This window comes from Lampris incognitus, chromosome 4 (assembly GCF_029633865.1).
Source record: "Lampris incognitus isolate fLamInc1 chromosome 4, fLamInc1.hap2, whole genome shotgun sequence".
In the NCBI taxonomy this organism is placed as follows: Eukaryota; Metazoa; Chordata; class Actinopteri; order Lampriformes; family Lampridae; genus Lampris; species Lampris incognitus.
This window is the reverse complement of record NC_079214.1, coordinates 28182947-28248190: the sequence shown is the minus strand read 5'-3', so window position 1 is coordinate 28248190 and position 65244 is coordinate 28182947. Positions and strand designations below refer to the sequence as shown.

The 65244-nt window shown below is 43.6% G+C and overlaps 1 protein-coding gene across 1 annotated transcript; it reads left to right on the top strand.

The window, feature by feature from the left end:
• The first annotated feature begins 7203 nt into the window (after positions 1-7203).
• On the top strand, positions 7204-61839 carry fam120b (family with sequence similarity 120B). The gene is made up of 15 exons (XM_056278653.1): positions 7204-7567; positions 7872-8005; positions 9379-9569; positions 9988-10121; positions 10510-10632; positions 10986-11177; positions 14804-15080; positions 15179-15359; positions 17383-17484; positions 19434-19606; positions 22232-22324; positions 42926-43132; positions 55645-55822; positions 59142-59469; positions 59662-61839. Exons 2-14 carry the CDS (start codon positions 7873-7875, stop codon positions 59453-59455), a joined length of 2298 nt encoding a protein of 765 aa, XP_056134628.1. The 5' UTR covers positions 7204-7567; position 7872; the 3' UTR covers positions 59456-59469; positions 59662-61839.
• Positions 61840-65244: the final 3405 nt, after the last annotated feature.

Sequence of the window (65244 nt, the reverse complement as noted above, 5' to 3'; positions counted from 1 at the left end):
GGGAGAGAGATGGGGGGGGGTGTATACTACTTTTCTAAAATGTTCCCCTCCTCTCTTTCTTTCAATAGGCAGACCAAATGGCCACTGAGCTGTTAAATGTGCAACAACAACCCCTTCCACGATGCTTCCTCCTCCACAACAAAACACACAGGGGCCATTTACATCCCGACAAATTCTTTCACCTCTGCACTATCCTACTACCACCACCACCTCCCTCACACATTGCCGACATCAGATGACATAAGACCTAGATCTGCGCAAGAGAAGGTCTAAGCTATAGGCTATTATGGGGTGGTTCGTGTACGCCCGGGCCTCAGCCAGCTACCAACTGGGTTTGCAGCGACCATCTGCTCAGCAACATTCCGATGGTGTTGTCCTGTAGTGGGCTTCTCATCATCAGAAAGACTTGGGGGACAATACACGTTTTCATTCAGCTTAATTTTAATAGCGTTGGCCCCTCGTGCACCTGATGATTGGCGAGGTTAGGGATCTTTAGTTGCATCGCAGCCTCCAGCGTCAATCGCGTGTAAAATCTATAATTCATAATCTCATCATAGGCCACTACCTCGTAGCTACACCTTAAACCTGTCATCAACAGATGCAGGTGTCGTGGGGTAAATAAAGATTCTCCTGCGGGCCTTTTTGAATCCCCGACATAATCTTGTCAACAACACGTAACCGCTTCAAGTGTTAATTAGGCGAAAGAAGAGAGAGGGGGAAAAAACTCATTTGAATGTCAATCTGAAGATTTCTGCCAGGAATGAGAGAGGTGTTATTTTTTTAGTCAAAGCGAAGAAACGACACCGAGCTATTCCCGCCTTTCCCACCGCTTCATTCCCCTTTGAAGTCGTATTGTGAGGATGTCGGCCTCACTTGTAACTTCACCATCGGGGCTGATCAGGAAAACGTCACGTTAGAGTTCAATTTCAACCAAAATACATCGGCAAACGCATCTGCTATCCTCATCGCTTCCGGCCCCTCGTCGTACCGCGGCAGTTCGCCGGCGGCTTATTTCTCTTGTTTCGCGGACGCCTCTTAGTCGGGGCAGTAAAAAAGTTGGTGGTGTGTCACTCGCGTGGCTGTCATTAAGGGACTTTGTGACGGCGGAGGAGAAGGGGAAAGAGGGGGAGGGGGAGGGGGCAAGCATGGAGGGAGTAAAGTTTTTTTTCTTTGTGCTTTCAGCTGTATGGTAATTCGGTCGGCAGCACCTGCTCTCTCACAATAATACAACACCAGAGAGGGAGAGGGAGAGAGAGAGAGAGAGAGAGAGAGAGAGAGAGAGAGAGAGAGAGAGAGAGAGAGAGAGAGAGAGAGAGAGAGAGAGAGAGAGAGAGAGATATCATGGCCGGTCCTATATAGCTACAGTAATGTTTCTATCACCGGAAAAAAAAGACTAAATGCTTGAAAAAAAAAAGTCACGAGGCTCCAATGTCCCTTCAAGAACAGCCTGCTGTTAGGATTTGGGCTATATAGGCGCTAACTATAGCGATGTCTTTCTGTGCGTATATCTGGCGAAATGTGTCCATGGAGTTCGGTAGGAATTCCCACTTGCTGGCATGCCGTCACGATAAGCTTTGTCCGCATATCTTCCCGTTCCCGACATTACAAAGAGAGGCACGTGGCTGCAGGCTGTCTTTGGTTAACGGTCCTGAACAATATGAAGATGCTTCATGACAGTATCGCGACACGCTCAAACCAACAAGGTCAACTTGTTGGCAGGGCTGCGGGAGCATCAACTTCATGTGGTCAATTTTCAAGCTAATTTTCCGACAGATTTCATTGCAGCGCATGAACGCCACACACACAGCATCCCGGAGAGACCTCTTATCCGCTCCATTGTCTCTCATACACGCCCTGTAATATATTCTTGATTTACATTGCCCCATAACGAATAAATGCCGAAATTGGATTTGATTGCTTTGCCCATGACGATGAACCGTTTTTTACGCAATTGAGGGTTATTGAAATGCCTCTTGCCTCTATACCCTGTCCTAATAGCCATATGTGCATTGGGTTAGGATGTTGCCCTAACTGGTTGATACCCTTCCAACAGCTGGGTTCTACACGGCGTGGGGCAAATCCCTCTCTTGAAACCTTTATGTAACACGCATCCCAACCCTCAATATTCAGTGACGTCCCCCCACCCCGTCTCTCCCTCTCTCCCTCTGTGTTAGGCCAATACTATATTCAGTCATCATCACCATGACGTGGCACACATTTTCCGATTATGCCGGGCAAACCGTGACCGAAAGCCATAGTGCTGCGGTGGGCGACCCCTCCCCCTTTCTTCTGCGTATCAGATCCTCGAGGGAAAATATCCCCTAAATCATAATTTATGATACGCAATTATGTCATTATTTTTGCGCAAATTCGTGCAGAAAAGCTGTAGCAATTGTGTGTGTTGCGGCGCGCGTTGCCTAGGTGGCTGATTTCTACACGAATACTGATGTGGGCTTGAGTGCACGGTGAGGGAAAGATTGCTTAACTGGTAAAACTGTTTAACTGGTCTTCTTTTACTGTGTGTGCGCGCGCGTGTATGAGAGAGGGAGAGAGAGCAAGAGTGAAACAAACCAGAGAGAGAGAGAAAATGAAATAGTGAGTGAAACAGATAGATAGACGAGTCAGAGAGAGAGTGAGAGAGAGAGAGAGCTAAAATAAAACAGAGGGTGAGTGAAACATAGATAGATAGACGTAGAGAGAGAGTGAGAGTGAGAGAGAGAGAGCGAGCGAGAGAGAGAGCTCTGTGACGTGACACACGGGGAACAAAGGAGGAGGTCTCGCGCCCCGCCGCCCATTCATCCCTTTCTCTCGCGCAGTAATTCCCATTGATTCTCATTGAACGGTGAGTCGCGAGCCCCTCGGGGAGGACCGTGTGATTTGTGAAGGGTCGCGAGGACGGGACACGCCTCCAGAGGTGGGAGGGGCAGCCCTCCGCCCCCCTCCCCAAGCCCCGGCCATCTGCTCCCCAAACACCACAACACCAACCACCAAATGGCGTTTCCCCCGACTCTCTCTATCCACCCGAAGCCTACGTCTATCTAGCTCTGTTCGTTCTCTCCTCCATATATGTCTTGATCCGTCTGTTCGTCCCCTCTTTCTAGCTATTTCCTCTTCCCTTTTCTTATGGGCCCATAGCTGTTTCTGGCTCGCTCGCTCTCTCTCTCTCTCTCTCTCTCTCTCTCTCTCTCTCTCTCTCTCTCTCTCTCGCTCTCTCTCTCTCTCTCTCTCTCTCTCTCTCTCTCTCTCTCTCTCTCTCTCTCTCTCGCTCTCTCTCTCTCTCGCTCTCTCTCTCTCTCTCTCTCTCTCTCTCTCTCTCTCTCTCTCTCTCTCTCTCTCCTCTCTCTCTCTCTCTCTCTCGCTCTCCGCTCTCTCTCTCTCTCTCTCTCTCTCTCTCTCTCTCTCTCTCTCTCTCTCTCTCTCTCTCTCTAAACTGTCTCACCTATCTTGCCCTTCTTCCATCCATCCTCTGCCCCACATGCCTGCGTAGGTGAAACAACGTGTTGCTTCTGCGCCGCATCGCAGCGGAGCCATGCGACGGTATGAGGCGGCCAATATGGCCACAGTGCGTGCGTCAGTGTTTGCGCGTGCGTGCGTGGGTGCGTGTGTGTGTTCGTGGGAACCTCCGAGTCAACATCATCACTCGGCCGCGCAGCCAGACGCATACACTGGGCGCGCGGTGCGGCCAAGGTTATAGAATTAGAAGTCCGTGGGGAGTTCAACGAGACGAGACTTTCCTGAATCATTCCGATCCGACCGGAACAAAAGTGGTACCCACATGGCATGAAAATGTCTTAATGAGCCTAGACTCCGAGTGAAATATTAAATTTAATGTGGGGGGGGGGCGATAGAATCAGTCACAAAAGGTTTGTTATTCGTGCTGTTGTGGGCGATGTCATCATCTTAATTAATGTCGTTATATCGCATTGTGGTGATGCTTTACTTCTACCAGAGGTGACAGACAGACAGACAGACAGACAGACAGACAGACAGACAGACAGACAGACAGATAGATAGATAGATAGATAGATAGATAGATAGATAGATAGATAGATAGATAGATAGATAGATAGATAGATAGATAGATAGATAGATAGATAGATAGATAGAGAGTCGGTGATGAGAGAGGATCTTGTGCTAATTACAATAATAAAAGAGAGCGTCGCGTTGTCGCGGCTGGTGGGTTGATGTAAAGGCTGGAGCAACATCGACGCCCTGTGATGTCAGAAACTCCAGATAAACTCTTATGCCCCCCTCCCCGATTTGAATGACAAAGACCCTGAGGATTTACCTTTCGGCTCTTGTAAAAGACAGCATGTCGAAATTCTAAGCTTATGCAGAGAATTTCGAGCTTCTCCTAATTCAGATTATTTTGCACGTTTTATTTTCAAACTTTCCGTAAAATAAGCATGCCTGCTGGAAACCTGTTTTTTAAAAAAATATATGTATTCTGCTATTATCAAAACAAAATACATTCAAAGAGAGCATCAGTGAATATACTTGCCTTTGGAGCCAAATCTCAATTCCAGTTTGAAAGTCCACAGTATTGTAACGCCTAAATAATTATATGATACAAAAATGGCACATTAAGGGTCACTTATATGTAAGTGACCCACTAGGAACGGATGTATACCCAGGCCTAATCTTTTTCACCTCAACCTTGTCTCATGTCGACAAGCATTGCAACAGTTTTTACAACTGTACCTGTTCAGTTTCATGTGATTGTAAAAACACATTTGGTTTAGCCTTTATCAGTTTTTTTCCCATTAATTTCTTTGAGTGACTTGCAGTCCTCAGAAGCGATGGTGTTTACAGGAGTGAGTCAATTTAACATCAGGCCTTGCCCAGCCTTAAACATGTGCAAATATCTAAGTTTGATTTGGAGCCCACTCTTACAACATGACAAATACAGTCTACAAAAGGCCTGCATATCATTCTTGTGGAATTAAACAAATCACCCACTGCCTCCTGGCATGCCTGCCCCGTGGCTCTCCAAGAGTCCCTGGCCTATGGTCTGAGAACCAGTGGCTTCCAGGAGAGAGGGATTAGTCCGGCCAGCTGCCCAGAGAGACCCTGAGCCCTGGACTCTGACACCAGGCCTGACCCCGGGATGGCTGGGATCAGGGGAACACAGGAAGATTGCGACACCACAGGGTGCGCGCGCGCGTGTGTGTGTGCGCGCGCGCGTGTGTGTGTGCGCGCGTTGGGGGGGGGGCTCTGTCTTTCAGTTAGACAACTGTTGAGCCACAGATTTAGGCTGCAGTGTGTGTGTGTGTGTGTGTGTGTGTGTGTGTGATGTGTGTTTTGCGTTGTCAATTCAATCAGGGGGTTAACTGCTGAGCCACTGCAAAGGATGTGTTTGTGTTGGAGGGGTGGGGTGGGGTGGGGGTTAAGGGCAGTCGCGTGCTTCTGGAGCATCTGTCTCTCTTTCTTCTTAGTCAAGCTTTGGTCAGGAGAGAAAGGGGGACACAACAGGACAGGGGTTGGGGGAGGAGAATAGAGCAGAGAGAGAGAGAGAGAGAGAGAGAGAGAAGGAGAGAGAGAGAGAGAGAGAGAGAGAGAGAGAGAGAGAGAGAGAGAGAGGAGAGAGAGAGAGAGAGAGAGAGAGAGAGAGAGAGAGAGAGAGAGAGGGTGGAGGACATGGAGGGTGAAGGGGAAGATGTGGAAAAAGATGGAGGGATGAGGAGATCAGACAATCAAGAGGGAAGGCGAGGTGGACTCAAAGGGGGGAGAATGAAGCAGCAATGTCTTCGGGAAGGAGGGAGGAGGAGGAGGAGCAGGAAGAAAAAAAGACCCAGAGTAAATAGGCAACAAACCTAAACACTGGCTGCTAGGGCATCATGGGAAATACGGTTATACAAACACTTTTTGACTTTCGGTATTATAGTTGTGTATAGTTTCTTTTTTGTGATAAAGGGTATTTTGGTAAGCAAATTAATACTCTTACAACAATCATTTAGCAAACTAACGAGGAAGCAATCTAAAACCAAATACGTGGACGTAAGAACACTATCAAGCAGGCAGACCTAGTACTTCTTAATGACCACACTGGCTACTGCCCTAGAAGGGGGTGTTCATAATTTACAACACAGTCCCTCCACCCTGAATGGATCAGGTGATCGGGAGGGGTGGGGTTGTTTGGAGAAACTCCCTGGGTCTATAGAGCATCTGGCCTAGGAAGGACAGATGCTGACAGCTGGACTGACAATCAGCATATGTCCCGCTCTGTACTGCTTGTCTACTCAGACAATAGGTTGGGGGCAGCTTTGTGTTGAAGATAGACCTAGTATCTTCCAACCTCAGGAGGAGTCCATTTTGTCTGAGGACCCATCGGGCAATTAAATTAACCCATTATTGTTTCTAGTCTGAAGAGAATTAAAGGGTGAGTGAGCCAGCAGAACTTGAATAGCCCATCAAGAAGAATCAAGAACTTTATTGTCATGGTGCAAAGCACAACGAAATTGCAGGTGTGTCAACCTCAAAATGGTGCATACATAAAAGAGGTGAAGAAATATAAAATACCAGCAATAAAACGTACAGAGTCTAAACAATAATACAACTAATCCATGTGGATTAGTCAAACGCTTCACCCTTTAAGATGGCTGCAATAATTTATTTATTTCACACACACCTGAAAAGTATGCTTCACCATGAAGCATATTCAGACAGTGGCAGCAAATTTTAAACATACATTAAAATGCCTGTCAACCTTGCTGCCAGAGTTGGAGCAGACCTGGGAGCATGAGAGTCTAAAGTCGTCAAATGACGTAGTTAACCGCTTAATTATGAAAAATAAAGCAGACCGATGTCGTCTATTATATAGCAGCAGGATCAGCCTTGTGTAGCTATTTGGACAAAAGACTAAGACTTATTGGGGTTATTTCAAAATCTGCATCATCATCCGGTTTATTGGCAAAGTCAATTTGCATATGCAGTATTGTTTTGCTCACGGATTACATAGTACACTTACCACAGCATGGTCGTGAAAACAGCAGGCAATGTTAAAAGTTGTGAGTAAAAATCAAAACAAAAACACAATGAATACACACTATCATGACATACAAATACAGATAAATTGAAGTCGCATTGCGTATACGTGTGAGACCCATGCGTCGAGGCACGTGCGCTTTGTTTTGCGACGTCATGACGCAAGACGTAGAAAATAGGAAGTACAATTCACCGTTTGGTATTTGTACGTCCTATGCCTGTGGGTGCGTACATTGAAAACCTTCCAGAGCCGATGAGAACCTACTGTCGTGATTTTGAAGTAAGGTACAAACCAGATGAAATGTTATAGTATGTAGAGACATTTGCAGACAAAACACGATTTCGTCCAGTTAGTTTGTGCAAGAAAACGTCACCGCTGTTGACCGACTTGGCGAGCGTTGACAGCTTGTGTTAGCCGCATGTGAACCAGCCGAAGATTCTCGCTGAATGCTCTGTGTACAAAAGTTAATGATCTCACAAGTTTACCTGTATTAAATCACACGGCCACGCCAGATTCCTCAGAGTTGTCAGAGTTATTCTAACTCAGCAGGTGGTGTGGACAGTATCGCTCGCATATTAGCAGGTATTCCCTTTACTCGCATTTAATTTGCAGTGTCAAAGTGTTGCTCCCTGATACAATCCTGTAATGTGATGCAAAAGTATTGTTTTGAGACAAATAAGATGACAAAATATCGTTTTATGCAAGCATAATAGTTTAGTGAAGAAATCCACAAACAAGGCAATTAGAATGTGATGAAACTCAACAACAGTTGAGGGATAGCCTCCCATCTTCATCTAGTGTACGCGCATTGTATACTGCATTATGAAAAAAACAAAAAACACCATAACGAAATTCATAAAATCTCTCTCCTCCCTCCCTTCATTAGAATGGGTGTGAAAGGTCTGCAATACTTTATGGACCAATGCTGCCCGGAGGCCTGTGAGGCTGTTGACCTGAGAGAGATGGCAAGACAACATATTGCTAAAGGCCGGCATAATACGTGCACAACCAACGATACCAGTTGAGTTGCATTTATTTCACTTTCTGTAGTTATTGGTTTATGCACTCAGTATATCACAAAACCCCCCAAAATGAATTGCACAAAATCGCTATATTCAAACAACACAGTCATATTTACAAATAATAACTCTTGTGGTATGGTATTAATATAGACCTTACTTCATCAACTATTTCTTTGAACTATCTGCATCAGTTTTCTCTTCTGAAGGAGCTGGCGAGTAGTATGTTGAGGAAAGTTGAATGATAGTCAGTCAGTTGTTAAAATGCATTCTACTTCAAAAGGTAACATTTCTTTCAGTGGCATTTCGAATACAAATTTCAGTTTCAGTTTTAATAGTTTTATTTATTTTAAATGTTTTTAGATACAGCTACAAGTGGTACTGCACAAACCTAGCATCAATATCCCATATACTAACAACTATTTGTAATACTAGTGGCTGTATGTGTACCATACAAGTAACAGCTTTTGTCTCACATTTATAGCAATGATATCACTGATATTACATCATGGAGGCAAAACTATTGTACTTACAGCTTGCAATGATAATCACAACAATACTTAGCCGCAATGACGCTAACAACTTGAATCAATGATTGCTAACAGTACTTGTCGTTTGTAAATTTACAATCTAAACCTGGCAATAGTTAGAAGTACATCTCTTTGAATACTAAAAGACACATGCTTAGCTTTGACAATACTTGTTTTTGATTGTTAAAGTCATTCTAACTTTTAACTCACAAGAGACCTAGCCGCAGTAGCAATACTAATGGTAAAAATGAGCAAAAATTCTGCAAACTGAGAAAGGCAAAGCAAATTTATTTATATAGCGCATTTCAGCAACAAGGCAATTCGAAGTGCTTTACATAAAACATAAAAGGCATTAACAGCAGCAACATAAGGCAATAAAAAGACATTTAAAGACAAAAAGAGAGTAAAAGTTAGTGCAGTGTAAGATGAAAATCAAAAGCGTCAAGTTTTATTTAATAAAAGGCAGCGGCAAAGAGGAAAGTCTTCAGCCTTGATTTAAAAGAACTGAGAGTTGCAGCAGACCTGCAGTTTTCTGGGAGTTGGTTCCAGATATGTGGTGCATAAAAACTGAAAGCTGCCTCTCCATGTTTAGTTTTGACTCTGGGGACAGAAAGCAGACTTGTTCCAGACGGTCTGAGTGGTTGGGGTGGTTCATAGTGTAGCAGTGGATCAGAAATGTATTTTGGCCCTATACCATTCAGTGCTTTATAAACCAAGAGCAGACTTTTAAAATCAATTCATTAAACATTAAATAAAACAACACAGACATAACTTAATTTTCCAGTTTTGTTGGGTCTTGATTTATCTTTTTGGGTGTACATTAAAATTTCCATTCTGTTCCCAGATCCCACACTTGTTGTGGATGGTATGGCCTGCCTGCGCCATTGGTATTCATGTAAGGACTGGGTGTGTGGAGGTCAGTGGAAGGAGTTCATGGGCCTCCTGGAACATTGGGTGAAGGCCTTTACATCCGCAGGCATCAAACTAGTTTTCTTCTTTGATGGGGTGGTTGAGGAACAGAAGAGACAGGAGTGGGTAAGAAGGACGTTGTGAACCAATAGTTTTCAAAAGCTTTTCTTTCAAGAATCCCATTAAAAGCCCCAGTCTTGTAATTGCAAGACTGAATAATTATCTTTTATCATTCCACTTTTGGCTGTATTCAAACAGTCATTCATTGAGGGCATGTTTTTGAATTTTATATTCACTTTGGTACTTTGGATGCAAAGATAGACTGCTGGGGGGTAAATCACTCATATGCTCAAAAATGTCAAATTCTTGGGAATCAGCGGTAGGGTTACATTGCCCATGCATTAAATGTATTAGCTTTGGATTGACTACATGCATGAACTGTACATGCATTTTTGAAATTATACATTTACAAATTACCCATCCAAATCCTCAAAACTGGAGTCACCAGGTTTTCACTTGTGAACAGCATCCTCTCTTTCCTCAGGTAAAAAGAAGGCTCAGAGTAAATGGAGACATTTATAAAGTTTTCCGACACATCAAGGCCCATGGGGAGCAACCTGATCAGAAGCTGTTCTGTCTGCCCTCGGGTCTGGGAACCTTCACAAGCTTCGCCCTCAGGTCACCTGCTATAGAATGAGAACATGCAAGAATTCTTCTGTCTACAATACACTGTACATTATTTAGAATGCTTTTCCGTCCAAATACAGGACTGATATCCATTACACATTAAACTGGAGGTTTGTTATAGTGATGCCTACAAATACACACAGTGGCAGGGCTAAGTTGGAGAATCATGCCAGTGGGATACACACTTGTCAGCTAATCACAGATCCCTTTTCAAAATGTGTAATTATAGAATCTCACTGAATCATACAGTGGTATTATTGTGTTTGCATTTATTGTTCATGAGGTTGCCATTTGTTGTTGAGGTTGACAGGCCTCTGAATGGGAGGGGGGATGTTTGATGTTTTTGTTTTTTCATTGTTGATGGTGTTGTTGTTTGTAGGTCACTGGGTCAGAAGGTGTTCAGCACGGTGCAGGAGGCTGACTACGAGATTGCTAGTTATGCGCGCGACCATGGCTGCATGGGCATTCTAGGACAAGACTCAGACTTCATCATCTATGACAGGTTTAATAGTTACATTGATAAAAATATTCACACTGCTGTTAGTATTAATAGGCCTATCCCTAAATAACAATAGAACCTTTAATGATTATAGAGTTGGTTTAACATGGCTGTAACCCATAGTGAAAGCCAAACCCAAACAAAGCCTTTATGGTTCTGGTGAGGATAATGTTATTAACAGCAAAATGCCTACAAACTTTAGGAATTACTTTTCCCTCTGGTTTAATTGGATTTTCTCATAGTTGGTAGGCATACAGCCCTGATTTCTATTATAATTTCTGGCAGTCATTTAACAAAGATGTAGATTTTAAACATAAATTCTCACACATAGTACATGTGAATTTTATCGTCTAAAGTGTGCCATACCTGTCAGTGGCGAAGCTGCGGCTAGATGGCCTCATCACTGTCCTCTACAACCGAGAGGGCCTCTGCAGATATCTCAGGCTGGCTCCTGCCCAGTTACCATTCCTGGCCTGTCTTCTAGGCAATGATGTGGTGTCAGAGGATCAAATGCAGCACATAAGGAACAATGCCATGGCGGAGTACAGGTCTTCACTGAATTATGGTTTTATTCTATTTGTCAATATTTGTGAATGTGAAATTTTTTTATTTTTATTCATTTAAAATGAGTATGGCCTCTTCAGTGATTATGATTAGTTGTCAGAGTATGGATAACGTGCATATCCTCATATCGCCTACTGCATTTTTTTATCCACCAGTAAATGGGCTCACCAGCAAACTGTGATAACTGGACAGTGTGGCTGTCACCCCTGTAATTGTGAAGATGTGTTTCTGACCACAATATTTTTTCACAACTTGGAAGTACATCTATTGGATGTCTAATCATCTTATTAACCATCTAAATCAGCCATAGTTATCAGCTGTGCATCTTTCAGTCATCTATAGGCTATTGTTTGGTCAAATCTGTCCAGAACCTACCCTGGGTCACAGGATGTGGGTTATTTTTTTGTCTTTATGAAATTTATTAGCTATTTTGGTGCTAAAGCATCTCCCATGTCCTTGAAATGTAAGCTAGAGTGAGGATTAATTTTACTTATTTACTAGTTGTAGTGCAACAGATATTCAACACCAGAAGTTAGGTAAGGCAAAATAATCTACTACTACTACTACTTTCGGCTGCTCCCGTTAGGGGTCGCCACAGCGGATCATCCGTTTCCATTTCTTCCTGTCTTCTGCGTCTTCCTCTGTCACACCAGCCACCTGCATGTCTTCCCTCACCACATCCATAAACCTCCTCTTTGGCCTTCCTCTTCTCCTCTTCCCTGGCAGCTCCATATTCAGCATCCTTCTCCCAATATACTCAGCATCTCTCCTCCACACATGTCCAAGCCATCTCAATCTTGCCTCTCTTGCTTTGTCTCCAAACCGTCCAACCTGAGCGGTCCCTCTAATATAATCATTCCTAATCCTGTCCTTCTTCGTTACTCCCAGTGAAAATCTTAGCATCTTCAACTCTGCCACCTCCAGCTCCGCCTCCTGTCTTTTCGTCAGTGCCACTGTCTCCAAACCATATAACATAGCTGGTCTCACAACCATCTTGTAAACTTTCCCTTTAACTCTTGCTGGTACCCTTCTGTCGCAAATCACTCCTGACACTCTTCTCCACCCACTCCACCCTGCCTGCACTCTCTTTTTCACCTCTCTACTGCACTCCCTGTTACTTTGGACAGTTGACCCCAAGTATTTAAACTCAAATGCCTTTGTCACCTCCACTCCTTGCATCCTGACCATTCCACTGTCCTCTCTCTCATTCATGCATAGGTATTCCGTCTTGCTCCTACTGACTTTCATTCCTCTTCTCTCCAGTGCATACCTCCACCTCTCCAGGCTCTCCTCAACCTGCACCCTACTCTCGCTACAGATCACAATGTCATCCGCGAACATCATCATCCATGGAGACTCCTGCCTGATCTTGTCCGTCAACCTGTCCATCACCATTGCAAACAAGAAAGGGCTCAGAGCCGATCCTTGATGTAATCCCACCTCCACCTTGAACCCATCTGTCATTCGAACCGCACACCTCACCATTGTCACACTTCCCTCATATGTATCCTGCACCACTCCTACATACTTCTCTGCAACTCCTGACTTCCTCATACAATACCACACCTCCTCTCTCGGCACTCTGTCATAAGCTTTCTCTAAATCTACAAAGACACAATGCAACTCTTTCTGGCCTTCTCTATACTTCTCAATCAACATTCTCAAAGCAAACATTGCATCTGTGGTGCTCTTTCGTGGCATGAAACCATACTGCTGCTTGCTGATCATCACCTCTCCTCTTAACCTAGCTTCTATTACTCTTTCCCAAATCTTCATGCTGTGGCTGATCAACTTTATACCTCTGTAGTTGTTACAGTTCTGCACATCGCCCTTGTTCTTGAAAATCGGTACCAGTATGCTTCTTCTCCACTCCTCAGGCATCCTCTCACTTTCCAGGATTGTGTTAAACAATCTAGTTAAAAACTCCACTGCCATCTCTCCTAAACATCTCCATGCCTCCACAGGTATGTCATCAGGACCAACTGCCTTTCCACTCTTCATCCTCTTCATAGCTGCCCTCACTTCCTCCTTGTTAATCCACTGAACTTCCTGATTCACTATCCCTACATCATCCAACCTTCTCTCTCTCTCTCATTTTCTTCATTCATCAGCCCCTCAAAGTATTCCTTCCACCTTCTTAGTACACTCTCCTCGCTTGTCAGCACATTTCCATCTCTATCCTTGATCGCCCTAACTTGCTGCACATCCTTTGCAGCTTGGTCCCTCTGTCTAGCCAATCGGTACAAGTCCTTTTCTCCTTCCTTAGTGTCTAACCTGTCATACAACTCACCATACACCTTTTCCTTTGCCTTTGCCACCTCTCTCTTTGCTTTACGCTGCATCTCCTTGTACTCCTGTCTACTTTCTTCATCTCTCTTACTATTCCACTTCTTTGCCAACCTTTTCCTCTGTATAATTTGCTGTACTTCCTCATTCCACCACCAAGTCTCCTTGTCTTCCTTCATCTGTCCTGATGACACACCAAGTACCTTCCTAGCTGTCTCCCTCACTATTTCTGCAGTGGTTGTCCAGCCATCTGGCAACTCTTCACTACCACCCAGTGCCTGTCTTAACTCCTGCCTGAACTCCACACAACAGTCTTCCTTCTTCAACTTCCACCATTTGATCTTCAGCTGTGTCTTCACTCGCTTCCTCTTGGTCTCCAAAGTCATCCTACAGACCACCATCCGATGCTGCCTAGCTACGTTCTCCCCTGTCACCACCTTGCAGTCTCCAATCCCTTTTAGATGGCGCCTTCTACATAAGATATAGTCCACCTGTGTGCACTTTCCTCCACTCTTGTACGTCACCCTGTGTTCCTCCCTCTTCTTGAAATATGTATTCACCACAGTCATTTCCATCCTTTTCGCAAAATCGACCACCATCTGTCCTTCCACATTTCTCTTCTTGACTCCATACCTTCCCATCACCTCCTCATCACCTCTGTTCCCTTCACCAACATGTCCATTGAAGTCCGCTCCAATCACCACTCTCTCCTCCTTGGGTACCCTCTCCACCATGTTGTCCAACTCACTCTCTTGCACACACAGTATGCCTACCTTTCTTCTTTCCATCATGTCAGCCAGCTCTCTCCCTTTACCAGTCATAGTGCCAACATTCAAAGTTCCAACTCTCACCTCCACATGCCTACCCTTCCTCCTCTCTAGCTGCCTCTGGACATGCTTTCCCCCTCTCCTTCTCCTTCACCCAACAGTAGCATAGTTTCCACCGACACCCTGCTGGTTAACAGTACCGGTGGCGGTCATTGGTAACCCGGGCCTCGACCGATCCGGTATGTAAGTCTTATTTATGATCCGCATATTTGATTTGGCAAAGATTTTACGCCGGATGCCCTTCCTGACGCAACCCTCCCCATTTGTCCGGGCTTGGGACTGGCACTAAGGATGCACTGGCTTGTGCAACCTCAGTGGCTGGGTTAGGTAAGGCAAAATAATATTGTTTTAAATAAAGGCCTTTGTTGACCTCTATTATACCAAGTTGAAACAGCAGAATAATTTGAACATTTAGATTATTAGGCATTTAGAAATTCACTATATCATTTTATTGTCCCTGTACTTCTAATATTGAGTCTAAGCCCTCTTTCTCTTAGGAGAAGCTGTCCACCACGATCCTCTGGGACCTCCCATGGGATGAAAATACTTGCTTTAGCCCAGCTAGTAAGCTCTGTGGGGGACAGGGAGGAGAGAGAGTCTGGGCTTGTACCTCGGTCTCTGGTTCTGTCAGCCACAGACAGAGAGCTCTTGGAGAAAGGGATCCGCTCCTACTTGCTGCCTGGACAGGAGCTTTTCCATGGAGTTGACATCCCACCATTTTCTTCTGGCTCTGCCTGTGTGATGGAGAAGTTCATCAGTCCTGACATACTGCAGGTATTTACTGTAATTCAGTTATCTCCAGCAACAAGTGCAATTTTAAGACAATATCGCCTTTTTCGTTCAATAGATTCTTCCATGTGTGTTTTCTCTAGGTTTGTCGGGAGAAGCATATAGAAGCAGAGGGTTTCATGGTGTACGGTGTTTTGTATGAGGGAGTGGTTGAATGTAGCAATACTCTGGAAGATGAAGAGGAGACAGAACTACTGCCACAGGCTCTGGTCTACAGGCCCTGCAGAGAAAAAATCTATGGCCTACTGTTGCATAGGGATAATGGTAGATACACACACACACACACACACACACACACACACACAGAGCTGAAAATAAAAGGGACACAGCTAAGGATGCAATCACACATACACACACACACACACACACACACACACACACACACACACACACACACACACACACACACACACACACATATATGTACATATAAAAGATTTTAATAATCTTAATATTCCGCTCCTCATTTGTTGAGCACTTTTATTAACAGTACCATTGATGGTTTCCGGAAAAAAAGGTTATGTGTGTGTGTGTGTGTGTGTGTGTGTGTGTGTATGTATGTATATATATATATAAAATATATATATATATATGTACAAAAGTATTGGGACACACCTCTTAATCATTGAATTCAGGTGTTTCATTCAGACCCATTGCCACAGGTGTATAAAATCAAGCAGCTTGCCATGCAGTCTGCATTTACAAACATTTGTGAGAGAATGGGTCGTTCTGAAGAGTTCAGTGAATTCAAGCGTGGTACTGTCATCGGAGGCCACCTGTGCAAAAAGTCAGTTCATGAAATGTCTTCCCTGCTAGATATTCCATGGTTAACTGTAAGTGGTATTATTGAAAAGTGGAAGTGTTTAGGAGCAACAGCAACTCAGCCAAGTGGCAGACCATGTAAAGTCACACAGCAGGATCAACGGGTGCTGAGGCACATAGTGCATAAAAGTCGCCAACGCTGTGTTGACTCAATGACTGCAGAGTTCCAGACTTCCTCTGGCATTAACATGAGCACAAAAACTGTGTGCCGGGAGCTTCATGGAATGGGTTTTCATGGCCGAGCAGCTGCATGCAAGCCTTACATCACCAAGCACAATGCCAAGCATCAGATGGAGTGGTGTTAAGCATGGGGCACTGGACTCTGGAGCAGTGGAAACGTGTTCTGTGGAGTGACGAATCACGCTTCTCTGTCTGGCAGTCTGATGGACGAGTCTGGTTTTGGCGGATGCCAGGAGAACGTTACCTGCCTGACTTCATTGTGCCAACTGCAAAGTTTGGTGGAGGAGGGATAATGGTATGGGGTTGTTTTTCAGGGGCTGGGCTAGGCCCCTTAGTTCCAGTGAAGGGAAATCTTAATGCTTCAGCATACCAAGACATTTTGGACAATTCTATGCTTCCAACTTTGTGGGAACAGTTTGGGGAGGGCCCTTTTCTGTTCCAGCATGACTGTGCCCCCAATGCACAAAGCAAGGTCCATTAAGACATGGTTGGGTGAGTTTGGTGTGGAAGAACTTGACTGGCCCGCACAGAGCCCTGACCTCAACCCCATCGAACACCTTTGGGATGAACTAGAACAGAGATTGCGAGCCAGGTCTTCTCATCCAGTATCAGTGCCTGACCTCACAAATGCTCTTCTGGATGAATGGGCAAAAATTCCCACAGACACACTCCAAAATCTCGTGGAAAGCCTTCCCAGAAGAGTGGAATTTGTTATAGCTGCCAAGGGGGGACCAACTCCATATTAATGCCTATGGATTTAGAATGAGATGTCATAAAAGCTCCAGTAGGTGTAATGGCCAGGTATCCCAATACCTCTATGTGTATGTATATGTGTATGTATATGTATATATATATATATATATGTGTGTGTGTGTGTGTGTGTGTGTGTGTGTGTGTGTGTGTGTGTGTGTGTGTGTGTGTGTATGTAGAGTGGAAATGAAATCACTCAAACACAAATGCACACAACAAACATACTGAGGCAAAGGGAGATACTCACAAATAAATAGAGGAGATTAGTTATAACTCTAGCCCTGCTACACAAGACCTTGGCACAATGCTGTGATGGCCTACTGCGGATAAGTATGCATTTGTGGACACACATGGACTTCAGGAGGGTTACAAATATGTACTGGGATTTAAATTCATACTGATTTCATCTTGTGTTGTGTGTATCTTTTGTTTCTAAAGAGTAGTTTCCAGACAAATCAAAATCTAGGCCATTCTCTTTTTATTTTTCCAGTGATGTCAAACAAATCAGGTCAGAGCTTTCTGTTTTTTTCCCCAGGCAACAGTGTGGAAGTGCCACTTGTGAAAGAATGGTTTGTCTACCCTGGGAATACCCTGAAAGAACCTGACATGGTCAAACCTGTCCCATTCAACCTCCCAGGTAGAGTGCCTTATAGTTCCCTAATTGTCTAATCTTCTTGTGTCCAGACTAGACCTAGGCAATAATCTTATTTTTTCCATAGTGAAACCTCAGTTAGTTAATCAGACACAATTTAAGAAAATGTAAGCTGAACATTAAAGTCATAGTTGTTCTGAATGTTCAAACACACAATGATGATTTACTGAGGTGCATTGACAGACGATGCTCCAAATACAGTATTGTGCAAAAGTCTTAGGCACCCTAGATTTTTTTACATACATTTTTTTCTTGGATGTTAACATTAATTTTCCCACAAATACGGATATGTTTTGTATTTATTTAAAGAAAGTAACCTATTATGTAATAGACCACTTTTCAGATAAAAAGTTGACTAATTTGTTGGTATGTAGTCCAGTGCATGATTAAACAATGATGGGAAACATATGCTAGTGATCAATGACATAATGAGTTGAATGAACCAAACTGATTAACTGAAAAAGAAAGGAATCAAGCTGGGCGATGAATGATTAACCTTCAAATCATTCATTCTTATATCATGGCAAGAGTGAGCATAGCAGCAAGACACAAGGTGGTCATCCTGCATCAGCAAGGTCTCACCTAAGCAGACATTTCACGGCAGACAGGAGTTTCAAGATGTGCAGTCCAGGTGCTTCTGAAGAAGCACAAAGAATTGGGCAAGTGTGAAGACCAGAAACACAGTGGTTGGCCACGGAAACTGAGTGCAGCAGGTGAGAGATACCATATCAAATGGACATCTCTTTGAAACTAGAAGAGGTCCAGCAGCTCTGAACTCACAGAAACCACTGGAACACCCCTCAACAGTCCAGAAGTCAGAAGTGGTTTCATGGAAGAGTTGTTACCGAACAGCCATTCCTCTTAAGTGGAAGCAAAGCCAAGAGATTCACCTATGTATGAAAACACAAGGACTAGGGTGATGAACAATGGCAGCAAGTGCTGTGGACTGAGTTAAAATTTGAATTTTTGGCTCAAGCAGGAGGCAATATGTCTGTATAAGAGCTTGAGAGTGCTACAAAGATGAGTGTCTGCAGCAAAGGTGGGGATTCCCTGCAGGTTTGGCGCTGCATTTCTGCAAATGGACGGTTGGAGAGCCTGTCAGAATTAATGGAATCCTCAATGCTGGGAAGCTACAAGTAGATTCTCCTTCATCATGCAATATCATGAGGGAAGCGTCCAATCAGTCCCAACTTCATTCTGCAGCAAGACAATAACCCCAAACACACAACCAAGGTCATAAAGAACTATCTTCACCGAAAAGAAGAACACAGACTTCTGCAACAGATGGTTTGGCCTCCACAGAGCCCTGATCTCAATATCATCGAGGCTGTCTGGAATTATGTGGAGAGGCAGAAGCAAGCAAGACAGACAAAGTCTGGAAAAGAACTTTGGCAAATTCTCCAAGATGCTTGGAACAACCTATCAGCTGAATTTCTAATAAAACTGCACAATGGTGTTCCTAAGAGAATTGGTGCCCTTTGAAAGACAAAGGGTGGTCACACCAAATTTTGATTTGATTTGGTTTTTAACTGTTTCCTGCTCTTTATAGAAAATTTTTGATAGTTGGAAACTTCATTTCATTATTTTTGAAAGCGTCTTCACTTTATAGATTTTTTTTTTTACATGTGCCTAAGACTTTTACACAGTACTTACTGTAAGTCAGGAAAAAGGGTCAGTGAAAAACATCTATTGAAATGCTTGCTGGAACCAAATGTTCACAAAAACAAGAATATGTAAATACATCCTTGAAAACTGCTTCCCAACACTGTTCCCCCGAAAATTGTATTTAAACCTCTAGAGTACACTGATAGTAAAAAAATCCTGACAAGGCAGGATTGGTGCCATAAAGATATCTGTCAGTAACCCAGCAATGTTTTTCAATCTAGAGTACAATACTACAGTCCCGTTTCTCTTTCTGAATATGCCCCATGTAGGCAGTCAGCCCAGTCTGGAGATGTTGTGGTTTGGTAGTGGCCCTGAAGTTTGTGGTCTCCGCCTGGCCTCCTTCCTGTCAGTCTTTGACTGCCAGGAGTTTTCTGAACTGTATGGAACCATAGAAGACTGTTTCCTGGCAACACTTTGCCTGGTCACTTACATAGTCCTTCAGGTAATGGATGTTTCAATTCAACATTAAGTTTTTGGCCTATTTTTTCCAGTTTTGTGTAACAGTTGCGGAAAAAATAAACTGAAATAAAAAGGGTCGTCATAGAGGCCATGAACCAGATTTGAACTCATGCTAACGGGAGGAGTTACACAATGGAACATTTCTTAAGGAAATTAAAATTAAATTCTTTTAAAAGTCTTTAAATCTTCCCCTCCTCAAAGACGAGGGGTGATATTCACTACATGGGGTTAATGCCCAAAGTGATGTTCATGTCATGAAAGGGACTGTCAGTTTCAGAAGTGTGTTTTGTGCTCTTTCAAGTCAGAAGTCCACTCAGTATGCTGTTACCAAGGAACTAAATGTTAACTGGATTCTGAAAATGGCAACACGTTATTCTTCTTCCATTCCTAACTCATTTAATCTATCAAGTCACAGACAGGGTGGCACGGTGGCACAGTGGTTAGCGCGGTCGCCTCACAGAAAGAAGGTCTTGGGTTCGAACCTTAGAGTTGTCCAACCTTGGGGGTCATCCCAGGTCGTGCTCTGTGTGGAGTTTGCATGTTCTCCCCTTGTCTGCGTGGGTTTCCTCTCGGTGCTTCAGTTTCCTCTCACAGTCCAAATACATGTAGGTCAGGTGAATCGGCTGTACTAAATTGTCCTTAGGTGTGAATGTGTTGGCCTTGTGATGGACTGGTGGCCTGTCCAGTGTGTCTCCTCATCTGCCGCCCAATGACTGCTGGGATAGGCTCCAGCATCCCCGTGACCCGAATTCGGATAAGTGGTTTGGATAATGGATGGATGGAAGTCACAGACAGAGAGGCAGAGCCACAGCCAGACTGCATTTTTGGAAAAGATGAATGACATTTGTTCGAGTTTCTCTTCCATACCGTTCACAGCTGATTCAAGGCTGTAGGCTATTATCACAGTTACAAACACCAGGAAAATCCAACCATGAACGATCAGCTGGAATGCGTCTCCAGTCTGAAAATTTATTCTAATCTTTTGTTTTTAAGTGGCTAGGCTACCCCTTTTGTTAACATTGGGGATGGTTCTTTTAGTGAAAGCTCTTGAGTAGACTTGAATTGTTTGTGTTCAGGCTCTTTAGTCAAGATAATGCCTGTATGCAGAGTTAAGTTAGACTTAGCGATTAGTGTAAACAGACAGTAAAAGACAGAAAGAAATCTTTGGTACAGCTTTTGAATTGAAATTTACTTCTAACACCTTTACAAGTACTCGGCTGTTTTGTCAACAGGTGATTTGAAACTAAACATCATTTGTTGATAGTCTTTTTCATGTTGTTTTCTACTGCTGTTATTAACTGTTGCTGTGTTAACAGCAGTTTTTTTTTTTTAGTTAAAATCAGCCCATATAACAACTTGAGTGCCTGAATGATATGAATGAAAAAAGGCGTTTCTCAGATAATCCACCTCAGTGTGTGTAACTCAGTACACTTGTGTGCTTCTTCTTTTTGCCATATTACGGCTTTTGCTGTGGTCTACGGTCTGTAAATATTTGATAGTAATGGCTTGTTTTAATTTGAATTCTTTTAATACCTTATTGAGAATCTCAAAACTGTATTTTCCTGATGGTATAGAGCATTGAGCTGTAAGGCCATGCTTATTTTCTTTGACGTCATTCACAGTGAACCTAAAAACAATGAGGATCTACTGTTCTTTGGAGAAGACCTCTTTGACAATGAGCAGCAAAAGTTCATGTGTCACTTTAGAAAGCCTAAACAAACATGGTGCACACTGACTGCCAGAGACATGTTAACCATTCTGTCAGTAAAATAATGGTTAATCACATATTATCCTTATTTTGCTGATCACTGCATTCACAGCAACAGGAATTGTATTGTTTTGCCATTGCAGTGCTACTGCTTTTCACAGTCGATTAAATGTGTCTTGATGACAAGTATATCTAGAATGTGTTTAGAAATCTGCACGTGATATTTTAAGATTGTTAGCGTTCATGATGCTTTCTGTGTGAACGTAGGGTAATGCTTTTAAGAATATTGTGACAGATGTTTAGGATCATAAAACATGCCAAATACAGTGCAGATTTATTGTGTAAATGGTGGACCATTACACATTCATTTAGGGCTACACCTGACTAAATTTACTTATAACCATTGGATTCGATTGACTGTTCTCATTGTAATTTTACAGACAAATTAAATAACGGCTTCTCAAACATTGTCCACTAACAAATAAACCAGTTCATGAGTGCTAATAAAAATGAATTGTGCATTTAATGTAATGCCCAAGATGAGCTATAATGTTCAGGACAGAACTCATTTAAGGAAGAGAAAATCTTTTAAACACAGTCATGCTGAGCAGACTAAGGAAGGAGTCCCAGTCTCACTATTTCAACCTCAGTTAAACATGTAGGCCTATTAAATCCCAGCTTTTCAGTACAATTCAGATGGCCTCAGGGCTTGCTTGTTTTGTACACAAGATTGGGCACCCTTGTTTCTGAAAAGCAGCATTCTCTCTTCTTATGTTTGGCTGCTGCATAAGCAGTAGATAAAACAAATAGACCCTCAAAGAAGTCAGAATATATATATAAATAAACAAATTAGGATGCAACTGAGATGACTAACAATACATTGTTCCGGCGTGTGCATAGGTACAGCAGCTGTCCCTAGAAGACATGGAGGCTTATTTGAGTCAAGCTGTGTGTTTGAGGCTCAATTCACACCAAGAGCTTAAGAATATAAAGGTGAGTTGCACGCACACACACATACACATACACGCATGCACACACACACACACACACACATAGTTAGATAGATAGATAAAATAACAAACAAATTTACACTTTGATGCTTTGGACATTAAGTTGAAATTGTTATCCAGAACCATTTACATTGTGTGCAACAGTAAAATAAGCTCAAACTTATAACCACGACTAAGCAAAGCGATAGACAATAGTGAGGACCTAAGGCTCTTTAGAATACAAGTAAAAGTATGCACATCCAAACACATTTTTTGCTCAGGTTCAAGATAAAGAAGTCACAGCCAAAAGGAAGGATTATACTGAATTCCAATTCCCCAGGAAGATCTCTTACAACATTTTGACTGTCAAGGTCTTCCTCAGGTAAAATGGGATTCAGTATTAGGATTTTAAAGATGTAGCCAGTATCATATTCTTCTCTTTTCCACTGTAGTGTCCTTTCAGTGTTCCTGTTACTGTAGAGTTATCATATATCATATCATATCATATCATATCATATCATATCATATATCATATCATAGCTCACATCATATCAAGAAAAGTGCTTGGAAAATAAATAATTTAACATCTGAAGATTGAATGAAGGTAAGAGGAGGGTGATTGAATTTACTGGCGTGGAAGAAGACAGGGCCAGGAGTGTTCTGGGAGGAGGGTTTCATGACACCACATTGGAATGAGTTTTATTTGTCGCTGACTTGAATGTTGTAGATTTTGAACCGACAGGATTCAGTTGTGGCTGCAGTGTGGGCCTCACATGACAGTCAGTTGACTAAAGTCACACCTAAATATCACTATGTCACGGCTATCGCATAAAAACGTTGTAGCATAAATGTGGCAAATAGAGGTGAGGCACAGCGTCAGTTGTAAGGTGCATGGAGGAGCAGGCCCCAACTTCCCTTTGCCTCCAGACTAATGGTCGACCTTCCACTCGCCAGCTCAACTCTTGTGTTGCTTTCTTTTTTTGAAACACAGACCAAAAGTCGATCATTGTATGGTAATTTATATGACCCTAGGGACAGTTATTTAAAACTCATTGTCTGTTTTTAAAAATGTGCTGGTGATAAGTCTGAATAGGTATGTCAGAACTGAGGCATATTATTACTGATGTTGAGGAACTTCTCAGTTTACTGAATGTTCTTGTCAGGCTTGAACACAGTCGATAGAGTAAACTGGCACGGATGTAACAGAGTAACAATGTACTTGCAGAAGTGCAAAATTAAGTCATTTTAATGAGATAGAAAGCATGGTTTGGGACATGTCTAACTACTGTGAGCTGCACATTTTTGAAAATGTTTTTATTAAGTCTGAAATGATTGTGCCATTGGACGATTCAACATAGTGGTGGGTTTCTCCATCAAAGCAATGAAAGGTTTTGTCTGTACGATTCTAAATGATACATTTTGGTTAGAGTTGGATCGGTATTGGGTGTCGATACTGACGTAATTCACTCATCGGATATCGGACTGACGTTACTGATCCACAACCGATCCAGATTCCATAGTCTGATGTTTTTATGAATTATAAATATGTAATAATGCAATTCTAAGCCCATAGCCAAAATGGTATATGTATGTTCAGGTTTTATGTAGGGTTTTGAGTGTGGGGACATGGACACAAGCGCTTCACTTGCCTGCATAGAGAGCTGAAAGCGGAGGAGGCTGAAGTGGGAAGGGGGGGGGTAACAAGGCCGATGGCCGTGGGGAAACAAGTGAAACCCCATAAAATGTAAACCTGGAGTCCCCTAAACACCATAGTAATCGGGAGAAAGATAAAATGGCCGTGGATGACATGGTAACTGTGTCAGAGGGACCCAGTGTGTGTGGAGTTAGTGGTGCTGCTGCGTGTGTAACCTCCCCGGCAGCTGAGCTCAGGCAGGAGGCGCAGAATGATGTGGAGGAGGCAGCCACTAGACCCGCCTTTCACCAAGAGCCAGGAGAAGGAGGATGATGATGTTATCATCCTCCTTCTCCTGGCTCTTGGTGATGACAGTGATAGGACAGGACAAGTGAAGAACCACATTTATAATCTTCCAACCCTTTTATCCAGTTTATTGTCACAATTTGATTTAATTGATACTTGGAGAATAGAAAATTCAAACAGCAGTACACATGGATAAAGGTTTCCGGGAACAGGGTCAGTGCAGCCAGGTTCGACTGGGTGGATATCACCAGACACCTTAACACCAGGTTAGTCAGGAGCAAAATATTTCCAGTTGGTTTTACAGATCACCACTTAGTCCATGTTGTTTTTGTCTTTCACCAAATAAAAATATAAATCTTTCTGGCATTTTAACATGAAATGAAGACAGGATAGGTCTTTTTGTAAAAAAAAAGAAAAGAATATATATATGTATATACATATACATACATATATATATATATATATGTGTGTGTGTGTGTGTGTATATGTGTGTATATAGTATATACATATGTGTGTATGTGTGTGTGTGTGTGTGTGTATATATATATATATATATATATATATATATATATATATATATATATATATATATATATATATATATTGGGTAATTTGGAGAGGGAAAAAAGCACAGTTTGACCCTTTAAGTCAATTAACACATTAAAGGAGTTTCCATATGTTTGTATGTGGAGCCTACTGAATCACAGCGCAAATAAATTGCTTTGGAATAAATATAAATTTAATGCATTTTTGTATATTTTTTGCTCTTTTAATAAAAAGTGCTGTGTGGTTTAATACAGCCTCATGTAACCTTACACATAATACTAACAACAACGACAACAATAATGATAATAATAATATTAAAGGAAAAAGAGCTCTGGTATCGATATTGTTCAGTAGCGGTATCAGCAGATATCCAAATTCAGGTATTGGAATCGGATTGGAACGGAAAAAAGGTGGATCGGTGCATCTCTAATTTTAATGAGGTGTAGGTTCAGAAAAAGGGAATCTATTCTTTGAGGATGTATGATATACTGTATCCTCTTCTTAAAGTAGTGATACACCTTCACACCATTATCAGATGTTATAAACCTTCAAATCAGTATGGTAGTTTAGCTGCATAGAAGAGTATGTTATAATGCCAGAAAGTTGAATCAGTTCATCTGGACACAATGTTTAGTGGGAGAAACGTTTCATCACTCATCTAAGTGACCTCTTCAGTCTTAGCTGACTGCAGGTATCCCCACCCTTATAAACAATACAGTGGCATAACGACTGAAAAAAAGATTGCTTTCATATGCAAATAGGCATGACCATTAACTAAAGTTACAATACCCATGTGTACTATTTACAGAGGATTGGGGAATAGTTGCCATCACAGGTTTGTAAGATGGTGACAGATGTACTCTTAAGCTCCCCCCATCGGTTCAGGAATGGTCGTTCCCTGTTCACATAATAGACGGCCTCTTTGACTCCCTGTTCAAACCAGCGTTCCTCCCTATCAAGGATGTGCAGATCTTCATCCTTGGGATGAGGCGCGTGGGGTGGCACAGTGGCCCAGTGGTTAGAACTGTTGCCTCACAGCAAGAAGGTATTGGGTTCAAACCCCAGGCCCTCCCAGGTCCTTTCTGTGTGGAGTTTTCTGTGTGCATGTTCTCCCCGTATCTGTGTGGATTTCTTCCGGGTGATCCGGTTTCCTCCGACCATCAAAAAGACATGCATGTTAGGGTTAATACTCCTGCCTGTGCCCCTAAGCAAGGCGATGGAAAGAAGAACTGGAGTTGTTCCCCGGGCTCTGCAACTGCCCACTGCTCCTATACAATTGGATAGGTTAAACGCAGAAGACAAATTCGTTGTAAAAATACAATTTGTTATAACAATACAATGACAACAGTGCGCGTGTGTGTGTTTTGGGGGGGTTGTGGGGGACAAGGGTACGTGTTTTCTTTTCACTGTGTTGTCAGGTCAAGGTAACTGCTGTCTCTGGTTAATGGCTCATCAGCCAAGACTAACAGACTGGCAGCTGACTGACTGACTGACTGACTGACAGACAGACAGACAGACATAAATGCACCCACAGAGTCGCTGATGGTTTCAGAGATCCCCATTCTTTGGAAGAATTTGCGTTTTCACCTTGGTAAAACAACAAAACCAATATTTGAGCGCTGCCTCTTGCTTGTGCAATGTAAGATAAATGCATACATTGCAGTTAAAGCAATCCAAACTGTACCAGGACAACAAGATGTGCAGAGAGGATTAAACTGCTCCGATCACTGTTTTGTTCACTTTTTTTCATTTGTTTACAGTATAACATTATATTTGTATTGCTCATTCGAGGGGACGTTTCAGGCTTACAAACATTCATTATTCTGACTGGACACTGGTTTGTGGGTTTAATGTTGTTAGCCTGTGTTTGCATATGCCAATATGAGTATAGCAAATCCATTACTGTTGATGGTGAGATGCTATCATACTAGGAGCTGTAGTTGTCATTGCTCCAGGTGTGGACCAATTTAAGGAAGCTTTTGCAACATCTGCGCCATATTCATTAATCTTCAGCCGCTTCTCTGGGGATAGGTTGTGGTGGCAGCAAGCTAAGTAGGGCACTCCAGATGTCCCTCTCCCCAGCAACGCCCTCCAGCTCCTCCTGGGGGATCCCAAGGCGTTCCCAGGCCAGATTGGACATGTAGTCCCTCCAGCAAGTTCTGGGTCTACCCCAAGGTCTCCTCCCAGTTGGCCGTGACCGGGAAACCTCCAAAGGAAGGCGCCCAGGAGGCATCCTAATCAGATGCCTGAACCACCTCAACTGGCTCCTTTCGACACGAAGGAGCAGCCGCTCTAGTCTGAGCTCCTTCCGGATGTCCGAGCTCCTCATCCTATTGTGGTGGCTATCTCTAAGGCTGAGTGCAGACACCCTATGGAGGAAACTCATTTCAGCCGCTTGTATCCGCGATCTCACTCTTTCGGTCACTACCCAAAGCTCATGACCATAGGTGAGGATTGGAACGAAGATTGACTGGTAAATTGAGAGCTTTGCCTCCCGGCTCAGCTCCTTCTTCACCACAACGGTCCGGTACAACATCCGCATTACTGCTGATGCTGCACCAATCTGCCTGTCAATCTCCCGCTCCATCCTACCCTCACTCGTAAACAAGACCCCGAGATACTTGAACTCCTTCACTTGAGGCAACAACTCATCCCCAACCCGGAGGGAGCAATCCACCATTTTCCGGTAGAGAACCATGGCCTCAGATTTGGAGGTGCTGACTCTCATCCCAGCCATTTCACACTCAGCTGCAAACCGCCCCAGTGTGCACTGGAGGTCGCGTTCTGATGAAGCCAACAAAACTACATCATCTGTGAAGAGCAGAGATGAAATTCTGAGGTTCCAAAAACAGACACACTCCTCACCTTGGCTGCACCTTGAGATCCTGTCCATGAATATCACAAACAGAATCGGAGACAATGGACAACCTTGGCAGAGTCCAACACTCACAGAAAACGTGGTTGACTTTGTGCCGAGAATGCTGACACACCTCTCACTTTCGTTATACAAGGACTGGATGGCTTGTAGCAACTGCCCCGGTGCCCCATACTCCTGTAGTACCCCCCACAGAGTGCCCTGGGGTACATGGTCGTAAGCCTTTTCCAAGTCCACAAAACACATGTAGACTGGTTGGTCAAACTCCCGTGTCCCCCTCAGCAGTTCCGCAAGGTTAAAGAGTTGGTCCGTTGTTCCACGGCCAGGACAGAATCCGCATTGTTCCTCCTGGATCCGAGGTCGCCATCTGCGACATAAATATACAAAATAAATTTCATTTCAAGGGAAAATGAAAGAAAAATAAATTGGGCCCTGAGTCTGCAATAAAGTTTTAAATTGAATTGAATTAGGATGCAGAGTTGCACAATGGCATTTTTAGCCTAATGGAATGGAAAATTATTTACCGAGTGATGAAAATGTGCACCATGTATATGTGCAGGAGGCTTGTCCATCGAGGAAAGGGAGGACCAGCCTCCCTGAAATTTCAGAGAAAAATAAACTTCGAAGAGAAAAATATATACACATAAATTTTAACAGACTAATCTGTTAAAATACTGATATTATTATTATTATTAATAATAGTAATAGTAATAATAATAATAATACATTTTATTTGTGGGCACTTTTCAGAGCACTCAAGGACACCTTACAGAACACAGTAAAAAAAAAAAAAAGACAAGCAGCACTGTATCAGACAGCATAAAATCAAAACAAAGCAGGGTAGACAATAAAAAGTTAATACAACAGATAAGTATAAAATTATCATCTGCACAAAACTCATTGAAGCATCTATCAGACTGAATATGCCAGTTTGAAAAGGTACGTTTTGAGGTGGGATTTGAAGGATTATTACTCGGAGTATTACTATTTTAACACTTCAAAGTCACAAAACTCTCTCCTTTTTTTTTCTTGCTATCAAAATGCCTTCTGCCTTGTGATGGTCTGACGGCCTGTCCAGGGTGTCTCCCCGCCTGCCGCCCAATGACTGCTGGGATAGGCTCCAGCCTCCCCGCGACCTTGAGGAAGGACAAGGCGGTTTGGATAATGGATGAATACAATGACAAAATAAAGGGGCTTTCTTTCTTTCTTCTTCTGAAAGAGTGGCCACTGGCCTGTAGATGGGTGTAGACTGAGGAGTCCTGGCCTGACATGTTAGCTCTCCTGTGTTGTGCCATCCTCTTGGCCAGCATCTGTTTGGTTTCCTTGATGTACAAGTCACTGCAATCCTTCTGGTACTTAACAGCGTACACTATATTGCTCTGTTTGTGCCGAAGGACCCGTTCCTTGGGATGGACCAACTTCTGGTGCAGCGTGTTTTGGGGTTTAAAAGCAACTGAGATGCAGTGTTTGGAAAACACATGTCTCAACTTTTCCGAAACTCCCGCCACATACAGAGTCACTATTGGTTTACACTTAGGCAGCTGTTGTCCTTCTCTCTTCGATTGGCTGGTGCACTGTTTGGGCGTCTTCCTGGCATTGACAAACACCCAGTTAGGATAACCACACTTAACCAGGGCCTGTTTAATGTGGGATTTCTCCCCTTCCCCGGTCACTGTGTTGGTGGGAACGTTGTCAGCTCAGTGGTACAGTGTCCTGATGACTCTTAGTTTGTACTCCATGGATGATGAGAGTCAAACCTTAAGTACTTATGAGTATGTGTTGGTTTATGGTAAACATCAACATTAAAATGCCCCCCATCACCAATTGCAATTTAAGAAGAAGTCTAATAAGACAATCTAAGAAGGCTAACTTGTCATTTTTCACATCATCCCTGGTGAACTTGATGTGGTTGTCCATAGAGTTAATGCACAATTGCACAGCATTTTCCTGGTGTTGTGTCAGTGTTGTGTCACTCTCACAAACTCAGCATTTGCATGTTAGACATGTGTTTTACACATTTGCATTTGAATACGCAACCAATGAAAATATATATTCCAGCATCCAGGTAGTGTAGCGGTCTATTCTGTTGCCTACCAACCTTAGGGATCGCCGGTTTGAATCCCTAGGTTACCTCCGGCTTGGTTGGGCATCCCAACAGACACAATCGGCCGTGTCTGCGGGTGGAAAGCCGGATGTGGGTATGTGTCCTGGTCACTGCATTAGTGCCTCCTCTGGTCGGTCGGGGAGACTGTTCAGGGGGGAGGGGGAACTAGAGGGAATGGTGTGATCTTCCCACGCACTACGTCCCCCTGGCAAAACTCCTCACTGTCAAGTGAAAAGAAGCGGCTGGTGACTCCACATGTATCCGAGGTAGGCCTGTGGTAGTCTGCAGCCCTCCCCCGATCGCCAAAGGGCTTCGAGCAGGCACCCAGATGACTCAGAAGAGTGGGGTAATTGGATGGATACAATTGGGGAGAAAAAAGGGGGAAAAGTAAAAAAAAATGTATATATTCCAATTATGCGTATACAAAGATGATGGCTTCCCATTCTACTGACCCACGCAGCTGAACTTGTATAGCTGCGGTGTGGGGCAACTGATGTAATAACGATGGCAAAAAGCAAATGTGTGTTGTGCAAGTATAGGCTGTCATCAAAACAAAAAGCAAACATCAGAAGAATCCTGTCCATCTGCCATTTTTTTCAAGATCCAAATATACAAAGGCGGTGATACAGAAGAGATTATAGTACGATGGGGACTGACTTAAGTAAAATCCGCTTGGTGCGTGTGAAAGAGAGTCTAAACAACAATGCCAGGATTTGAAACCCAGAAAAATACCAGAATTTTGGTGTGGCAGAGTCTAAAGACACAAGGCCTCAGTGTCTGGCCATGGGGAACAGAGAAAGTCATCTGTGCTTTTCCCTTTTCCTCTGGGAAAACTGCCCTGCTGTTTGCTGCCTTGTTGGAGCCCCATTTATTTTTATGGCTTAATTACCATACTCACGTCTAGTAATTTGTATTTTTGCTGCTCGCCTGTTTTCTACACAATAATTAGGGCTGGGCGTCGATTTGAATATGCTCTTTGGGAGCAGTTCAAAGCTGTAAGAGGTGGTTTAAACTGAGTGGATAGATTAGTTGGAGGGAGGAAAGAGTCAGATATTTCATTACACCAATGTGAATATGAGGATTTCCAAAGTTTCAGCAAACACAGACAAAAGTAAAAACATGAGTGTATGCATCCTACTCACACATACTACTTACTCTGCTGTTGGTCAATAAATATACTCTAGTTACCTTAGGTAAGGGCAGACTGCGTGTGCGTGCGTGCGTGCGTGCGTGCGTGCGTGTGTGTGTGTGTGTGTGTGTGTGTGCGTGCGTACATGTTCTTGTACTTCTATCTTTGTGAGGACCAATTTGAATTTTTCTAAGCATCAGCATGAGGACATTTTGGCTGGTCCTCACTTCTTTAAGGGTCTGTTTTAGGGTAAATTTTTGGGTTTAGGGTTAAAGTTAGAATTAGGGTAAGGGTTAAGGTTAGACATGTAGACTGATGGTTGACTTTAGGGTTAAGGGCTAGGGAATGTAGAATGAATGTAGTCTATGTAGTGAATGGATGTAGTCTATCCTCACAAATATGGAAGTACAAGAACGTGTGTGTGTGTGTGTGTGTGTGTCTGTGTGTGTGTGTGTGTGTGTGTGTGTGTGTGTGTGTGTGTGTGTGTGAAAAACTATGTGTTTTTGCATGTGTGTGTATGTCTATATCAAGAGTTGATAAGGCACTAGCTAACTTGCTGACAACACATCCTGAAACAATGGTAGCTAATAGCTGGCTGATAGTCCTTAGACTCACAACTCACAACAAGTAGAACAAACACTCGACAATAGCCACTAGTAAGGCACACAAACCTACAGACTGGTATGCCCATACACGCATAACAACACTTAGAGATCAAATTAACAGAGCAAAACTAGGAAACAAGTTTCTTTATTTCACAACAGCAAATGCCGCAACAAAGAATAACTCCCTATGTGCTATTTGTAGAGAATACTTTTTCTATTTTGTGTGTGCATGTGTGTTTGTGAGTGTGTGGGTGTGGGTGGGTGTGCGCTGGGGGGAAGGGGTTTGTGGATAGCTTTTGGGATGCATTTGTTTCATTGCGACATTCCTCCCCATGGGACTGTGATTGTGGTGTGTGCATTTGTGTGTGTGCATATGCGTTTGTGTGTGTGTGTATGTGTCTGAGAGAGCGACGGAGAGTGCTGGCGACAGTCGCCTGTCTGTCCTGGCTGACGCTCACCACATGGAGCTATTTACACCATGCATACTCCACCCCACCGGACACACACACACACACACACACACATGTGCATTACGTTCCCCTCTGCCAGTGTCTGTCTCTTTCTCAGTTTATGTTTCTGTTTTGTTTCCCTCACTTTTCCATCTCACTTTGTGTTTTCTGTTTTCATGACCACACATGCCCATGCACACACAGATACACATTTCTCTTTTTGACCATCATGCATGCGGTGTTGTGTGTGTGTGTGTGTGTGTGTACGCTTTTATATTCCTGTCCAGCATCATTGTTTGTTGTAGGTGAAGCTCTGTTTGACTGAAAGCAGGTGGCAAGCAGGGCTTTGTGTGTGTGTGTGTGTGCGCGTGCATGCGTGTGTGTGTTATCACTCCTGTCTTTTATCAGGGCTATCTGCCAGCAACAGGTGAGAGCAAGTAGTATACAACACAGCACAGCACACACAATTCCATGATGAACATCTGCCTGCTGTTATCGACTGCCTTTCTTTACACTTGGCAATAACTCCCTTTCCTCTTCCTCCTATTTATCCTTGTCCTCATTTCCCTCCTTCTCCTTTTCCCCCTCTTCATTCCACTTTGTCTTTGGATATTTATTGGATAGCAGATTGCTCTGCTTTACTGGTTAAGCTGCTAACAAAAGCTTTGGCTTTATTTTATTCATTCCCTTTACCTTCTTAATCCAAATCAGAGGTGTAGATGGATGGAGCCTCTTAACATAATCTGCGTGTTTTTGGAATATGATGGGAATATGGTATAGCACCAGGTGGAGACCCATGCAAATTTGTGAATACCGTGTAACGCTACAAACATGACTTTAACACACAAAAATATTTATTAGGATTTTTTTATGTCGTTAATAATAATAATGCAATTAAGTGATGCATCAATGTAAAAGTTACAATCCTGACAATTGTCATTTTTGTTAAACTTAATGACATGTATTGTGGTACTGGTAGTTGGATTGGTGTTTGACCTGTCCGCATCCCAGAGAAAATCAGAGTCACCAGTTCCTGCTTTCAAAGATGGTTGAAGTGGGGTTTTACATATTGATGCTGTAGTATCTGCTGGTAAAGGTCTCTTCAGAGTTTAGTCTGCCAAACCTTACTGTTGGCTGCAGCAGCTTTGCTTTTTCTCCAAACTTGCTGCTACTTGCCTTATTCTACTGCATTTGGCTGCTAGGATGAAGGCGTAAAACATTACAGGCCATGCACTTTTTCACAACAAAGCCATACCAGGCAGTAAACATTGCAATTACATTACATTGCACTAATGCCTCTTTCCAAAGTGACTTCCAAGAGAGTCAGCAGGTAGCCCATATCTTTGTTAGCCTACAGCAGTGTTTCTCAAACTTTTCCTGTAATGCCCCCCTTTGGAGGAAGAAAAAATGTCATGCCCCCAGCCCCAACAAAATGGTGACAAAATGGGCCAAGTTTAACTCAGTGTTCATTTTAACAAGAAGTTTAAATCAAGTTTTAGTCTTAGTCGCTTACTGGAAATTGTAGTAGGTTTAAAATCACATTTTAGTCTTTTTGTTTTGCTTTATTTTAGGCAAGATTTCGTCAGTGGACCTCTTGTTTTAATTGTAGGCTAATGTTAGTCAATGTTTTAGTCATAATTATCATGATATTATATGGTACTGATTTTGCTGAAGGACATTCTAGCTGTAAAAATTCCTTTTAAAAGTAAGCATACCTTGAGCGCTGATAATAAAAATGTTTCCATTCTTTTACTTCTTGATCTGACGGCTGCCTTCGATACAGTCAATCATGATATACTTTTAGACTGCCTTGAGAATTGGATTGGCCTTTCAGGCACTGCTCTATCATGGTTCTACACATATCTCACTGGCAGAAGCTATTTTGTTAGTCTTTCTGACCATGTCTCAGACAAACATGTAATTTTCTCAGGTATTCCACAGGGTTCCATTCTTGGTCCTTTATTGTTCTGCCTGTACATGCTGCCGCTTGGGAAAATTATCTGTGATCATGGGGTGAATTTCTATTTTTATGCTGATGATACACAGTTATATTTATCTGTAGTGCCAGATGACCCCAATGCTCTCAATCCCTTGATGAATTGTCTGTCTAGTATTAATGGATGAGGGAAAACTTCCTCAAATTGAACGAAGACAAGACAGAAATTCTCATTATAGGCACTAATGCACAGAGAGAAATGATATCAAGTAGAATGGCAAGTCTAGCTGTACAGAATAAGACTGTAGTAAAAAACCTGGGTGTCATCATTGACTCTGATTTGGATTTTAAATCGCATGTCAACAATGTTACAAAGGGTGCCTTTTTCACCTAAAAATATTGCTAGAATTAGACCCTACCTCTCCCTGGAAGACGCCGAAAAGGTGACACATGCTTTTATCTCTTCGCGTCTAGACTATTGCCATTCACTTCTTACTGGTTTACCCAAAAAAGTATCAATAGGCTGCAACTAGTACAGAACGCGGCAGCAAGGGTCGTAACAAAAACCAGGATGAGAGATCACATTACCCCAGTTTTAGCATCTTTACACTGGCTTCATGTAGCATTGAGGATTGATTTTAAAATGTTTTTACTTGTGTTTAAAGCTCTACATGGTGTAGCACCCTCATACCTGTTTGACTGTTTATCTGATTATGTTCCGAGCCCATTTTTATGCTCTTGCTTTTAATTAATTCCATTTTATATTTCTTTCACTCTTATTTTTTTATCTTGTACTGTGGTTTTATTTCTTGCCTTGTTTTATGTTTTTCGCCTAGGTCTGTGTTTTACCACTTTTAACTTATTTTATCTGTATTGTTGAGTTTTATTGTTTCCCTTGTTTTTAATGTAAAGCACTTGGAGCTGCATTTTATGTATGAAAGGTGCTATACAAATAAAGTGTATTATTATTATTGAAATATGTGTTTAATTATCTAGGGTGAGAATGTGTTACTGACTTATCGTGCTTCTTTCATACATCATGAACAATTGAATGCCTGAAGTTTGTTTGAAAAAAAAAACATAAATGGCTCTGGTGCATTGATACACTTCTACACTTCCACTTAGTGACACGCACCATCTTGCAAGTACCAAGAGAGCAGTGACTGATGTTAACTGTAATGTTACCTAGCTTATGAAAATGGCTTACCGGTATGGCTAAACAGAGTGAAGTTAGCGGCTCTATGAGCAGAGTGTCACTTCTTCCGAAGGACACGTAGCTAATGTTTCGTTTACCTACTGTTATCGAATCAAACAAAAGTTACATAATTACCTTGGCAGATACTGCAGGGTGGCATGTCTTCAAATGACGTTTGAGGTTGGTGGTATTTTTTCCGCCCATGGTATAGCCACACGGCTTTCCATTCTCTTTGGAAACAACACACTTTGTCCTTTTTTCCAAAAGGCAGTAGGTGAAATGTACCCATAGGTCCTCTCTCTTCTTTCTTCCGACCTGGTTGGTGGTCCCACTCGCTTGTGTTGAGCAACTCATAATGCAGCCAGAGCCAGTTTACCATGCTGTTTACGCCATAGACAGTATAACAGTTTACGCTCAGATTCTCCAGATTCTCTCATAACCTAGCATTTGCGCGGGCATGAACTGAGCAGGGACAAACCATCCAATGAGAAGGATGCATGAAGGCAATGAGAATTTGCACTTGGACTTGCAGATTCATGCATGCAAGTGATTAGTTAACAAGAAAAACAACCAATGTTTTGAACTGTACAGCGTAATCTAGGTTCTCTCTTGTCTGCTGAAAGAGGGCATGGAAGTTTGTCTGGTTTTTTCTTGTCAGTGTACAATGATTTAAGATTTCATCGTAATTTGCATTGTAAAATATTATTTTATTTGTGTTGCCATTACAATTAAGTCATGAAATAGAAGGTCGTCAACGAAATATTTTTTGTCAGAATTTTCGCTGACAAAATTAACACTGGTTTAACTTTATTTAGATAACATCAAGATTATGAACTTTCCTTTCACTTTTCTTTCAGTAACTTCTGTTGTGCAAATAACAAACACAAGTTCCACTTCAACTTTATCAAACCTCTTTTTGTGACATTTGTCACTAGATTGCACCATCAGTGTGTGCTTTTTCAAAAATAGAGAAAAATGAAATAAAATTTAAAAATCACTTTGCTAGAACGATAACAATGAAGTTCAACCTGTGCAAAAAAAAAAGAAAGAACAAAATGCAGATATTTGGGAAAAATTATGAGCAAGTCAATTTGTGAGAGCTTAAGTCTTATCACTGCATTAGTGGCTGCAATGAGCCTGTTTTGTACTGCACATCTTTTCAAAATGTGGTTGCTGCCACTCTCAAGTCATGCTCAATGTTGAGCTTAGAGCTGTACTTTGTTTTAAGCGAGGCAACAGCAGAAAAGTCCATCTCACAGAGATAGGATGTGGTGAAGGGAAGCAGAATGCCCACAGCCCTCAGTCCAATGAGTGGAACTCCCTCTCTACACCAAGCCAGAATTCACTCAGTGTCTGAGCTGTAAAGCTCAGCTTCAGGGTGGAGTCCGATGTCATCTCGATGAACTGGTCCTCTTCAGCAAAGCTGAAATCAGCAGGTGCTGGTGCAGGGAATGGACCTGTCACCCAGTCATACTGAGCACTGTTGTTTGGGAAATATTTTTGAAAGAATCCTCTCAGGGAGGAGATGTGCTCCTTTAGACATGAAATCACTGTGGTGGCTCCAGAATCACTGGTTTCAACAAATTCACTCAGATTCTCAAAGAAATCAGAATTTCCTTGATCAAGTCACCTGCTCCACATCTCAAGCTTTCGAGTGAATGCACTGATCTTGTCTGCCAGGAAGGTGCTTGTCTCTGCCTTGAAGCTGAAGATTTAATTCATTCAGCTTTCCAAATATATCTGAGATAGGCGAGTTTCATCAGATATTGTTCATCACTAAACTTGCTTGCAACTTCAAGCATAGGCTCATCCTCCAGAAACACCCGAATTTTCTCTCTGAGCTCAAAGACTCGCAACACTTTACCTTGCGAGAGCCACCTAGCTTTGCTGTGAAACAACACATCTGAATGTTCAGCTCCCATCGCCTCACAAAGTGCAGAGAACAGTTGTGCTTTCAGGGGTCTTGTTTTGATGAAATTGACCACACTAACAACATTGGTCAAAATGTCATTTAGGTCAAGGCTAATCTGTCTTGATGCAAACACTTCTCTGTGCATGATACAGTGCGTCCATTGCACATTTGGTGAGACCCTCTTGATTAGTGTCTGCAATCCCTTCATTTTCCCTGCTATGGTCTGTGCACCATCCGTGCAAATGCCTGCACAGTTCTCCCATTTCAGCCCATGTTCTGTCAGGCAACAGTCAAGAAGTCTAAAGCAACGTTCCTGCTGACAGTTTGCACCACATTTTCTCTGAAAGAACTCAAGTGGCTTATTGACGTGACTGGGGTGTAATGTCTCTAAGTGTCTTTTTAAGTTGTTTGGTCTCATACTATCAGCTGCCAGTTTTCAGACATAAAATACACACTGGCCCCTCCTCATCTCCCACCACATTCACTGTGAACCCAAGAGCAAGATAGGCTTCGTCATATTTTCTTTACTTGGTTTTTGGTTGATGACCATCAGCTAAGAGCTTTGTCTTGTTTGTCTCGAGAGCATCACCTGTCTTTCTTTTCATCCCTGTCAAATATCTCTCCATTTTGTGAACCTACAGACTCTGTCTCATGAAAGCACATTTTGTTGATTGTTCCGCTGTGAAAAAGATTCCGACGTCCAATCAGTAGTTCTGTACTACATTCCCCCTGGACACGCCCCCCCCGTCATGCCTCTGTGCCCCCCAGGGGGGGCGCGCCACACACTTTGAGAAACGCTGGCCTACAGGCATCTTAAAGCACTACACAGTAATGATATCGTCACACTGCATGTCACGTTGCATACAACTATTGTAAGTGCACATTAGGTAGATCACAATAATGACACGAGTAGTAAATTAACAAGCAGCATTCATCATCTTGCTATTTGTGTTTGACCTATTGTCTTGAATATGCCATTGTATACCAAAATATAACAGTTGTTTCCATGTACATTATCAGCATTGCAGCTTTAAGTTAAATGATACACAAAACAATAATGTCAAGCTGTTACCCTACTCACAGTCATCTGTGAATATTTACCCATTATATTTGGAAATAGGGAATGTCAAATTTTATTCTTGGGGTGAGGTTTTTATTCATAATAACATTATTGATCAGTCAAATCCATTCCATTATCCAAACCGCTTATCCTGCTCTCAGGGTTGCGGGGATGCTGGAGCCTATCCCAGCAGTCATTGGGCGGCAGGTGGGGAGACACCCTGGACAGGCTGCCAGGCCATCACGCAGGGCCGACACACACGCACGCACGCACGCACGCACACACACATACACACATTCATACCTAGGGACAATTTATTCAGATTCAGACAACTTTATTTATCCCAGAAGGGCAATTCAGTTCCCACAGTCCACCCAGACATACACAAACTCACAGTCGTTATCAGAGCTATTGATGTCCATGGCTCTTTGTGTGCCAATGTTTAGCAACACCCGTCGTTATCAGAGCTATTGATGTGCATGGCTCTTTGTGATCCGATGTTAAGCAATATCTACTTTTCGACTCACACCACCCTCTGGAACACAAACTGAGCGTCATCAGAACTCTGCAACACAGAGCTGACAATGTGCCCAGCAGCACTCAGGCCCAACGGGAAGAACACGAACACTTGAATGGAGCTTTGAAAACCTGCAGCTACCCCAGTTGGACCTTTGTGAAAACTGCAACACGTTCCAAAAAGACCAACCGGGTGAACGATGAGGAGAAAAGGAACAGAAGGAATAACATAGTCATCCTGTGTGTTTCTGGGGTCTCCGAGAAACTCAAGAGAATTTTTAACAAACACCGCATCCCGGTACACTTCAAACCCAGCAACACACTCCGACAAAAACTGGTTCATCCCAAAGACCGTGCACCACACACCCGGAAAAGCAATCTGGTGTATGCTGTACAATTCAATGAGGATTGCACTAACCTATACATAGGAGAAACCAAACAACCACTACACAAATGGATGGCCCAACACAGAAGACCAAACTCCTCAGGATAAGACTACACCTAAAGGAGAAGACACACTCCTTCGAGGACAGCAACGTACACATTTTGGACAGATAAGATAGATGGTTTGAAAGAGGGGTAAAGGAAGCCATCTATGCGAAACTGGAAAAACCATCCCTCAACAGAGGAGGAGGTCTGCGACACCACCTATCTCCCACTTACAATGCCGTCCTTTCATCTCTACCCAGGAGACTCAAGAAGCTTAGCCTCCAAGAACAACAGTCGGTCACTAACGGCTCCAACGACTCATGACCACTGAATGGAGCACTAACGAAGTCGAAACTAACACCCCCAACAACCGTCGCTGCTTAACATCAGATCACAAAGAGCCATGCACATCAATAGCTCTGATAACGACGGGCGTGGCTTAACATCGGAACACAAAAGAGCCACGCATATCAATACCTCTGATAACGACGGGCGTTGCTAAACATCGGCACACAAAGAGCCATGGACATCAATAGGTCTGATAACGACTCCAAAGAGGATAAATATCTTGAGTTTCATCACCAGCCAGTCAGACTAGCTTGGTCTAGTCAGAAAGGCACGAACGGATGAAGCCTCTTGGATGAGAGGCGAAACGTCTTCATGGATGTATACCAAGTCCAGTTGCACTCGATTCAATTCCTTTGGATATCCATATAAGTCAAAAGAATAGAACAATAAATAAACAAATGAAGCATTCCAAGATGCACGCCACATTCTCCCACTACAGTCAGTGAACGCACAGGCCCACAAGCCATATGGAAAACAGACAAGGTATAAACCAACTACTGTGGTTTAAAAGAATATAAAGCATTTATTTAAAATGACTAATCTCAGCATTTAACAGCCCGATGGCAGAAGGAATGAAGGACCGAGAATAGCGATTTGTTTTCCTAGGGGGCACTTTATAGTGCCGGCCTGAGGGCATTACGATGAATTCACTGGACAGGACATGGTCAGATTGGCTAACAATTCCTTTTGCTTTCTGGGCCACACGTTTCTCCCAGAGGGAGCACAAGTCTCTCTGCTGGACTCCGATTATTTTGGAGCAGACCTTAACGATACTGTTTATTCTATTTCTGTCCTCCACAGTCAACCCGTTAAACCATCAAATAGAGGAAAAAGTTAAAAGACTTTCAATAAATGGCTGGTAAAAAATTACATAAAATGGGGTTACAGACATTAAAGGAGTTAAGTTTCTGCATTAAGTGAATTCTTTGTTGTCCACGCTTGACAATTAAATGTGTTCACGTCGAACTTGAGTTGGGAGTTGAACAAGGTTCCCAAGTACTTATAAGTGTCAACAATTAGAACATCCTCGCCATGTATCATGCTAGCTTTGGGCATATCACTGTTCTTCCTAAGATCAATGATAAGTTCCTTAGTTTTTGACACATTAAGGTCAAGGAAGTTATCATTGCACCATCCTTAGTTTTTGACATGTTAAGGTCAAGGAAGTTATAATCACACCAATCAAAAAAAGGCAGGTAGGGCAAAACTGTGATCTGACTCCGAGACCTGAACAAGAGGCAAAAGTGCGGTATCGTTAGAGAATTTCACCAGGTAGCTACCCTCATTAGAAGACCGACAGCTGTCTGTATACAAAATAAAAAGCAGGGGGGAAAGAACGCAACCCTGTGGTGAGCCCCTGTTTGAGACCTGGACATTGGACATGACTCCATTAACTAAAACCTGCTGGGTTCTGTCTGTTAAACAGTTTAAAAGTAACATTAAAAGCTGATCAGGTAAATTAAAATAAGAAGCAAGCCGGTCGATCAAAATGTGAGGTTGCATCTTGTTAAAAGCCGTTTCCTGTCACTGGCATTGAAAGGCCCTGCGTCACGGATGAGAATTGTCTCCAGTTTGATCTGGAGCGTACAGCTGTTTGTGTACATGATGGTTTCGGTGTGGACAGACAACGTCCAATGCTTCGCGATTGTCGTACACTGCTTGCTGTTAGGACACGGTGTTAGGAGGAAAGTAAACAAGTGGTTAAAAATACTGTTAGGAATCATATAAACTAACAATTCAGGGGAATAATTGAAAATCAAGAGCTTATACAACCAAGACATGTGTCCAAAAGTCGGTTTTAAGTCGAATTTTCTCATCATGGATGATTTCTGAAATGCAGTCATTGAAATATAACCACTCGGAGAAATCCTCCGGTCACTTGAGTAAATGCTCTGAAATATCATTGACTCAGGTGAATGGGATTGCAGACTATTATGTCACCCAATTTTACACCATTTTCTGGCACTTATGGACACAATTAACGTAATCTGCACTTGTTGCATTTTGAGTCACTTTCCACCATTTTGTCTGCACAAGTTGATGTTGGATTACGCGAATTGGCTCTTCTGTACTGAAGCATGACACCGGTGGAGTTTCTCAGCTTTGAGTATGTGACGGCACACATTGCTTTTCCAGTAGACCGACCATATGGCATCTAATAGTGTCTCATAAATGATAAAACATGCCTGAAAATAGGGGCGTCCAGGTAGCATAGTGGTTTATTCCATTGCCTACCAACACGGGGATTCTGGTTCGAATCCCCGTGTTACCTCCGTCTTGGTCGGGCATCCCTACAGACACAATTGGCCGTGTTTGCAGGTGAGAAGCCGATGTGGGTATGTGTCCTGGTCGCTGCACTAGCACCTCCTCTGGTCTGTCGGAGTGCATGTTTGGGGGGAAGGCGAACTGGGGAGAATAGAGTGATCCTCCCAGTGCTGCATCCCCCCTGGCGAAACTCCTCACTGTTAGGTGAAAAGAAGCGGCTGGCGACTCCACATATATCGGAGGAGGCATATGGTAGTCTGCAGCCCTCCTCGGATCGGCAGAGGGGCTGGAGCAGCAACCAGGAAGGCTCAGAAGAGTGGGGTAATTGGCCAAGTACAATTGGGGAGAAAAAGGGGGAAACGGCAAAAAAAAAAAAATGCCTGAAACTTTTCTTATCGGCCCTTGAATCTATCATACATTACGTTTGTGGTCCCTTTAATAGATAGAAAACGTAACGTGATTAGCATCACCAAGGCTAAAGGAAGTAAATGACAAAATTTGGCTGTGTGCTTCTCTTTGTCCAACAGCTGTTAAACCAGTCATTTGGATCTCCATTTTTCATTAGATACCATCCATTATCGAGTGACAGAGAACACTGGGGAAATAGAGAGGAGACCAAGTTTGTAAACTAGATTTGAACTTGGAGAGGACTTGGACTGTTCTTTATCCTGCTGAGCATCCGTCCTTCCTCACTTAGTATATCAAACTTTAACAAGAAGGAAAAGGAAACCTAAAGCACTGCCATTGTCATCTATTTGCTCACATCCAGAATGACCTCCAAAAGTAGAACAGGTTCATATTTAAGGTAACATCAACCATGTCATCATTGATAATGATCTCCAATGGGAAGAAATGCAAATATTAAAGGAAGATTAGATATCTTTACATTTATCACTTACATAATTTTCACTTAGTTATTGCTTATCAAGTCTTTGCTAAATAACTGCTCTAAAATAGTATAGTAGTTTTGGTGTGAAGCAAAAAATGCTTTTATATGTTAGTTTCAAGACATTAACACCTTTTAATGTTATAGGCTCAGCTACTTTTATCTTTATTATATTACTGGCATTTGCTCCCTTGCAAGCATTTGCATAAACTTTACAAGTTGCCAAACAGTCTGCAATGGACAGAAGTACAGTGCTAACACAGGTAGAATAAGTTAAAAAAAAGAAGAAAAAACCAACATTTATTAGTGCCCCTGTAATATTTACTGTTTAGCATGTAACCCCACGATAAAGCCACACAAGGGACAAAATTGTATAACCAAGTGAACAGTCTTTACTTTTTCTTCCCTCAGCTGCCTTACATCTCCAGCCGCGCGGTGCAGCTGGGCTCTCTCTACGTGCGAGGACTGAGTCACCTGCTGGGGGCCAACTGTGCCGCCGGCTGCCCGCTGCTGAGCAACGCCCTGATGCCCTGGCACAGCTTCGATGGACGGCTGTTCCATGCCAAGTACTTAATGGCACACTCTGGGACCGAGCACACAGTGCTGTTGGACAGCGATGTGAGTGGAGGGAGAGAAATGAAAGGGACTGCCAGTGGGGTGGTCTGTATATTGGGGTATTTGTATGACATGGTTTCGAGAAGTCTGTTGTTTGTATGTGTGAGGCACATTAACGGAGAGTGCAAGAGTCGTCCTCAGCCTTTTGTGTACTTCTGTGTGTGTTTATATGCTGCATGATTATGAAGTGCATGAGGGGGTTTGCATCTGCTCATGAGTGGCTAACATGCAGTGCCCTTAGAAAGTATTCCCCTCCATTGGTTAGTTGTTTTGCTGTGTGGCAGAGTAAAAAAAAAAAAACACACACACACATATATATATATATATTGTTACGACCCTTGGTCTGGAGAGGGTGCAATAATTAGTGTACTGGGTAACAGTGAGGTGAGGGTACAACACAGTAAGACATAAACGTTTAAATATAATAAAATATAAATATTTATTGACACCATGACAGGATAAGGGAACCGAACGGTTGCCAAAACAATAAACTACTAACAAAAGTAACCCACCCCTGACAGTGCTGAAAAGCACCAAACCCAAAGACAGAAGGTGGCAACCCCTCCTAACCTAGTGTGTCTAACAGAGGTAAGCTACGTGTTGGGATGTTTGCCCATGGGTGTCTTACCTTGATCCCCTTGCCCAAAAGAACTAAAGAACTAAACGCTAAACATAACTCAAAAGTCAAAAATGCAAACAACCGAAAACGGGCCAGACATTACAAACACAAAGTAGCTACAGAGACAAAAGACATCAACACAAAGTTTCCACACACACAAACTAAAATCACACAAACTAAACTAGCTGTCTGGTGAACTGAAGACATGTGGGGGTTTAAATGGGAGACTGCACACAGCTGATGGAAATTGGACAATTTGTTGACTGGTTGATTAGGTGATGAGGAGCACCTGGCGGATACCTGAATGTAGAGTGAGAGTTAAATACAAAAAGGCAACACAAAACAACTATACGGACACAGACACACCCGTGGCCATAACACCCCCACCCATAAAAACAAGCCCCTACAGGCTTGTTAAAAAAAACCCCACAAGATCCAAAAACTGACAATGTGCTACATAACAGTAACATGTGACCAAACAAAAAGGTGGAGCACCTCAGCCACAACCCAAAGGGTCACCACAAGTAGCTCCACTACATCCAAAATGTGACCCAAAAATGGCCAGCACCTTCCCACCAACACATGGTCACCTACAAAGTGGCCCTCAAGCACAACAAGTTACTGACAGACAACACAAAGTAGCACACACACACCGTCATGCTGGCGACCCACGCCAAATGACGTAGCTGCGTTCGACCCACAGGTGAACCAGCTACAACTCGTGACCAAACAAAAAACACCACACAACACGGTCACGGTCGTGACCCATGCCAAACAACGTAGCTGTGTTCGACCTGCAGGTGAACCAGCTACAACTCGTGACCACACAAAATAAAAACACAAAGCACACACACAGTCACAACACAAGATGTGCTAGCATGGACCAGCTGGTGGAGGAGGCATGGTGGAGGTTGAGAGTGCAGCGCACCTCGCACTCACAGCTCTAAGGTCATTGGACCTCGTCTGCTTTGGCACGAAGCTCCGCCACCAGGACCAACACCATGGCAGAGGGTGAAAGGAAGTGGACAAGCAGCCACAACCGTACCCACCACCAAACCAAGAACACACCAACAACACCTGTTAACACCAAACAATAATGAACACTGCTTAAAACCACCCAACACCAAATGTTAACACAGCACACTACAGGAAATGGCAACTAGCCAGACCAAAGCCGCCAATATCCCGGATGAGCCCCCATTTTGTTATGACCCTCGGTCTGGTGAGGGTGCAACAATTAGTGTACTGGGTAACAGTGAGGTGAGGGTGCAACACAGTGAGACATAAGCGTTTAAATATAATAAAATATAAATATTTATTGACACCGTGACAGGACAAGGGAACTGAACGGTTGCCACCTTCTGTCTTTAGGTTTTGTGCTTTTCAGCACTATCAAGGGTGGGTTACTTTTGTTAGCAGTTTATTGTTTTGGCAACCGTTTGGTTCCCTTGTCCTGTCATGGTATCAATAAATATTTATATTTTATTATATTTAAACGTTTATGTCTCACTGTGTTGAACCCTCACCTCACTGTTACCCAGTACAGTAATTGTTGCACCCTAACCAGACCGAGGGTCGTAACATATATATATATATATATATATATATTGTGGTGACCCACATCTATATAACTAGAGACATTCACCTAAGAGGACGGTGTACCTTTAAGGGAAGAGGCGAGGGGTCACATAATGCACTTCCGCTTCCGGTACACAGTTCAGTGTCGTTGTCGAATGTATGACATGCAAAGTTGGAGCTAGTAAACTACCTCGACTACGTCTACTCTCACGTCTCCTGTCTCGTTGTTTTCTAACTCCACATTGGTGACCCCGACGTGATCGAACTACTAATACGAGTATGTCTGACAACGACGACGCCGGTGCTAACAACATGGCTATTGCTGACGCTAGCATTTACACCGCTACTGTGAAGCTACCCGACTTTTGGCAGCATAATCCACGGCCGTGCTTTCAACATGTGGAAGCCCAATTCCAGCTGAGAGGGATAACGCAGAATGCAACGCAGTACTTCCACGTAGTGGTGGCGTTAGACGCATCGACAACGGTGCGAGCAATGACACTGTTGGAAGCTCCGCCAGCTGCTGGCAAGTACGATGCTAGAAAGACATTCCTCCAGAAAATATTTGAACTGTCGGAGCTGGGGAAGGCAGACCGTTTACTGTCCCCGAATGGCCTCGGCGACGGCAAACCGTCCGAGTTAATGGAAAAAATGCTGTCTGTGCTGGGATCGGCTGATCCGGCCTTTCTTTTCACACACATTTTTCTGAGGCAGCTCCCCGCACCTGTACGCACAGCACTGGCCAGTTCTCCTCTCGCTGCCTCCAAGGACTACCGTTCTCTGGCTGCTGAAGCAGACAGGGTTTTCCTGGCCAACCGGCAAAAGTTTGTGCATGCCCTGCTACCCCACAAGACCGGCCCACCACCACCTGTGTACGACTATATGGACACCGCGGCTGCGGTGACAGCCCGCTGCCAACCTGACGACAGGCTCTGTTATTACCATGCCAGGTTTGGGGCAAAAGCAAAACAGTGTCGCAAACCCTGCAGTTACAGGGTTCAGGGAAACGCCAAGGCCGGCGCTCATTAACGGCTATGGGCGCCGGCCATGACTGCAAGCTGTTGTTCATCAGAGACTCCTTGTCGGGCCGGCGGCTGCTGGTTGACTCTGGTGCTCAACGCAGCATACTACCAGCACAAGCTGTGGACATGATGACCGACAGTCACGGCCCCCAGATGGACGCCGCCAACGGCACGTCCATTCGGACGTACGGTATCAGACATGTGGACGTGTGTTTTGGCGGCCGACGTTTCGGCTGGGACTTTGTGATGGCTGCTGTATCCACCCCGCTCCTAGGTGCGGATTTCCTCTGTGCTTTCAACCTGCTGGTGGATGTTAAAAACTGTCGCGTGATTGATGCCGTCTCTTTTGCGTCATACCCCTGCACGCTTGGGGGGGCTGGAGCGCTGTGCCTCGCTAACACACTCTCCACCGGGGATCCATACCAACGCCTGCTCGCAAATTTCCCCGAGCTCACCACACCCACCTTCTCCTCGGCGGTGGCCAAGCACGGCGTGGAACATCATATCACCACAGTGGGCCCCCCAGTTTACGCCCGGGCCCGACGCCTCGACTCGGCCAAGCTCGCAATAGCCAGGGAGGAGTTTTCGACTATGGAGCGCCTCGGCATTGTCCGCCGCTCTGACAGCCCGTGGGCTTCCCCTCTTCATATGGTTACTAAGGCCGACGGGGGTTGGTGCCCGTGCGGGGACTACCGTCGCCTAAACAATGCCACAACCCCCGACCGGTACCCCATACCGCACATACAAGATTTCTCTACCCACCTGGCGGGCGCTGCCATCTATTCCAAAATCGACTTAGTGCGGGGGTATCACCAAGTGCCGGTCCACCCACTGGATGTCCCAAAAATGGCTGTCATCACACCCTTTGGGCTCTTTGAGTTTTTACGTATGCCTTTCGGCCTTAAAGGGGCGGCGCAGACGTTTCAGCGCCTTATGGATTCTGTGCTCCGCGACATGCCATTTTTGTTTGTGTACTTAGACGACATCCTCGTGGCCAGCGCGTCAGCGGAGGAACACATGACGCACGTCAGACAGCTGTTCGACAGGCTCAGCGAACACGGCCTCATCATCAACCCAGCTAAGTGTCAGTTCGGGGAGTCGTCCATCACCTTCCTCGGGCACCACATCACTCCACAGGGGGCCGTTCCCCTCCCTGCCAGGGTTGAGGCTGTCACCATGTTCCCCCGCCCCCGCACTGTACAGTCGCTGCAGGAATTCCTGGGCATGGTGAACTTTTATAACCGTTTCCTGCCCCGTGCCGCCCACATCATGCGTCCCCTGTATGAGGCCCTGCGGGGTAAGAAGTCTAAGGACGAGCTGGACTGGTCTTCGGGGATGGACGAGGCTTTTGTGGCCGCCAAGACCACGCTGGCCAACGCTGCGCTGCTAGCTCACCCGTCGCCTGCCGCCCCCATAGCCCTTACAACGGATGCCTCCGACTACGCCGTGGGGGCCGTGTGTGAGCAGTGGGTGGGGGGGGGGGGCTGGCAGCCGTTGGCGTTCTTCAGTAAACAACTCCGTGAGAGCGAGCGCAAATACAGCACCTTTGATAGGGAACTACTGGGTCTCTTCCTCGCAACCAGACACTTTAGGTTCCTATTGGAGAGCCGACAATTCACCGCTTTCGTGGACCACAAACCGCTGACGTTCTGTATGGCCAAAACCTCAGAACTGTGGTCTGGGCGTCAGCAGCGCCATCTCGCGGCGGTTTCCGATTTTACCACGGACATACAACACGTGTCAGGCAAGGATAACTTCGTCGCTGACTGCCTTTCACGGGCGGTTGTTAACGCCGTTCACTTGGGACTCGACTACGCCGCTATGGCAGCGGACCAAGCCAAGGACGCGACCGTTCAAGGCTACCGGTCGACCCTACGGCGCTACGGCTGGAGGACGTGACGTTCGACGTGGCCAACACCACCCTCCTCTGTGACATCTCCACCGGTCAACCGCGCCCCCTGGTGCCTACTTCCTGGCGGCGCCGAGTTTTCGACACCGTCCACGGCCTTTCCCACCCGGGAGTGAAGGCCTCGACCAAGCTGGTGAGCGTCAAGTTCGTTTGGCCTGGGCTCCGTAAGGATGTTAGAGCCTGGGCCGGCTCGTGTGTGGCGTGCCAACGCGCCAAGGTGCACCGCCATACCAAGGCCCCTTTGGCGCCGTTTGTGGTTCCAGAGAGGCGGTTTGACCACGTCAATGTTGACCTGGTGGGTCCCCTGCTCCCCTCCCGTGGTTATACGTTCCTCCTCACTATTGTGGACAGGGCCACCAGGTGGCCAGAGGCTATTCCCTTGTCCTCCACGACGGCAGCAGAGGTAGCACGGGCGTTCATCGGCTGCTGGGTGGCCCGTTTCGGCACGCCTGGTGACCACGAGCGACCGGGGCTCCCAGTTTACCTCGAAGCTCTGGACGGCGGTCAATGAGCACCTGGGGGTGAAGATCCACCGCACTATGGCGTACAACCCGCAGAGCAACGGACTTTATGAGCGGTTCCATCGGGACATGAAAGCCGCTCTGCGGGCAAGCCTCACTGGCTGCGACTGGATGGACCGGCTCCCGTGGGTCATGCTCGGCCTGCGTTCGGCCCCGAAGGAAGACCTCCAGACCTCCTCCGCTGAGCTGGTGTATGGCCAGCCCCTGCGGGTTCCGGGGGAGTTTCTTCCGGATGCTATTGCTCCCTGGTCGGCTGCCTCTCACCTCAGTGCGTCCCGGAGTGCTGCCGGTGCCTTCGCTCCCGTTCCGATGTCTCAACACTGCCTCCCCCGGTCCTACGTCCCCAAGGATCTGCCATCGGCGAGGTATGTCTTCATTAGGCACGACAGCCATCGCTCCCCGCTGCAGCCCCCATACGACGGGCCCTTCCGCGTCCTGGAGGCGGGGGATAAGAACTTTGTGCTGGACATGGGGGGCAGGCCGGAGCAGGTCGCTATAGACCGTCTCAAGCCCGCTCACTTGGACATTGGGGAGCCAATACAATTGGCCGTACCACCGCGGCGGGGACACCCTCCTAGGTCGGTCCCGGCACCTGCCTCTGTTCCTGCTTCGGCCCCGCCTATGGCTCAGGTTTCGGCCCCATCTGTTTCCCCTCCTGTGAAGCGCAGCCGTTATGGCCGCAGGGTCCGCCCCCCGACTCGTCACCTGTTTTCCCCGTGACTTTGCACTATGTCATTGACTGTTCTGTTGTAGAGTCTATTTTTATGTTCATGACTTGCGCTTTTGCTGTTTTGCATTGTTTTGTGTAGGTGAATTCTGGGGGGGCCTGTGTGGTGACCCACATCTATATAACTAGAGACATTCACCTAAGAGGACGGTGTACCTTTAAGGGAAGAGGCGAGGGGTCAGATAATGCACTTCCGCTTCCGGTACACAGTTCAGTGTCGTTGTCGAATGTATGACATGCAAAGTTGGAGCTAGTAAACTACCTCGACTACGTCTACTCTCACGTCTCCTGTCTCGTTGTTTTCTAACTCCACAATATATATATATATATATATCGGCCCTGTGATGGCCTGGCGGCCTGTCCAGGGTGTCTCCCTGCCTGCTGCCCAATGACTGCTGGAGTAGGCTCCAGCATCCCTGCGACCCTGAGAGCAGGATAAGCGGTTAAGATAATGGATGGATGGATTTTTTTTTTTTCAAATATAAAATGTATTAATTTCTTTCCTTTATTATCCACATAAGTGGAAATTTGCCTTTGGCAAATCGTAGTGTAATCAGATACGTATAACAGTATAAAAATACAATACGATAAGTAAGCAGACAGATAATAGAATACTACAAAATAAATAGACACACAATTAGCAGCATATTTGGCAGCCACATACAAGAATTCAGTCAATTATATATAATAAAAAAAATCAGTTACGAAGGACTCGATAAATGATGGAATAAGGTACAAAGGACCTTTCTATATATAAGTTCTTGGTGTATCTGGGGCCTCTACAGCACCTCCCTGATGGAAGCGGATCAAATTCAGTTTGAAGTGGATGTGAAGGATCCCACAATGTTGCAGAGCTCGTTGGATGAAATGGGGAGAAAATGTACAGCGATCAACAATCTCTTCAACACTTCACAGATTTGGCCTCTTTGGGAGTGTGGCTAGAGAAGTGTGAAGCCACTTCTGAGAAAAGCCAACAAAAGACCCCCTGGGAGAAGATTTTGTGGTCTGATGAGATCCTTGAGAGGAAACTTTCAGTCAGAAAGAGATCTGCGTTTAGGATGAAGATTAATGTTTAAATATAACAGTGACCTAAATCACACAGCAAAAACTACAAGGGAATGGCTTAAGAAGTTTATACTCTGGAATGGCCCAGCCAAAGCCCAAAAGGTTGTATATTTTACAAAACAGGGGTTTCCCATGAGGCATTGTTTGAGACATGATATTTATGTGATGGGAACTCATGGTCGGTGCTACTTCCCATTTCCTTAAACAACTCAGTCAGAATTGATCCCAGATTCTTTGCCAGCCAATACAATTTTGCATGACCTTCCACAGGACAAGGGGAGCCAGAAGAAGTTGTTGAAATATGGTGACCACCAAGCAGAAGTTCACCAGCACAATGTGGTGTGCTCAGCTCACTTCTCTCCCAACTGCCTCCTGATGGAGGCAAAGTTCAGTTCTTGATTTGTGGCAAAACTGGCTGGTTACTTGCTTGCCTCACCAATGAGGTTCCAAATTAGGGCATTGCATAATTAATACCTGAAAAAAATGTACAGCACTCACAGTACAGCACTGTTCAGTTTCAGAGGTGAGTTAGGTGTTTGATAATTTAGTTCCGAAAATGAAATTAGATACTTTTTTAAAAAAGAAAACTAATGTGATAGACTCTGCTACTACTTTCGGCTGCTCCCGTTAGGAGTTGCCACAGCGGATCATCCGTTTCCATCTCTTTCTGGCCTCTGCATCTTCCTCTGTCACACCAGCCACCTGCATGTCCTCTCTCCCCACATCCATAAACCTCCTCCTTGGCCTCCCTCTTTTCCTCTTCCCTGGCAGCTCCATATTCAGCATCCTTCTCCCAGTATACCCAGCATTTTTCCTCCACACATGTCCAAGCCATCTCAATCTTGCCTCTCTTGCTTTGTCTCAAAACCGTTCAACCTGAGCTGTCCCTCTAATATACTCGTTCCTAATCCTGTCCTTCTTCGTCACTCCCAATCAAAATCTTAGCATCTTCAACTCTGCCACATCCAGCTCTGCCTCCTGTCTTTTCCTCAGTGCCACTGTCTCCAAACCATATGGCATAGCTGGTCTCACAACCATCTTGTAAACCTTCCCTTTAACTCTTGCTGGTACCCTTCTGTCGCAAATCACTCCTGACACTCTTCTCCACCCACTTCACCCTGCCTGCACTCTCTTCTTCACCTCTCTTCCGCACTTCCCATTACTTTGGACAGTTGACCCCAAGTATTTAAACTCATACGGCTTCATCACCTCTACTCCTAGGGGTGGCATAGCTCAGGAGGTAGAGTGGGTCGTCTAGTAATTGGAAGGTTGCTGGTTCAATCCCCAGCTCTTCCAGAGAGCATGTCGAAGTGTCCTTGAGCAAGACACTGAACCCCTAACTGTTCCTGATGAGCAGGTTGGTGCCTTGCATGGCAGCCTCCACCATCAGTGTATGAATGTGCGTGAATGGATGAATGTGAGGCACGCATTGTAAAGCGCTTTGAGTGGTCGGTAGACTAGAAAATCACTATATAAATGCAGTCCATTTACCATTTACTCCTTGCATCCTCACCATTCCACTGTCCTCCCTCTTATTCATGCACATGTATTCCGTCTTGCTCCTACTGACTTTGATTCCTCTTCTCTTCAGTGCATACCTCCACCTCTCCAGGCTCTCCTCAACCTGCACCCTACTCTCACTACAGATCACAATGTCATCCGCAAACATCATAGTCCACAGAGAGTCCTGCCTGACCTCATCTGTCAACCTGTCCATCACCATTGCAAACAAGAGAGGGCTCAGAGCTGATCCTTGATCCCACCTCCACCATGAACCCATCTGTCATTCCAACCACACACCTCACCACTGTCACACTTCCTTTATACATATCCTGCACCAGTCCTGTGTACTTCTCTGCAACTCCCGGCTTCCTCATACAATACTACACCTCCTCTCAATGCACTGTCGTATGCTTTCTCTAAATCCACAAAGACACAATGTAACTCCTTTTGGCCTTCTCCATACTTCTCAATCAACATTCTCAAGGCAAACATCGCACCTGTAGTGCTCTTTCATGGCATGAAGCCATACTGCTGCTCGCTAATCGTCACCTCTCCTCTTAACCTAGCTTCTATTACTCTTTCCCATATCTTCATGCTGTGGCTGATCAACTTTATACCTCTGTAGTTGTTACAGTTCTGCACATTGCCCTTATTTTTGAAAATCAGTACCAGTATACTTCTTCTCCACTCCTCTGACATCCTCTCACTTTCCAAGATTGTGTTAAACAATCCAATTAAAAACTCCACTGCCATCTCTCCTAAACACCTTCATGCCTCCACAGATATGTCAACTGGACCAACTGCCTTTCTACTCTTCATCCTCTTCATAGCTGCCCTCACTTCCTCCTTGCTAATCCACCACACTTTCTGGTTCACTATCCCCACATCATCCAACCTTCTCTCCCATTTTCTTCATTCATCAGCCCCTCAAACTACTCCTTCCACCTTCTCAACATACCCTTCTCCCTTGTTAGCACATTTCTATCTCTATCCTTCATCGCCCTTACCTGCTGCACATGCTTCCCAGCTTGGTCTCTCTGTCTAGCCAATCAGTACACATCCTTTTCTCCTTCTTTAGTGTCTAACCTCTCATACAACTCACCATACGCCCTTTCCTTTGCCTTTGCCACATCTGTTCTCGTTCTACGCTGCATCTCCTTGTACTCCTGTCTACTTTCTTCATCTCTCTGACTATCCCACTTTTTCTTTGCCAACCTCTTCATCTGTATACTTCTGCTGTACTTCCTCATTCCACCACCAAGTCTTCTTGTCTTCCTTCCCTTGTCCTGATGACACACCAAGTACCATCCTAGCTGTCTCCCTCAATATTTTGGCAGTGGTTGCCCAGCCATCTGGCAACTCTTCACTACCACCTAGTGTCTGTTTTAACTCCTCGCTGAACTCCAAACAACAGTCTTCCTTCTTCAACTTTCACCATTTGATCCTTGGCTCTCCCTTCACTCTCTTCCTCTTCTTGGTCACCACAGTCATCCTACATACCACCACCCAATGCTGCCTAGCTACGTTCTCCCCTATCACCACCTTGCAGTCTCCAATCCCTTTCAGATCACGCCTTCTGTGTAAGATATAGTCCACCTGTGTGCACTTTCCTCCACTTTTATATGTCACCCTGTGTTGTTTCCCTCTTCTTGAAATATGTATTCACCACAGCCATTTCCATCCTTTTTGCAAAATCCACCATCATCTGTCCTTCCACATTTCTCTCCTTGACACCATACCTGCCCATCACCTCTGTTCCCTTCACCAATATTCCTATTGCAGTCCACTTCAAACACCACTCTCTTCCCTTGCGGTACCCTCTCCACCACTTCATCTAACTCACTCCAGAATTCTTCCTTCTCTTCCATCTCACACCCAATTTGTGGGGCATTTGTGCTGATGACAACTAATGTGATAGACTACTTTGGATAAATATAATAATATGCAGGGTTCCCACACATCCTGGAAATTTATAGACTAGTTTTCTAGTCATGGAAAACACCTTGCAAATGATAAAACTGATCAAATGTCTTGGAAACATTTATCAGTCATGGAAGATTGCAAAGTTAATGTCTTTATGCATGCTCAATAATCCAGAAAGATTATTATAAAGGTAAGAAAACCAAAGAAAGAAAATTGAATCAGTTCACCTGGACACTTTTATTGAGAGAAATGTTTCATCACTCATCTAAGTGACCTCTTCGGTCTCTGAAGAGGTCACTTAGATGAGATGATGAACTAATTCAACTGTCTTTCTTTGATTGCAAAGTTAAGTTATAAAATGATGGCATATTTTTAGCTGAATTTTTAGTTGGTGAGATTGCACATCAGTGTTTGACGTTTTGGCTGGATGTTCAGTGACCAGCTAAAATTTACACAGTCCATCTAGAGACCGTTCTTAGGCTTCCACTGATACTGAATAATATGACCTTGCATGAGAAACAGCTATCATGTATCTCCCAAGCAAAAGTCATGGAAAATGTCTTTGAAAGGTCCTGGAAAATGAGTTTCTAAAAATGGTGGAATCCCTGAAATTGCTGAAATAACCCTGAAATTGCAGGAGAAATAAATCATCTGTGGTATGACCTGAAAATTGCTGTCCACCAACACTCTCCATCTAATTTGGCAGAGTTGGAATAACTTCACATTGAGGGATGGCAACAGTTACAACATTTAACTGTGCAATGCTTATAGAGACATGTCCAGAGACATACAGCTGTATTTGCTGCCAAAGACTTGTACATCGAGGAAACCAAACAGACGCTGGCCAAGAGAATGGCACAACACAGAAGAGCTAACACGTCAGGCCAGGACTCCGCAGTCTACACCCATCTACAGGCCAGTGGCCACTCCTTCAATGATGAGGATGTGCACATCCTTGATAGGGAGGAACGCTGGTTTGAACGGGGAGTCAAAGAGGCCATCTCTGTGAAGAGGGAACGACCATCCCTTAACTGGGGGGGGGGGGACTAAAAGTACATCTCTCGCCATCTTACAATACTATGATTGCAACTACTATTCCCCAATCCTCTGTGAATAGTACACATTGCCATTGAATCTCTAATTAATGGTCATGGCAATTTGCATATGAAACTGATCATTGTTTTCAGTCGTTATGCCACTGTATTGTTTATAAGGGTGGGGATACCTGCAGACAGTTGAGGTCACTTAGATGAGTGATGAAATGTTTCTCTCTCAATAAATGTTGTGTCCAGATGAACTGATACAACTTTCTGTGATTTCCTTACGTGGATTATTGAGCATGCATAAGGACATTTACAAAGTACTGACACATTCTGAAAACTTTTGTACATGAGAAATGTAGGGCTTTCATTTTTGAAAATCAAATATTCTTGAATAAAGAAATGTTTTTGCTTCATGAATGTGTTATAAATAGTTTGGGAAGTGGATTGGGGTAATGAACTTTCTGAAGGCACCTTATTACAACCATACTCTATCTAGTATGGTTGTAATAGAGATGAGGGTGGCCCGTGCACACATGCATGTGATTGATTGAATGTATGAAGTGTAAGTATGTATGAGGTAATCATCTATCCATCTCCTTCTCTAGGCCTCCTGTCTGTCTCTTTTCCTCTGCCTGAGGGAGAAGGTCCTAGACGTTTGTAAGAAGAGAGACAGAGCCCTGCTGTCCAAACCCAGACCCAGAATCAGCACATATGAATTGTCTCCTAAAGCCACAGAAGGGCCTACACATGGAGATGGACGTCGGGTTGGTTATGCTCATGCAGGTGAGCGAATTTGATTAACTGATATCTGTGCCAATTTTCTTTGCCACCTTCTGCCCAAGACAGATTTTAATGATGAAAATTGTCTGGTTTTGCTTAACTGTATTCCTGTTTCTGTATGTACAACTGTACAAAACCTGTGTATGTAAGTTAGTATGTCTGTCATTTTGGGATGGCCTACTGGCATCAGTTCATATTTGAAACATCACCAAAGCTCTTGAATGTGCAACTGAAAAAAGTTTTGTCCATACAGAAGTTACAACAAATAAGGGACTAAAATTTCTTTGAAGTAAGAAGAAATGGCTTATAGGTTTTAGAAAATATTTAAGAATAAGCAAGATTCCGTATTGCAATCAATGTTATTCCTATTTTCAAGTATTTTCATTTTAATCATGAACATAATTTCTTAAATGGAACATCCTTGCCAAAGAAGTCATGATGTTGTAATGTCTTAATGCATGCTCAATAATTCAAGTAAGGAAATTACAGAAAGTTGAATCAGTTCATCTGGACACAATGTTTATTGAGAGAAACGTTTCATCACTCATTTAAGTGACGCTTCAGTCTCAACGGTGGGGATACCTGCAGTCAGCTGAGACTGAAGAAGTATTTAGATGAGTGATGAAACATTTCTCTCAATAAATGATGTTGTAGTGTTTTTTAAGGCTCAAGTAATTCAGTTTTTTTCCTTTTAGTTTGCTAAGCAATGCAGCCCAAAACTCATGGAGAAGTAAAAAGGCCTCCAGTGTTCACAGTGGCTGAAAATCCCTTGAGATATCTGGCGCTGGTATCGATAACTGCATTGTGGGTTTGAAACTTAACTCTCATGTAATATCTAATTACTGTCTCCATATAAAAAAGAAAAAAACTGATGAAAACCCTGAAGCAAAATGGTTTTTAGCATTTTAACCTGACAGTTGTAGAATATGTGGTTGTAGTTCTTTGGTGCCCCTCAAAGAACCACATTACCCAGAGGGCCGCACTATAATGAGCTCCATGTGTGTTGTGGCCACACACATACCACCATGCGCGTGCACACACATTTGGCTCCTAGACATGCTTTGTCAGTGCAGTAGTAATAGTAGGTTTCTGTTTATAGGCTGGGAGAGCTCTATTTTAAGACACACAACAAGACTGACTGATTACAGACTTCTTTCTGTCTCTGTCTCTCTTTCTCACTGTCTCTCTTCCTATCTTACTCCCTCTGGGTCTTCTGTTCTCTGCCATTATTTTTCGATCTCCCTCTTTTCTCTGTTTTTTTTTTAATTATATCTGTTATACTTATTTTTTCCATCATATCATTATTGTCTTTAAAAGAAACAGATTGAATGAAAGAAACAAGGAACAAACAAAGGCAGATAGAGGATGATTGATGACTCAAGGATGGGGAAAGCATTACCCATATCCCTTTCCTGATTTACCCAGCTGAATATTTCCTCACTTATACATAAAGCTGAACCAATGAGCATTTGATCACCATCCTGCTTCTCAAACCAACAAGCTCCATGCTTGCCAACATCTCATACAAATATCTACCTCTACAAATACACTCACATATCAACTCATCTTCTCATAAGCACCTCTCTTACATGAGTTAGTGGAGTAAAAGGCCACAGGAAAGCTTGCATGTGCTGTAATTCTTTTAGCTTTCAGGCTATTTTAGCTGGGAGATTGGCTCCCTGTGATGGTATTTCCTTGTTAGAAACTAAATTCTGCAGTCTCGCTGTGGATCAAAGGTCGCTGATAGAAAACTAAATGAAAAACAGTTAGCAGTAGGTTGTGAAACCTTGAACTGATTGTTGTTATTTGATCAGTGCACAGTTCTGCGGACCCAGTGACTTTCACGTTCTGTGCTACCATTTCTAGACTGTGTGCCATCTTGGCGAAGAGACCCTGACTTGTGCTGGACTGTCTGCTTTCTGTCCAAGTCAACTTCTGCGGGTCTCATGAGGATGTTTCTGGGTTTATAGATGGAACATGATACACACTTTATACCTCAATGTCTCATTTTTGCCAGACTCAGACACCAATCATTACTACAGAGTTTGGGGAAATTGAGCATGTGTGTATGTGTGCACGTGAGTGTGTATGCTTGTGTGTGTATGTGTGTGTGTGTGGGGGGGGGAGAGCGAGCGAGTGTGTGCGTGAGAGTAGCAGTGGCGCTATGTGGTATCGTTGAGGGCCCAGTTTGGTTTATGTTTGGAAGCAGCTCTGATGTTTAGTCTCCTCAGCAAATATCCTACGGCCAGCGTACCCTCACAATTACACTTCATAAGCACATCAAATTGCTGCACTTAGATGAAAATGTTCAATCTGTAAAAAGAGAGTGAACAACCTTATTTTTCCAGATTTGTGTGAGTGTTTAGTGTTATTTTAAAAGGGCTTTGTACATCCATAATGACGCTGAACTTGTTCAAAGGTGTATTGTGAAGGACACACTAATGGTTCAAAATACTTATCAGTGGAATAGACAGCAATAGCACAACAATAGCTGGTTAAGTGATTGGCCCATCATGACTCTCTTGTGCATGACTTGAATTTATTTGCTTTGCTCTGCCTCCCTTAAAAGCGGTGAGTTGGTATGATGGTGGCCTGAACTTTTTTTAAAAGCTAAAGCTTGCTTTCAGTGCCAAACACAGCCCGAGAATGTCTTTATGTATGCTCAATAACTCAGGTAAGAAACTCAAAGAAAGTTGAATCAGTTCATCTGAACACAACGTTTATTGAGAGAAACATTTCATCACTCATATAAGTGACCTTTTCACTCTAAACTGACTGCAGGTATTCCCACCTTTATAAACGATTCAGTTGCATAATGACCGAAAACGATCGGTTTCATATGCAAATTGCCATGACCAATGACCGTTAACTAGATTTTCAATGGCCATGTGTACTATTCACAAAGGATTTGGGAACGTTTGCAATCACAGCATTGTAAGGTGGCAACAGATATACTCTTATGCCCCCCCCCTTAGGCCCGCCCTCGCCTACGTGCATATGAAACTAACTTAACTAAGAGTACATCTGTTGCCATTTTACAATGCTGTGATAGCAGCTATTCCCCATTCCTATGGGAATAGTACACATGGACATCATAACTCTGTTTAATGGTCACAGCAATTTGCATATGAAACCGATCGCTGGTTTTGGTCAGTATGCCGCTGTACTGTTTATAAGGGTGGCGATACCTGCCCTCAGCTGAGACTGAAGAGGTCTCATGAAACTCCCTCTCTCCCACTAAATGTTGGTCTGGGATACTGTTCCTACTGTTTTGTACACTGTGTTTATCAACCTCAACATAGGTTTATGTCTCTTTTTTCAGGAAATCTTGCAGGTGGCAGTGATGAATGGAGGAGGAAGGAAGAGAGGAGAGGAAAATATCAACCCAGAGTTGAATGGGGGATGAGAGAGGGGATGAGAGGAGCGCAAAGTAGATTCCAAAATAGAGAGGAATTAATGGAGAAAAGAGGTCAAAGAGGAGGAGAGAGAGGAGGAGATAACCAGTCAGGGGCCCCTCAGCAGCTTGCTTTTCATCCCCAGTTTTATCCTGACTACAGCGATGGAAGGTTATTGAACATGAGTCCTCTTCCAGCACAGACCAGAGGTCGAACTAGACACCCTACCAGAAGGAGATAGCAGCTTGCTCCTTGGTAATACCAGCATGACTGTGAAACTTTACCAGTGAGTTGTCAGTAGCCACAAATACGATATGTCAGTGTACCAGTATTTAAAACTTTATTGGTTTTGGGCAGTTCTTATTTGCTCAGTTTGTAATGATAAGCTTTGTTTTGCATGTGTTTCTGCTCTTCTTGTCGCCTCCTATCATCTGTTCTCTTCTCCAGGTGGTCCAAGCCTCCTGCCCCAGGAACTGGGTGAGTGGAGAAGAATAAGGAGGGGAGAGGAATTGAGAAGATGAAAGGAGGGGAGGGATTGTGGGGAGTGGAAAGAAACGTGAGGCTGGATGAAGACATGATGAAAGGAGAGAGGGGTCAATTTACCCTGAACAAACTGATTTAGTGAATCACCCAACAGGACTGTTTGTCTAAAGGATGGAGTGGGAACACAGATGGGGAATAACATGAGGCCGAATGGAGAGATTAAGATTGCTTTATACAAGGGAAGCCAAGTCTCTCTCTGTGCATTACTCATATATGCACACATATATCCCCATAAAATAAGTTACCTTCAGTGTAGCAGGTCTTACAGGTTATCAGTTTCTTTGGTTACTGAAGATGTAATACAACTACCTGCCCATATATTTACACATTCACAGCTGGAATACTATTTGTGGCAAGGATCAAACCTGTCAGTTATTAGACACCCTTGCTACCTGTAGGCCAGCTTACTGCTTCTTGATGAAAGAGAGAAAATGGTTGATACAAAGCAGGATTCACCAAATAAACACAGATGCAGGCTGCTTCAAACATGACATGCTGAGTAGTGGCTTAAAGTTTAATCCTTAAATCTACTTTTTTTCTGTTATCTTTTGAGAAAGAGGCTCTTCAAGACATAGTGTATACAATGACAGAGTAATCTCAGTTGCTACTGGGTTCAGCTGAAAGTGCTTCTGACTTTGGTATCGGTTGTCAACTAAAGCAGGATATGCATGATCCTATATCAGAAGATCATGCAGTATTTGTATCCATTACACGACGTCACATGTTAATGTAAATAATCATAAAGAAATGTGTTAATTTTTCTGTTCCTTTCATGAAATAATAGACCTTTATAAATGAGTAAAATGGATTTATTTCAGCCTATCTTGACTGGTGACTAAAAGTCATGGACTATTGTTCCTAAAAACCGATCAGGGTTTCATCAATTAACATGTTCTCAATCAGTTTTTCCAATGTTATCTGTCTTTTCCAGAAATGATTGTGGGTTTTAGTGTTTTTACAGTCAGTATCATTCAGCATACACATCATTGCAGAAGCTTTGTCATTGGCTTGTTTTGAACATCCTTCAAGATGTATTTAGCATCATCATTAACTCTTGACATTAACACCCATTAGTACATTTTAGCATGGCAAATAACGGCCAAAGCCCTAGAACCCAAATTCAACATGTTCAGTCAAAAGTCCAATATCAGAGTGAGAGGAGTGGAAATCTCAAGTCACATAAATGGAAGTAAGAAACTTAAGTGACCATGTGAATTCCATGTAGGAGAATGTATGGAAAATGCTTGATCATGCTGTTCTCAGAATTGCAGTAAGGATGATAGTTAAAACATTGTTTGCCTGTCAAGATGGTCATTGTGAGTTTATGGGTATTAGCTTCTAGACCAATTGGCTTTTGGTGTGGGTGACAAATTCTGATTATCTCCATCAGCCGGTAGCCTGGAGGGGATTATGTGTTTGGTCGTGCGTGCATGTGTGTGCGCACACATGCATGTCTTTCCATGGCTAATCTCACAAACTACTGGACTTATCAGCGTAATTTTTTTTTTTTGTGCAGTTATGACTGTATGACAAAGAACCCAATTTCCCCTGGGGGATGAATAAAGTATTCCAGTTCTCATTCTCATTCTCTTGTGGTTGCGGTCTGTGTAAGTTGTAGTTGTTTTATACCTTTTTTGGAGGAACCGAAAAAAAAGACCATTACAGTAATCTAATCTACTGGAAACAAAGGCATGGAGAAGTTTTTCCAGTTTTTGACCTAAATCCTCTAATTCTTGCTATGTTTTAAAGATGATAACATGCTGACTTATTTACTGTTTCCATCAAATTTTAGTTCTGAGTCTAAATATACCAAGACTTCTGGCTTGACTTGTAGTCTTCATTTACAGGCATTCAAGATGAGCGCTAACTTTTAGCCTCTCTTTCCTATGACCAGAAATACTGGTTTAAGTTTTTTTCTATTTAATTGGAGGAAGTTTTGGCACATATAGTTATTGATTTGTTCAAAGCAGCTGCGTAACAAATATATTGGGCCGTAATCACTAGGTGAAAGAGCTGTATAAATCTGAGTATCATCTGTGCAAATGCAATAAGCAATTATGTCATTTTGCATAACTTGACCTAACAGGAGCATGTAAAGGTTGAATAAAAGTGGCCCAAGGATTGTAGTCTGAACAAAAACCAAAACTTTTCTTTATTGTCACCTTACATCTCTAAACTAACAACTTCTATTAGCCTCTTTATAATTTTCAAACTAAATAGTGTGTTTTTGTGTCATTTATGAGAGCACTGGATTTGGGTCTGAGTTTGGATGCAAGCAGGTTGCGCTGCCCCTGTGGTCTTGACACTTATTGAACACATCAATGACTTTTCAGGTCCCGTAATGAAAAACTATGAAGTATGCCTATTGGAATTTTGTTTTGGTTGACAACACTAAAATGGAAAGCAAACAGACATGGTCAAATCCAGTAGCAGCAAGAAACATTTTGAATTCAAATAACATTGCAAGAGATCTATTTATCTTGTAACGGGTATCCAACAGATATCTTGTAAGGAAAGCTAAGCATACCTATTTACATTTTCTTAATGTGTCAGCTGTGTTCAGCAGAAACCTCACATCTCCAAAAACAGCTTAGAGGAAGTGGAAAATGCTGTTAAATTTACCCGTTGTTTATTTTTAGTTTATTCTGCACTCTCTAATGCAATGGCCCTAGGTCATTAAACATTTGACACATGTCTAGTGAGAGGGGAAAGTCTCATTACTTACCTTTGATAGATTCGTCACAGGCTACAATGTGTTTTGTATAACAATTTTAGATGCTAAATTTAAATCAAACCAAAGGGGCTTGATGATAAATATATCGACTTTTCTGACTGGATATGACCACACTGCCTATCTTGGATTTCGTTTTTATCCAGGGCAGCTGAGCTTAAGAGAGGTTTTGATTTAGCTAGGGGGATATGGGTGTGTGTGTGTGTGTGTGTGTGTGTGTGTGTGTGTGTCTCTGTGTGTGTGTCTCTGTGTGTGTGTCTCTGTGTGTGTGTCTCTGTGTGTGGTTGTGTGTGTGTGCGTGCGTGCATGTGAGAGAGTGTGAGAGAGTTTGGAGTAGTTGTGGTGAGTGGAAAGGGTTTGGGTGGGTATGAGAGGAGGGGGACATGGGTGGAGCATTCAATATACACAAACACCTACATAAACACATGCACACACACACGTACAAGAACATCCACACATGACTTGAGTACAGTCACCCTCTCTGGATCGTAACAATAACAAAAGGAGGGATACCCTTTCTGAGGCGAGAAGGAAGACACAGATTAGAGAGGTTGACAGAAGGAGGGGAAGAGAGGGTGGATGTGGGGGGGGGGGCTGGATAAGAAGAGAAAACTCACTGCATTTTGACAGATGGAGGGAGCAGGTGAAGGGCAGGAAAAGAGACAAACAGGATCTGAAAAGTGGCGAGAGGAGAATATAGAGGTGAGGAGACGCAGAGGACAAGGGGGCATGAGAGAAGACTGGCAAATGAAAGGGCAAGTTAGGAGTGGGTGAGGAGAACAATTGTAAATGGAGATGCAAAAGGAAAGAGAAAAGACCAAGGGCGAAGGAGGGGAGGGAATAAGGAGAGAATAAAGTGGAGGGAAAAGAGAGGATATAAGAAAAAAGGACAAACGTGTTTGGGGCTGAAGGTTGGTTGTCTCCCTCAACCACAGGAAACCCTAGTTGGCTGGCTGACAGATCAGCTTCCTCTCTCTCTCTCTCTGTGTGTGTGTGTGTGTGTGTGTGGTGGAGATCTGGGTGTGGTCCCTCTAACAGTAGGGAGACAAACAGACAAGCCAACCCTCTTTCGAAGCCTCATGCTGGGAGTTTGCCGAGGCCCTTTTGCTCTCTTGAAGTAGCCATTTGAGATGCTTGCCTATATTGTCTCGCATTCTTGGTCTCTTGTCTCTAATTGTTCGAGGGCCGTGTCACCCCACCGACCCCCTTCACCCCTCAGCATGTTCCGCTGAGGTTATCTATATACTAAACCAATCTTGCGATGTCTGGACAAATTTGACCCATTTAATTGTCTGTTGGTGGTGTCCTCTGGCAGCGGCAGTGTCAAGATCCCACCTGAGCCATTTGTAGCCCTCAAACCTCCTCAACATTTTAACAAGGTGATAGCCAACGCCTTGGTAGATTGTGATCTTGATATGTGTCTGACGTTCATTGTACTAACGCTTACCCCTTTACAGACCCAACAAAATGATTGCACTCATGATAACGGGTGAGATTTTTGTTACTTTCTTTCTTTTTTTCCCCTTGTTTTACCCAATTTCCCCTTGGGGGTGAATAAAGGATTCTGATTCTTCTGTTTTCTGTTGCTTTTGGCCCAAATTTGAAGGGATCAAAAGGACATTTTCAAAGATAGTAATTCAATACTTGATTGTGGTTGACTCCACATGAAAATATAAATATTGTAAATACTTGATTATTACACTTTGCTTTGATTTTTTTTCCACCATGATGATTAATTCTCTTACATCTGGATTGTTTATTTCATTGTTCTTTAACACTGCCTGAGATCATGGTCTTTTGGATCCATCACTTGGAGAGCAAGCCTAAAGCTCTCAGAAACCGTTACACTCAGCAAAGTTGTGCGAGACCATTTGTCAATTATTCAACAAATACATGGCAATGAATATGAAATACAGCATCAAGTTTTATGTGAAATAGTGCAAATTCTGACATGCATCTCCTCCAGTTAATTATAGCTCTTAGGGGATATGTAGTTAAGTTCCCTGCTATACCCCTCGTTAAATATGAGCAAAGTGCCAACTAGCTGTCACAGAAAATTATAGTCAAAATTACATAGTGGTTACCATATGCTGTAACTAGTTAACAAGTGCCAAGAGATTCACTCTTGTCATGCGATAACCTCGCCACTGGTGTTGTCTTTTTCTTGTTTTCTGACTTAATTGAGAGTTTACTTTGTGTCCTGGATTAGTTTCATGGTAACAGAAGACATGAAACACCGTGAATTCAAGCATAGAAATACACAGTAGTCCCTTCAGCATGTTTTCACCTCCCCCTGTCCTTTCTCAGAATTTGCTGCTGTTATGCCTCCAAATTTTAATGCATTGAAATAGTCTTTCTCCTTTCATAAGCATAATAAATTCAACACATTTATGAGGCAAACATATGGGTATTTTATTCAAGATTATTTGTTTTTCAAAAATGAAAGACAATTTCTCACGTACAAAATTGTCCATCCCCAGAGTCAATGCTTTGAAGATAAAGCTGAGCTAAAGCTGTAGATCTTCTCAGGTATGTCTGTATGAGATTTACTCAGATTTTGGAGTTTTTGCTCTTTCCTTCACATGAATTTTGCCTTCTTCTTCTTTCAGCTTGTTCCCTGTTTTTCAGGGGTTGCTACAGCAGATTTTATAGTTTCCATCAGTACCCCGTTAGGGCACAGCACCAATGGCGGTCGTTAACCCGGGCCTTGACCAATCAGTAGTGATCCTTGAATGATCCGGTATGGTCTTATCATC

What these genes read in the sequence shown, in the direction of transcription:
- fam120b (XM_056278653.1), top strand. Translation starts at nt 7,873, where the DNA reads ATGGGTGTGAAAGGTCTGCAATACTTTATGGACCAATGCTGCCCGGAG. An exon ending in TCAGTCCTGACATACTGCAG is followed by an intron (nt 15,081 to 15,178) that starts GTATTTACTGTA and finishes TGTTTTCTCTAG; the next exon opens with GTTTGTCGGGAGAAGCATAT. An exon ending in CAGTGCTGTTGGACAGCGAT is followed by an intron (nt 43,133 to 55,644) that starts GTGAGTGGAGGG and finishes CTCCTTCTCTAG; the next exon opens with GCCTCCTGTCTGTCTCTTTT.